The sequence below is a fragment of the Cotesia typhae genome, unplaced genomic scaffold, assembly GCF_013202065.1.
Source record: "Cotesia typhae breed Kobodo isofemale line unplaced genomic scaffold, CoteBio_Ctyphae contig_4, whole genome shotgun sequence".
NCBI lineage: Eukaryota > Metazoa > Arthropoda > Insecta > Hymenoptera > Braconidae > Cotesia > Cotesia typhae.
In genome coordinates this window covers 920,769-992,857 of record NW_027423748.1, presented here as the reverse complement: position 1 = coordinate 992,857, position 72,089 = coordinate 920,769, and the positions used below count along the sequence as shown (strand labels likewise).

General features: G+C 35.4%; 3 protein-coding genes across 6 annotated transcripts; 2 read left to right on the top strand and 1 right to left on the bottom strand.

Moving 5' to 3' along the window:
* Positions 1 to 28,614: 28,614 nt before the first annotated feature.
* LOC141527169 (uncharacterized) lies at positions 28,615 to 30,806 on the top strand. 3 transcript variants are annotated; one of them, XM_074242504.1, is made up of 3 exons: positions 28,615 to 28,696; positions 29,855 to 29,930; positions 30,019 to 30,732. In XM_074242504.1, exon 3 carries the CDS (start codon positions 30,055 to 30,057, stop codon positions 30,730 to 30,732), a length of 678 nt encoding a protein of 225 aa, XP_074098605.1. In that variant the 5' UTR covers positions 28,615 to 28,696; positions 29,855 to 29,930; positions 30,019 to 30,054. The 3 variants fall into 3 exon arrangements, with proteins under 3 accessions (XP_074098605.1, XP_074098603.1, XP_074098604.1); XM_074242502.1 differs by having other exon boundaries at positions 29,855 to 30,732; XM_074242503.1 differs by lacking the exon at positions 28,615 to 28,696 and having other exon boundaries at positions 29,427 to 30,604; positions 30,705 to 30,806.
* A 2,642-nt stretch (positions 30,807 to 33,448) lies between these two features.
* Positions 33,449 to 40,468, bottom strand: LOC141527394 (uncharacterized). Its single transcript, XM_074242819.1, has 3 exons — positions 40,388 to 40,468; positions 37,586 to 39,827; positions 33,449 to 33,558 (listed from the first exon to the last, which is right to left on the bottom strand). The coding sequence occupies exons 1-3, from the start codon at positions 40,466 to 40,468 to the stop codon at positions 33,449 to 33,451; spliced, it is 2,433 nt and encodes an 810-aa protein (XP_074098920.1).
* Positions 40,469 to 59,105: 18,637 nt separating this feature from the next.
* LOC141527476 (uncharacterized) lies at positions 59,106 to 60,819 on the top strand. Of its 2 annotated transcripts, XM_074242990.1 has the most exons (3): positions 59,106 to 59,548; positions 59,796 to 60,203; positions 60,314 to 60,418. In XM_074242990.1, the coding sequence occupies exons 1-3, from the start codon at positions 59,516 to 59,518 to the stop codon at positions 60,314 to 60,316; spliced, it is 444 nt and encodes a 147-aa protein (XP_074099091.1). In that variant the 5' UTR covers positions 59,106 to 59,515; the 3' UTR covers positions 60,317 to 60,418. The 2 variants fall into 2 exon arrangements, with proteins under 2 accessions (XP_074099091.1, XP_074099090.1); XM_074242989.1 differs by having other exon boundaries at positions 59,796 to 60,819.
* Positions 60,820 to 72,089: the final 11,270 nt, after the last annotated feature.

Genomic DNA, 72,089 nt, shown 5'->3' with positions numbered 1-72,089 from the left:
TGTCATTTTACGATTGAAATTAGATACCTCCGGCTTTAGTAAAACTTTTTTAATAATTTCTTGCTGGTAATCACAGCTCGCACGCTCTTCAAGACGTTTATGGAGCTGCTGTAATGGCTTTTCACCTTTTTTCAAATTTTTTTTCAGAAAATATAAGAAACTTTCAAATGAAAAGGCACTAAACGTATCTAAATGGCCAAATTTCAGCACATCATTAGGTAAATGAATTAAATTATGTATGTTATAAATCACGAAATTTTCTCCATACAATTTAATTGATTCATTTACGAAGTAATGCAATAAACTTTTAGCACAGGCATTGTTTTTTATACAATCAGTTTCATTGCATAAGATTCTTATTGCAACATGTAAACAGTTGAAATGAAACAAGTATTCTTGAGGGAGATGACCTTTCAAGACTATTGGACCAACATATAGTAGAAATAATCTAAGCTCTGTTGCTTTCCACCGATCGATTTCACCTAAATCGCGTGTTCTTCTGACAAATTCGGAAGGTATCCAAGTTTTTATTGAGTTCAATGAATCTGAAATGTTCTTCATCATTTTGTGGCTAAGCTTCAATAATATTTTTGGACTTACACGCCATCCTTTGACTCACAAGTTTATGATTTTCTTGATAACTCCTAAGCATACAAGATGCATATATTCTACAGGAAATTGAGAAACCATATCAATTTCCGTTTCTTCAAATTTAGATGTTCCTAAATGATGGTCTTCATTAATTTTCTTCCGAAAATTATCATCGGTTCGTAATGGGGAATCCATTTATAGAAATCGCATTCAGTGTTCATTGTAACTGCTTTCTTGCATGCATTTACTACAACCATAATAACCAGTATGGCCTTGTGTATATTTTACCAATGCCCTAGCTGGTGAATCACAAATAACAGCCCTCATCGTCACATAAAATTTTTTATTATTGTATTGAAAACCATTTGTATGCAAGTCCTTATACTCATTAATAAAATCTTCTAAATATTCATTACAATTATCTGGCTTTTCGAATCCATGATAAATACCAATAACAAACGGTGAAGCAATTTTGGGAAAAATTTCAGCTAGTATTGGATATAATTGCCTTTTAGAGCTTTTTGATATTGGTAATCCATCAATATGGACATTAATTAGAATATTAGTACTGAGATTATTTACATCAATAATTCTAAATTGCTCAACTAATCCTCGTTGTAAACCATAGTGAAAATATTCACCAGGTGACACAGAACGAATATTGGTAGTTTTCGGAGTATTTAATAAACTACGAGGATCTTTGGGGAGATTATTCAATTCTTCTATTGAATCGACGTCAATCAGAATTTTAAGCAAAGCTCCACATGCAGTTTGGCTAATATTGTACTGGCATTGCCACTGTGCTAGTTTACGTTGTAAATTAATTTTCGCATCATCAATATCAGGAGGATTATTTAGTAAAATATCATCGTTACTGTCATCAAGCTCTCGATTTTCCGTTAAAATAACATTATCAATACGATTAGGAGCGCCGACGATAGAATTACTAGAGACATCTTTGGAATTATTGGTATATTCAGGTATATTCTTATCAGTATTACACTACTGGAAAAAATTAAGGGATCAAAAAAAAATTCCAAATTTTTCGGTAGTTTTCAACAGGCCGTAACTTTGAGAGAAATGGTCGTACAGGAAATAAAAAAAAAGGAAATTGTAGCTCCTAATTATCGACCCAGTACGGATATGGTAATTAGTCCGTTCATTGATCAATGTGCAGTAGATCCCGTGGTAATTAGGTTACTGTCGAGCGTTACTAGATGGCTCGCAATGCCCTATTTCTCTGTCGATCTCTCGGTACACGACGTTTTAGAATTAGATATGATTATTAACATTAATTTTAGATTAAATCGAATGCATAATAGTAAATAAGTTTTTTTTTTTATTTAATGAGAGCTGCTTCATATAGGAGTTTCCCTATAATTGTAAAAAAAAAAATTTTTAAAGCAACTTGTTCTATTAGTAATTAAATTTTCGAGTTTATTTTTTTTTTTTGTATTTGTGCGATGTATGTCATTTTTGCCGCGTAAGCGAAATTTTACTCTCTCATTCATTTGAGGTGTGGCATTTGTCAAGAAAAATATTTATCTTATAGTATACAGTGCGAGTGATAGGATTTACGCTGATAAAAAAAAAATTATAAAAATTCAGTTTAATTAGAAAAATTTTGATTTAAGTGCTGCTCTATCTCGTCCCCTCAAGAGCGGAAATGCTCAAAATTTTCGCTCTTGGTATCGACGTAGCTGCGATTCAAAATAAAAAAAAATTTTTTGTTATTTCGCCTTCGAGATATCTGTACATCGCTTTTATTAGCTTGTTTAAGAAGAGGAAAAAAAATTAAAAATCTTACTTTTGTGGTTTAGCGGTTTTGTGGGAAAAGCTGATCTTTTTCGCTGCGATTCTGGGATTATTGTTGGAACGGTGTAAGAAGTGCAACAGCTTCAGAGCGTTTTTTTTTTTTTTTTTTTTTGAAATTATTTCATTCCTGATACACAGTAGTTTTTGGAGAAATCTTTATGTAAAAATAAAGTTCTGAATCCTCTGTGATCTAATTACCTATTAGATTGCCAGGTAAGTATGGTGATAAAAGGTAATTATTTATAGTTGATTTTATTCTTTGAAAGTTATTAGCATCAACTTACTGTTCTCTCTTTCCCATAGGTGACCATTATATATCGAGGGTTTGTTGCTGTTTCTGTATAATGACTGGGTATTCAGCGATTGTCAAGATCTGTTTTCAGTGGTGACGTTTCTGAAGGACGACCTTTTCGATAATTAGAAAAAGAAATCGGGATCTAATTGTATATAAAAAAATTTGAAAAAGGATTATTTCTAGTGTTTGGCGATTTACGTAAGTAGGTAAAATTTGTATTAATTAATGCTTGTACAGAAATCTCAAAATCCGAATTTTCCTCTTTTTTTTTTTTTTTTTTTTTTCTATTTCGCGTCTTAAATGACTTAAATTTTTATATTAGCGGGTGACTGGTCTTTGGGTTTTTTTTTTTTTTTTTATTTATTAATATACCTTTTGCCAAGGACGAATCACCTGCTCTTCCTTATAGTAACTAATATATTATTGACTTATCCACGATATTTATTGTGAGCTGCTGCTGTTCTTCACGGAGACTGGAATTTGCTGAGTTGGAAAGGTTTTACTCCTCACTTCGAAAATTCTTCCGTAGAGATGTCCTTGGATGAAGTTGAAGTGCTCGCTTGAATTGTGGGTGATGGGCTGACTGGTGGCTGTCTTTTCTCTGGTGCTGGCGTCTTGATGGTATATATAATTTCATTTAATTCTGTAGTAGGGCCTTTTACTGGTTCCTTTTCTTTTTTCCAGGTCTTCCTCCATGCCAGTAGGTAGCCAGGGAAAATTCTCCAGCAGCAAACTGCACCGACGGTGAGGATTATTCCTAGAATGCTGATTGCTGAACCAACTGCTAATTTCCTGTGTAAGTTGTCTTCTTGGTGGTCTAGTGCAATTAGGGACATCTTCGCTTCGTTTTCGGACAATCCTTGACCCCAAGGCGCGAATTCATCTGTGATTGCTGTTGCATCTTTGCTGTCCTTTAGTAGCAGATTTGGAGTCTGGACTGCTAGACTTGAATTTAAGGTTTCCAGGGTCAGGTTAATCTGGGGAATTATGTATTCGCTTTCCGTGATGTCTTGGCTAAGACCATGGAATGAAAATTCGTTACATTTTACCCTGCAGCCAGGTTCCAGTTGAATGATGCCGGTACCATTAATGGTTGTGGTTTGCATAGGTTGGTTTTTGCATGACCACACTAGTTTTTCAGTTTTGCATGTGGAGTATGCCCATGTGTTCTTTGCGTTGATCTTGCTCCACGTCAATACACATTTGGGTATAATTCGTACGTTGCAGCTTCGAAGTATGATTTCTTTCGGATCCATCAGCATTTTGATCTCGCAGTCTAGTTGTGGATTTTCGGTCGTTGATTTAATTGGAGTGTCTGGTGGGCAATCTAGATCCTGTTGTATAGGCTTGCAATTTTTTATAAATTCGACGCCATTGAGGAAGTAATTTTTGTGGTCCAGATCAGTAAATAAATATTTACTTGACGGTAAGATCGTGAGCGTTGATAGTTTGTCTCCCAGGAACTCCGGTTTCGGTAAAGGCTTTAGTTCGTAGCTAAGCCAAGGCATTTTACTGAGCAAGGGTACAGTGATGATTATTAAGAAGTGACCGTTTGCTCTGCCTGTTTCTATTCTGCATACCCGTACTAAAGCAGGGATGTCCATACGGTAGAGAGGCTGAGGCGGGTTAAGATGCGGATGTTTTGCCATCATGTCGAGTGTGGCTTGATGAAGCTGTTTAGCGGAGATGCTCATGTATGAAGCTCTGCCTAATTGCGCTTCTTCAATTGCTCTTTCGGCGTCATTTAGGGCTCTTAGCTGATGAGTGAGTACTTGAACTGCTTCGTTTCCTATTAGGCAGAACATGTGAATACGCCTGATGTTCCTGAGCTCCATGGTCATAGAGTGCTGCATCTTATCGGCTTCCTGGCTCAGTGTCTCGATTCTCTTGGATATGTTATTCTCGTGTCGAAGGATTTGATTGATCTCACTGCGAATGATATGTGTGTTGTTTTGCGTCAGTTGTACCAATTCTCGATTGTCCTGGTAGAGCTTATTTAATTCTTTGTTGATATGCTCATTATCGTCGTAGTCCATGGTTCCAAATAACTTGCGGGCCATACTTCCTACGAATCCAAACCAAGGTCCCCTTTGGGTTCGGATGCGAGATTCCTCGGTTTTTTCTTGTGTTTCTTCGAGTAATTGGCTTAATCGGTGGATTGTATCTTGTACTTCGCCGTAGGTTTCTCTGAATACTTGTATCCTGAGGTATAGGTAGCAATCTTGTTTCATAAAATATCTTTCGCAGTGATTTATTGTGGTTTCGTACTGGTGATTGTTGTACTGTTCTATTTCGATTAGCTTCCGGATGTTGATGCAGCTAATTATCTTCCATTCTTCTTCGACCAGGTGGATCCTTTTGAATGGGTCGAGTAGTAGCCCAGGGTTTGAAGGTAGGATTTTTATGGTGACTTTACCCTTGGGTTGTTGATTTCCCTCTCCTGGATTGTCTTCCCCCATGCATCCACTCCCAAGAATGAGAAGGATCAAGAGCGTCTTCATATCGGTAAAGCCTTTAACAGAGTTCTTTAGATTTGATTTTAGATTTTTGTTCGATACTAGAAAGCTTGGCTTTGTTCGGATTTAAGGTTTTCCTCTTTCCGTTGTCTTTTACTATAATAAGGTTTCCGAAGTCATTAATTTCGACGATTTTGTAAGGACCGGTATAGTAATGGTCTAATTTATTTTTACGGGGCTCTTTTAGGGCCCATACCGTGTCTCCTACGTGAAAATTTACCGAATGGATATGTTTATCAAATCTTTCTTTAGAATCATGTTTGGCTTTTATCAAGTTTTTCCGCGGCTATTCGTTGGATTTTCGATAACCGGCTAATTAGGTCGGCTACGTAGTCACTATAGGTTTCGATTTTATCAAAGCTTGGGTACTGCGTCGGTGTTTTCGCTTTTCGCCCTAATAAAAGTTCGTATGGTGTGAATTTAGTCGCGGTATGCACGGTGGTATTATAATTTAGCATCGCGAGAGGTACGAATCTGTCCCAGTCTTGGAATTTATCTACGTAGGCTCTCAGGTAGTCAACTAAAGGTTGATGGGAGCGTTCAAGGGATGCATTTCCCTGGGGATAATAGGAGGAGGTGGTCAATCTTTGGATTTTAAGGTTTTGGCTAGTTGTTGAATAAGCTTACTCGTGAATGAGGTGCCCTTATCTGAAAGTATTATCCGAGGGCACCCATAGATTGCGATGTAATGATTTAAGAGGGCGTCTGCCACTGTTGCTGCCCGAATGTCAGGAATTGGTACTGCGGCTGCTGCCTTGGTAAAATTGTCCTGGATAGTGAGGATATGCACGTTTCCATCAGGGGTCATTGATAATGGCCCTACAGTATCAATGCTTATCTTTTCGAACGGTTCTAGAGGAGTATCTGTGATGTTCATGGGTTGCCTGGTTTTTATTCGTGTTAGTTTGTTCCTCTGGCAGACTTCGCATCGCTGGATAAATTGATAAATCTGTTGTTTCATTCCAGGCCAATAGAATCTTTCTCTGATTCGCCAGTAAGTTTTTACAACACCTTTATGCCCACCCACAAGGCTGCTGTGATTTTCTTTGATGATGTCGGTCCTTTTAGGTTCTTCAGGGACCTCGACGTTTCCTTCGCACAATGTTATGACTGCAGGACAGTCCCTCAGTTCTTGGCTTACATATTTTCTGATATCCAAATCATCGAATTCGTCCCCCTGCTTTGCGCAGCGAAAGGAATGAATTTGATAATCGTACATCGTTGCGCGGAGGTTACGTAGCCCTTCAATTAGGTCGATTGGTGTCGTTTTTTCGAAATGATGATCTGTTACGACGACTGTAAAAATTTTACATCTTCCTATCCGAGTAATTAGAACCTTCCCTTTTTTAGGATGGGCAGCTATTAGGTCGGGGCCGTTAATAAACTCAAGGTCTCGGAGCAGCCGAGATACGGGTTTGACTATTTCACAATCGGCAGCCAAGAAGTGTACCAGATGATCTCGCACATAGGTAAGGCCGTCGCGACTGACTTCGAACTTTACGTTAATTTCTTGACTCGCAGGAGGTTTTTCTGAACTTGATGAGGAGAGATTATCTGTTCGGTAGTACTTTTCTCGCATCATGTCCTCTATTTGCTCATAGGTAGGGGGATCCCGTATTGTAATTGGAGGAAATGTTCGTTGAATTCTTCTCTAGCTTTGTTCGCCGTTATTTATTGGCGGAGAAGGATTTTTGGTTACCTCGGATCTTTTGCTTGAGCCTTCTGATGATTTTGATTCCTTATCGAGTATTATAGATTCCGATGCCCTTTGAGATTCGGAATTTTTATAGCCTTCTTTTAGGCTTGGCGGAGAAATTGATCGTTGTTCAGCCGTATGTGGAGCAGTTTCTCTTCGCGTCGAGCTTCCGACTGGGAAATTTTCATGCCGAGTGTCTGGCTAGTTGAGGGCCGGGGTTTGTCTAGAGTATCGATGATGTCTCGTGCTTCGTGGTCATACCGTATTCCCATGGCTGATAGATTATCTGGAACTAAAATTCGAGCATATAAGGGAGTGAGAGATCCTCTCATGCTCCTGAAGTAGTCAGTAATTTTGGAGCCTTGTTTTTCATTCGGAGAAGTTGAAGTGGCACTAGCTTCAGCGTTCGTAGGAGCCTGGTTTAAGTCCGGGGATCGTGGATCCACTATTGTAGGTACTTCATCTTCTTCAGGGCTGATCTCGCTGCTGGTTACGTGCTCCGAGATATCTTTATTATCTCTCAAAAATTCTTCGATGGTGTCATCGGATTAAGTTTGAAGTGAAGGAAGTTCACTCAGGGATTCGCGGATTTGTTTTGCGACGCTTGAACTTGTTACCTTTAGGCCCGCTCGTTCGCGAGGGGTATACTGACTAATCAGTTCCTCACGCTCAAGATGTTCGAGAGCTTTTGTTCGATAGCTGGATTGGGAAATAGTACGTTTTTTTAACATTTCGTCGAACATTTTAACGAGTTCTTGAGTTTTCCTACGGAGCTTTGGAGCGGCAAGTGTTTCTTGATCTTTTTCTGATTCGTCGTCCCCCTCTTATCCCTTGTCTAGCGCCGATTCTTCGACGTTCGGATGGATTTTAAAGACCTCGTCGTCCCCCTCTTGGGTTTTATCAACATCATCTTCGACGTGGCTGGACTCCAATTCCTTATAGTTCTATTTCGGGGGTAATCGCGTCGTTCCCTGTGCACGCACTCGTAATCTAGAAGCTATGGTATCCCGAATTTCTGGTGCGCTTTTAATTCTTGGGTTGTTTTTAGTTCCAGATGGGCGTCCTGGTCTCCTCACAGCATTGATGGCTTGGTCATCGGTTATTTTAGATGTTAGTCTTTTGTTCTCATTAACCGAGAAGGGAAGCGCGAGAGGATCGGCTTCCGTTTCATGTTCTGGAAATGAACGACCTTTGGGATTATAGGAGAGTCCCTCGGCATATTGTTCCGTGATTTTGTGTCGAACAATAACGTTGAATTTGTATTCGTTAATTTTTGACCTCCATTTTGCCATCCTTTCGGTGACTGTTATGCTGTCCATTAACCAGGCTACGCACGGGCTGCTGGTAATAAGGATGAATCTTTTTCCGTAAAGGTATGCCCTAAATTGCTGTATGGCATAAACGACGGCTAGACTTTGTTTTTCCATTTCAGTATAACGAGTTTCGGTATCGTGGAAGACACGGGAGACGCAGGCGACAATCTTTTCCTCGGATTCTAGGCTTGACTTGGTAGATTCCTGTGAAGAAGGGGTCTTTTGGCTCAGAATTCCCGAAATCCCGGTATCTGAAGCGCTGGTCGCCAGGATGAATTGTTGATTAAAGTCTGGGTATTGTAAAAAGGAGTCCTCACAAAGTGCATTTTTAATATCGTCAAAAGCTTTTTGTGATTTTGTCGTCCAGACGAATGGTTTAGTCTTACGTGTTAGATCCGTAATGGGTTTCGCCCTTTCGGCAAAGTTCTGAATGAAACGGCGATAATAATTAGCTAAACCCATAAATTTGCGAGCTTCAGTATGATTACGAGGAGTTGAGGCATTTTTAAGGGAGTCTATCTTTTTAGGATCCGGTTTTATTCCTTCTTTTGTTATTATATGCCCTAAATATTCTACTTCGGGGCAGAAAAATTTACATTTTTCTGGTTGGAGGGTTAATCCGGCTTCTCTTAAACGATTGAATAGTCTCTGTACCCTTGCTTCGTGTTCGGGGAGCGTTTTCGCGTAGCTGACGAGATCATCAATATAAACGAACAGTTCTACTCCTTTAAGTCCACTGAATGTTGAATCCATCATCCTTTGGAATTGAGCTGGAGCATTTTCGAAACCAAAAGGCATACAGCAGTATTCCCAATGCCCGTCTGGTGTGGAGAATGCTGTTTTATGAGCGTCTCTTGGGTCCATCGGTATTTGGTGAAATCCGCTGGCCAGATCGAATACACTGAAGATTTTGGCTCCTGACAATTGGTCTAAGATGTCTATAATAAGCGGAAGTGGATATGCATCCCCCCTGCTGATTTTATTCAGTTGTCTATAATCAATGACAAGTCTCCATTTCTTTACATGAGGATCAGTGGATTTCTTCGGGACTATCCAAAGCGGTGAATTGTAGGGAGAATTGGATCGTCTTATTATCCCTTGTTTTTCGAGGTTCGCGATTTGCTTAGCTATTTCTTCTCGCTGTTCGGGAGGAAATCGGTATTGTTTATTTCTGATAGGCATATCTGAAGTCGTTTCGATTCTACAAGAAAAATTTTTGGAACATCCTAATTTATCTCCAGGAATATGAAAAATATCGTGATTATTACGAATTAGATTTTTAACTGTTTCTTTTTCCTGTTCTGATAGGTGATTCAGTTTTACTTTATCCGTGATGTAGGCGATTCTGGATTTTGGATCTGTTATTTTTGAGGACTTGCAGGATTCGGGTCCGTTGGATTCGTCCCCCTCTGAGTCTGAATGGTCGAATTCGAATTCCTCGAGCGTCTGAGGTGGGATGTCTAATTCTTGGGCCTCGTTGGTGACGTTGGTTACCATGCACATAGCGAATTTGTCTTCGACTGTCACAAGTGCTTCGCCTAAAAGTACTCCCTGAGGCAGAGGTATTCTTGGCAGGTATCCTTCGGTTATTTCCGGGTTTCCGATCGGGATCGAGATTGTCATCTTCATTCGAGGAGGTATGATGTACCTCGAGGATTGCTGAGTTTCGAGACTGAAATGAATTGTTTTCGACGGATGAGATATGAGACTCAGAGATTGCTGATGGTAAGATATTTCAGCTTTTTCTCGTTTTAGAAAATCGTTTCCTAAAATACCGATTCCAGGGAAAGGTAAATCCTCTTCACACACTTGAAATATGGCTGTTAAATCTAAAACCTTGAGATCGACTGTGCCTTTGGTTTTTAAAGGCCAACCATTGAGTCCTCTCAATTGTATCGAATTTTCTGCGTTTATAGGTGTGGTAGGTTTAAGGGCTGATAAATTGGTCAGTGAAACGTCCCCCCCTGTATCGATTAAAAACCGTTGATAATCGCTAAGGAGTGAGTTGCAGGATAGGTAGACCTTTGGGCCTATTCCTAATGCCAGTACTCGTTTTTCTGGATATTCCCTAGGCATGATAATAGGTATAGGTTTTATAGGCCGTTTACGGGGCACAAGTGTGTTCCAGTAAAATGAGATGTTAGCTTGCTCCTTTTTAAAGAATTCGTTACCTAAGATGGCATTGTAACCTCCTGGGGGATTTGGTACGATGTGGAATGTTATTTCGGTTCCTAATGTTTGTAATGTGATTTTTCCTTTGATTGGCATGCTGCTTTGACCTATACCTCATATGCTTCCATTATTTACTTTATGACAGAGCGCAGTGTCGAGAAGTGCCGGTATACAGATGAGGTTATAATCTGAGCCTGTGTCTAGAAGGGCCATCGTTCTTCCATTTTTAAGTTCTTGATTGACTATTTTGATAATGGGGCCCTTTCCCGTGGCCAGACAAGTAGCATGGGGTGTTGGATTTACAGATCTTTCGCTGGTATCGCCTGAGCTTGAGTTCGAGGCGGAGTTGAATTTTGAGGAAGGGAGGAAAGATTTTGCGGAGGAAGGATCGTATTCAACTGTAGGTTTGGATTCAAGATTTCCTGAGGAGTTGTTTGAGTAGCTGGAATCTGGTGAGAGGGGTAGGACTGATTGGTATTTTGAAGTATCGGCCGTGGGTAGGTTCGGTATCCTTGGGGACGTGGTTGGTATTGGGAGTTGTAGGGTCTCATTGGATAAGGCATTGGACCACGAGGAGGCTGGAAGGGCGCACCCGGCATTGCCTCTGGTTGACGGGCGCCCCGTTCGTTTAAAGGAACCGACTGAAGTCCTCTAAACTCTCCTTTAGGACAAAATGGACAATTACAAACGATATTCGGGTCGGTTTTATGACGTAGCTTTTCCTCTTCAGGGTTTAGATCCTGTTCGAAATGCACCATTTTCGGCGTATGTCCGACTTGAGGAAGGAAGGCTGGATTCGATGTATATCCTGTAGGAATTCCGGACTGATAGGAATAATTTAGTCGAGGGTGACCTTGCGCACCATGCTCTTGGGCATATGCTAGTGTCGATGTAATTAGTGGGCTCTCGTAAGCGTTATCCGGGTAGGTATCGTAGTAATAGTAGTCATCACAGGGAGCTAGATTTGCTTCTTGGTAAGCTAAAACCCTGCCCCGGTTGAGATAATTGCCTTGGTCATCGTATCTGGGTCCTCTTGACGTTTCATTCTCTACAAATACTATATATTTAAACTTGTATTTTTTATTTCCTTCACATGAATTAATGTTTTGGCAAATTTTTTCATAAAAAAAAAAAGTAAAATATGCTTACTTGAATACCTAAATTGGCCTTTAAATTTATTATTGAATTTTTATTAATTAGATAGTTTATTGATCGAGTGGATTTTTTGAACCTTATAAAGTATTTACTTATATCTCCAGCTCTTATAAAATGCGTCTCCTGAAAAATAATGAAATCATTAATAAAATTTTATATTTTCATAAGATATTAAAAGAAAAAATACGAAAATTATTTAATTAATCATTTCGGTAAATTATATTTAACAAACTATTGTTTTACCAAGAAACTTTAGACTTTAATTTAGCAGACTCCTCAAAAGCTTTGTCACTTTATAAAAATCCGTGTCGCTGACAGAAATCCAACTCAAAATCATAAATGATCCTGAAAATGATAAAAATATAACATAAATAAAAAATTTTAATAATCATCTATTTATTTTGATTATCAATTGTGACAGGAAATTTGAATTCCCGCGCGGTGCTAGAGTCACTGTTATCTTGTCGCAGTAAGTAGGGACTACTCCGTATCTTCTGAGCGTGAGTGGCTAGTTGTAAGACTCGTCACCGGGTCGTAGGGATCGCTAAGTCCCCACCGCTGTCCCCAGAAAAACTAAGCGGGAACGAGACAATAAGAAAATTTGAGAACCTGAGTGAGAGGTTATAAAAGAGCCGGCGAGGACAAAAACAGTACCTTTGGCGGACGAGACGTGTGAGTGTACAGTGCGCAACGACGAGTAAAACCTACCATCGTAATAAACGTAAGTAAAAATTTGCTCGAGGCTCCACGAAATAGAGGAACGAAGCGAGCCGTTATTATCTAAATTTTTATTAAAAATTTATCCCATCAGGCCTTTAGACTGACGAATTTGTATCCTTGATCCATTATTTATTTTATCAGCATTTATAGGGAGAAATTTGTACGAGATAAAATTGGAGATTGAGGAGACTAGGAGAGAATTGCCGGACTCGAGAAGCCTGAGGGAAGTTGCTGTTTGCAGAATTTTACTTGCTTTCTTGGACAACTCCATCGTCGGCAGCAAATTTTGGAACTCCAGGTAACTTAGTTATTCAGGCCATTCTAATCTTAATGAGGCCGAATTTACCAATCTAAGTTTTTCTGTCGAGAATAAAATAATTGTCTCTGGTAGTCACTACGTATTAGCAAATTCCAATCGAGTTAAGTTCATCAAGGTCATTTAGTAGTTAAGACGATAAACCCTCCAACTTTTATCAAGTAAGTGGAAATAAGAATATAAATAAATTCAATTCGGTCTTTTATTTATAATTATCAAAATTTAGTTTAAAATTAGTTCAGAAAAATTGGTAAAAATTTAACAAGTGCGTAGTTTAGAATAAAGGTCATTCTCAAGGTTTAATGGATAGAAAATTTATCGATACAAGTAAAATTTATGTATGAAAATTTTGGCAGTTGCGGAAGGATTAATAAAGGCGGTTTGGCTATATTTAATTAAGCGAATTTAATTATTGAGTTTTTGATGAATTTTGGGAATTATAGAAATCGATAAATAAAATTTGTCAGAAGAAATTTAGTAAAATTTCGTTGAGAATGTTGGTTGAAAATTTCGGCAAAAGTAATTCTGTAAATTTTGTGATTAGAACTGTATGAAATGAATTAGTAAGAAAAATCGACAAGTGATTAATTTTGTAAAGTTGATAATTTGGTATTAAAAATTGTTAGGGAAAATTGATGGTTAGTTGGAATTAAAATTCGGAGAATTCAGTAGTAATAAAAGTTAGAGAATTTGCATTAGCGTCGGGTGGACGATGATATAGATAAGTTAAGGAATAAATGATAGAATTAGAAATCCGTCAGGTTGACGTGGAATTAGGTTAATTGAGAATCCGTCAGGTTGACATGAAAATTGAGTAAATTGATATGTCGTCAGGTTGACGAGGTAAATTATGTTAATTGGTATTCCATCAGGTTGACGGGGTAATTAGTTGTTACTTTAAGGTATTCCGTCGGAGTGACGAGGTTAAGAAAATTAGTTATTTACTGATAAGAATAATTGACAAGGGCCAGCGTAGATGAGAGGTTCTCACAATTAAGTTAGTTTATAAGAAAATTGTTAAGTTTGTAATTTGATTGAATAAATCAATTTAATTTGTTATAAAATTTTCTCAATTTTATTTACAGCCTTTCTCGGACTTCTCACGACCCTGTCTTTTCCCCTCTCATGCTTCCCCGGTTTCTGGGACACCGTGTCTAAAATCCCAGTGGTGCCCTTTCTAAAGAGGAAAGGAGTAGCTAACCGGACCTGGGCAAAACGCCCTGGTTACACAATAATTATACCTGTTTGTAGGTTTAACTTTGCTGTAGAGCCTGATGATTATAAGATTTTATTTTGTGTCTAAAATAACTATGTGGTGAATCATTAGTTAGCTCAGTATTATTACGTTAATATATTATTTTATTAATATTTATCTTGCGAGCTAATAAAATTTATTCTCAGGTATTTTACTAACTTGTATAAAAACAATAAGAATATAGATTGTTATTTATTTATATATTATTTATACTAGACATCGATTCTGCGCACTATGAGCATCATTTTAGTGTAACGTCCTAGCCAATTGGGGTTGGGAAGCCTTAGATTAAATCCTACTGGCTCAAAGTTTGGCCGGCACTCTTTAATTTTTTTTTTATTTTTTCCTATTGGTAAATTAAATTCACTGATATCTTATTTAAACTCCTGCTAATCAAATCATGAAGAATTCCGCTGCTCCGTTGGCGGTTATCGCCAACAGAGTAACGGAAATCTCTACAGATAAGCAATAAGATAAGTAATAAAACCGAACCTATTTTGTCTGAACCGACCTCTCTAAATTTATAAAGCCAATCCTTGAGAGCGCTTCCGCCGTTCCACCCCAGGGTGCGAGCGCAGAAAGACGTTCCGACTTTCCTCCTCCGAACCTAGTGCCTACGGGCCGTTTTCGCAGTACTGGCTCATGCCTAGAGGAAGACGCTCACGTCGAGCAGGTCACGTAGTACAAGCTGCTCGAGCTCGACTATTTTTAAACTCGACTCTTAACCGGACGTCCGCGAGTGAAGTAAAAGCCAACGTGGAGTTGAGGATCCAATCATTCGAGGCTCAAGAATCGGTGGTCGTCAGCCCAGGCCAACCAGACCATCGCCCAGCGTATTGGACAAGGATTGACAAAAACTGTATGCTCGAAGAGGGCGAACACAAGAGGCCCTGTTTTGGATATTATTCCGAGGAATATTTTACTAGCCAAAGGGGAGATCGTAAGTGAGACCCACTGAGGCTATAAGGTAAGAAAGTGATAAATAGATAGAGAGCTCGCCTGTGTGGGTGAATCTGGAGTCTATCGACCTCCTAACACCACCCACCTGGATAACTTAATTATGACCGCCCCACCAAAATTCTGGAACGTTACAGTGGTGCTGTGACCAGGATCACAGAGGAGCTCTCTAAAAAAAAAAAAAAAAAAAATGGTATTTGCTATGAATTTGTGAAGAAGTAAAATCGAGTGGATCACCGATTGCGGAAGTGATCATTGTCTAAGTGAACCCGTGAGTATCAGTTACGTGTGATAAGCCACTTAGGAAAGGATAGGGTTAATTAATTTACAAGATTATCACTTTCGGTAAGTCGCATGTATCAGTAAAAGAAAATTAACTCTCGGAGTAAAATCACGACTTTGGATCTCGATAAAACCTTTCACATTCGCGAAGTAAAAATAGTTTTTTTTGTATAGAATTTAACTAAATTGCATGAAAAATCAGCGATATTAGCCATTTAAACGACAAAGCATGTGGGGGTCAGAATTTGCTGCTTTTCATACACAAACAGTGCAGTAACTTCGGCCGGGGAAAATCAAGTAGAGAAAATGTAAAAAAAAGAAAATAAAAATTTGAACACAACGTAGGGATAAAAAAAAAAAGAAAAAAAAAATTTTGTAAATTTGTAAAAATTGTTCTACGTTCTTCGGAAATTCCTCACTTATTCGGACAACAAACACCCGTCGGAACGCGAAGCTTCACCCGCCGTCGGACGGTGCCATTGCAATCCGGGTAACCGAATGCCAGTCCGGAATATTCTCAAAGATGCGATCTAATGAATAAACGGTATTTAAATTAATAAATTTAAATAATTTCAAAATTAATTAAATTATTTCATGTAATATTTTGAATATAGTTAGAGGGAATTTTCTTTTAATTGCTATTGAATGAATATGTTATACAAATCTCTTCTAGGCAATCGAAGTCCCTCTAATAAAATGACTTTTATTATTGTTAAATCATTAATAAACTTACGAAATTTAGTGATTTCTTTGGATTATTAATCGAGTTTCCGTTATTGATTTCAAATTTTACCGATCGAGCAAGATTGAGTATTAATTAATAATAATGATTATTTAATTTTTAAATAAATTACTGTAGAAAATCAAGAAAAAAAAAATATTTTAACAACGGCAATAAATCGTTGAGATTATGAATCTCGGATCCAGATGTTTAATACCGATTCTCATCGAGAACCTCTCGCGTCTGCAGGAATAGGCGGCATAGTTTGTCATCATTGGTCAATTACCCCAAATAACTAAAGAAATAAGCCTAACATCAATCGATAACTTCAATGTCGCTTAAAATTTATTCCAATTTCTATTAGAAAATAAAACTATCCGAATTACAAAAATTCCTTTAATTATTTTTCCTTTTGGAATTGTTTCAAAGATTTTAATTAGCCATATGACTTAAATCCTTCGATCGACTTCCAACTAAAAACAAAAAAAAGGGGGGGGGGAAATCAGTTGAACAAATTTCAAAATCATGCCGCCGCCTAAACCTCGGACACAGGAGGAGCTCTCAAGGTGGAGCGAGGAGCTGGACAACCAATGTCAGCAACATATCGATAAGGCAGCTGCCCTCCAAGCGCAAGAAACATTATTAAGCTCGCGATTGACAAACCTTTCGAGTCGCGAATAGGAACTCGAGGACGCGCTAGCGCATCTAAAAGAACGAGAGCCCCGATGTAATAATATGGAAATTGCGTTAGGGGAGAGGGAATAAGCAATCAAAGAATGCGAAATCAACGCCGGAAGCGCTGCTTTACCTGACAAATTGGTCAGGAAAGAGAAAGAAATACAGGTTAGGGAAGCTGAGTTGGAAAAATTAACTCGAGAATCTCTCGATTTCTTGCGGCAGTCGAACTTGGACGCAAAACGGCGACTTCAAGCCCTGGAGGAACGAGAACAATCGCTATCAGCTCGCGAATCGGGATTAGAGTCACTGAAAGAGTCGTTGGAGAAAAAGGAGTTAGAACTCGAACTGCAGGATAAAGAACTTCAGGAAACCGCGGAATCCCTTAGAAATTGGGCCCGCGAGCTTAAAGAATTGAAGAACGCCGCGCCAAAATCAGACTCCTCCATCAATTTGCTAAAGGCTGAAATAGCACAACTCGGAGTCCTCGCACCCGACTTAAAATCCACCCCACTTGCCGAGACATTTAACACTAACATAACTCTCAAGGACGCTCTCTCCTACGTTCCAGAATTTCACGGCTCCAGTTCAACGGTGTCGGATTTCATACAGTCATGAACACGTGCATGTTCCATGTTACCAGCGTGTGCCGAATTCATGTTTTTGACGTTAGTAAAACAAAAATTTAAAGACGGGGCACGCATGTCGGTAGAAAATATGGATTACAAAAACCTGAAAGAATTCGATAGCTCGTTGCGCTTTGTTTTCGATCGAAAGCGCAACGCCAACCAATACAAAGCAGACATGGAGAATATCCTGATGAAACCGAACGAGAGTATGGTTTCATACGTGAATCGAGCCCGAACGATTTATCGCGATATAGTGCATGCCGAGAAAATGGAACGCGGAGATCTTCCCGAACGGAAAATGCAGAAAATCAACAAAGACACCATCGCAGCTTTCCTCAAAGGAATTCCTCCCCTTCTCCAGGTCCAATGTAAGCTCCTTCCGCATGAAACCCTTGAACAAACATACGCTTCCGCGATTGACGCATACAAAGAGTATAAACTAAACGCAAAACGTTTCCATAACCAAGAATCAACCACACCTGTTATCCACACAGTCGCGACGGTCGCTCACGTACGAAACACCGATAACGGCAGAGGCGATCAGAAGAAAAGAGGCGAAAAATCGTCGGGAAACGGGAGAAGGATTCAAAGGTGCGAGTTTTGCGGAGGTTACCGTCACGTGGAAGCCGATTGTTGGAAAAAACTCATCCCGGGCTTTGTCGTAATTAAAGAGGGCAAAAATAATCAAAACCCGAACGTCAATAACAAAGATAACGATAAACCGATCAACCACAGCATTCAAAATAAAAATAACGCCCCGCAATCGCGTAATCAAAATGACGGTAAAGAGAAAGCAGTATGTCCTTGCTGCGGCAAGACGGGACATGACATAACAACCTGTACTAAATTTGCGGCGCTTATTCAAGAACGCTACGGACAGTCGGGAAACGTGAACCTCCCGGGGAAGAACGTCGACGGGCCCCGCGGGAGTCCAATCAGCTCTCAAAATCCGTCGAAACCCACGACACCCCAGTCAAAATTGCAACAGTAATCGTTAATTTACGTAAAACAAGCGTCCCCGCTATTCTGGCGAGAGGAAACGACATTAAAAATTCTATAACGGTTATGTTAGATACCGGCTCAGAAGTAAATTTAATTAAAATCGGTACACTACGTAAACCGCAATCAATCGATAAAAATTCGAAGTTGGCGCTATTGGGAATTAATAAAAAGCCAGTTCACACTTTAGGAAAGGCCTACGTTGAACTATTCGATAGCGAAATTGAATTCGATGTCGTAGGAGCCAATTTCCCTACGACACACCCTGCTCTTCTGGGTGCGAAGTTCTTTAACGAATATGGTGCGAGACTTCTTTGATCGAAAAAAATTTGCGTTTTACGATGTAGAAATACCTTTCTTCGAAACGGAAATTGAGAGATTACCCCCAAATTCCGTTTCCGTAATAACAATTAAAACTACTTCTGACTCTTACGATCACGGTTATGTGCCACGAATTTATTGTGCAGCCGAAGTAGAGCTCGGAGGCACTTTTGAGGCCAAAAATGAAGGAAATACCCTTCTGAGAGCTTACCATAACTCCGATCATGAGGTTCTTATCCCCAAGCCTGTGTGGTTGGTTTGAGATCTCCCTTATGGCTGGACAAAAGCGATTACTTCTCCGAATTAGAGTCAACAAAATTAACCGACGATTTCTCTCATAAAAACTTTGATTTAGCAAACAATTACTCAAATTTTACCGCGCCGAACGACAAGATTAACCGGCAGTTTAAGAACACGTTGTCTCACATCGTAAACCTGCCAGAAAACGTAGAATCTAGTGTATTCATGATATCTGAAGATCTTAAAACTCCGGAAAGAGCACAAAGAGTTATTAACTCCTAGCATCTCTCCGACGATTTATCAAATTCCCAGCGCGAAGAAATTAAAAGCACGCTTTACAAAAATCAGGACTTATTTTATTTACCAGGAGAAGATTTGGGTTCTACAAACGAGATTTTACACCGAATAATTACCACGAATGATAACCCAGTATTTAAAAAACAATATCGTTTTCCTCCTATCCATAAAGAGGAGATTTAGAAACAAGTCAGGGAATTAGAGGAAAAGGGCATCATAAGACCATCAGTCAGGATATTGTTCGCCTATATGGATAGTTAAAAAGAAGGAGGACTCGTTGGGTAACAAAAGGTGGTGCATGGTGATCGATTTCCGCGATTTGAATGAAAAAACATTTACCGTTGTATATCCAACGCCAAATATCATAAAGATTATCGATCAAATAGGTAATGCAACCTATTTTTCGACCTTTGACTTGGCCAGTGGGTTCCACCAGATTAAGGTCCATCCCGACGACATCCACAAAACTGCCTTTTCTACTCGTGATTAACATTATGAATTCGTAAGAATGCCGTTTGGGCTGAACAATGCCCCCCCCCCCGACTTTCCAAAAACTAATCAATAAAGTATTGATGGGTATGATTGGCAAGGGTGCCTTCGTTTATATGGACGATATTGTGATATATTCTAACACTTTCGAAGATCATGTCGCTAAGATGAATGAATTATTTTTACGTCTTCGAAAGGCCGGGCTACAATTGCAACCCGACAAATGTAATTTATTCCGCAGGGAAATTAACTATTTAGGACATATTATCTCGGCCGAAGGCGTTCGGCCCGATCCTAAAAAGACCGACGCGGTCGAGAGATTCCCGATACCGACCTCCGTAAAGAAAATTCGAGAATTTTTGGATCTCACCGGTTACTATAGACACTTCATTGATAATTACGCAAAAATCAGTAAGCCGCTGACGTCTTTGTTGCAAAAGGACGCCGAGTTCGTATGGGGCGAGAGCCAAACGGAAGCGTTCGAAGCCCTTAAAAGAAAATTGGTAAATTCACCAATTCTCCAATTTCCTGACTTTTCTCGCGAGTTTATTATCACGACGGACGCGTGCGATTACGGTATCGGAGCATGCCTGAGTCAGGATGAAATTAATAAGGACAAACCAGTATCGTATGCCTCACGATTGTTGAACTCCGCGGAACGTAACTACTCGACGATTGAAAAGGAAATGCTGGCCATAGTCTACGCGGTAAATAAATTTCGCCCGTACATTTACGGTAGTCAGTTCACTTTGGCGACAGACCACCGACCTCTTACGTGGGTGAATTCGGTGACTTCACTGAATTCTCGTATCGTGAGATGGCGGCTAAGTATGAAAGATTACACATATAAAGTAGTTTATAAACCGGGTCGAGTCAACTCAAACGTAGATTCTCTTTCACGTAACCCGGTGGACGATCCCGAAGAAATCGTACAGATCGCGCCGATTCGCAAGGATGACCCAGAAAGAATCGTGTCAACACCCAGCGAAACAAGCGAGGAAGGTGAACCGTGCCCAAGCGGAAAACGCGTTCGGAAGCGATATAACCTGCGACACCGAAAAGCACGAGCCCTTAACGATACTCCTGAATCAAGCAATCCGGAAATGGAATCGGAAATGAGGAAAAAGAAATCTCCCCCAGTACGTTTCATTTTCAAACCACGTCAGTGGCCACTCCCACCACCAAGTCCACAGCGGCCCCAACCGCCAGCCATTCAAGACCCGAATCTACCCGGACCGTCATCCGCCTCCCAAGCACCGGTCATATCCGATAATGAGAGCACGGAAATAGCGGACGACGAAAGCACGGAAACAGGCGATGAGGGAACTCGCCCGGGCGATGGACCCGCGATCGCGGCCGATATGATAAGTCAACCCATACTTCCAACTCGGCAACAGTTACAGCAGCCGACGGCACCAAAGCCCGCAGAAAACTTGCATGTGCCGAATGACGAACTATCAACGGCCGACACGGCTCTGATGACTCTTCCACAGAAAACGAGCGCGACACCCGTAGAAATGAACCTCTAATCCGCATGGACGTCGACGAATGCAGTACCGAGAGCGTGAATGAGGAGGCACAACTTCATACCGACGGGGAAGATTCCTCCGAGGACGATCGTCACTCTGAGGGCGGAGACGCTAGTAGTGAGGGCGTAATTAACGGGAATGAAAACGAAGGTCAGCTCGAAGGCGAAGAGGGCGGCGACGATGGGGAAAATAATCTAGCACGGCCTCTGCGGGCCGGTCGGTCGAAAACAACACCGCAAGTACGCGAAATCGCACCAAACGTTCGCGAAACCCGCGATACTAACCCGCGAGACAAACAAACACCAACAATAATTTCAAGAATAACAAAACAAATAACGGTGACACCTACGGAACGTGTCGAACATGCGGAAAACCCGGTCATTTCGCGAAAAACTGCACAAACCTTTCGTGCCAAATTTGTTTTACGCCAGGTCACATAGCAAAGACCTGCCCACGACTTAACCCTAATCCAAATAAATACGCAAACGTAGAATGTCAATTATGCGGAAATAAAGGACATTCCGCAAGATATTGCAATAGGAATCCCAACGCGAGATCATTACCAAAACAAACCGCGGGGATAAACGGGAACGTAACGAAAAAGTCGGGAAAGTATTGTTCTCTCCATAAAAACTCCACTCACAACACTAGCGAATGTACCGTTTTAAATAAACAAAGTCAAGCGATGACTTCTTTTCCACAGGACGGGGGGAGAAACAATCAACCGACACAATATGTGAACCTGACACAGGAAGTAACTTTGGACGATACGGAATAAATAAAATTAATATTAATTTAGACCCGGATAACTTACCCTATACCGTAATAGGTAAGGTATCCGGTCGAGACGTCGTTATGATGCTCGATTCAGGGGCTTCACCCATTTTAATTAAGCTTAAATATATTAAAAATTCTAGTTTAATAAATAATCCGGATAAAATAGAATTACACGGGATCGCGAACATTCCTATTACAACGTTAGGAAGTGTTAAGATTAAACTTTTCGGTGAAAGCACGATAGCTCATGTAGTCCCCGATACCTTAGCTATACCCCACGCAGGTTTAATAGGTTCGGAATATTTTTCTACCCATGAGGCTAAGATTGACTACAAGGACCGTGTACTACAAATCGGTGATTGTAAATACCCCTTTAAGAAACTCAATCGGGTCGAAAATGGGGTTATGTACATTCCAGCTCGGAGTGAATCCACCTTTTTTGTAAATATATCGAATCCAGAAATGAAGGAAGGATTCATTCCTAAGCTAAAAATTTGTAGGGGTGTTTTTGCAGGAAATTGTTTAGTTTCAAGTAATAACGGTCGCGCTTATTTACAAATCTATAACACTACCGAAGAGGAAGTACAAGTAAGAATTCCTACTTTAGCTCTCCGCGAGGTAGAAAGGGTTAAGGAAGACGAAAATCCCATCGTTGATCCAATAACTACCCCCATAGACATGCATGAAAGCCTTGGCATCACCAAGCGAATATATACTATACAGACTGAATTCCAAAACAACGAACGTTTTGAACAAGTCAAATCCTTGCTACGGTTAGATTATCTGGTCCAAGAGGAAAAGGACCATGTCGAACGTTTAATAAAAAATTTTGCGGATCGATTCTATTTACCGGGAGAACCTCTAAGTTCTACTAAAAACTTTCGACATAGAATACCGACGCACAACGACAGACCGATCACCGTAAAACAATATCGAATTCCCCAAGCCTTAAAGACTGAACTAGACAAATACGTACAGGAATCATTAGACTCAGGCATCATTCAACCTTCTGAATCTCCTTATAATAGTCCAGTGTGGATTGTACCAAAAAAACCAAATTCCCAGGGAAACAAGAGGTGGTAGGTAGTAATTGATTTTAGACCGTTAAATGAAGAAACAATTACTGACGCGTACCCGTTACCCAACATTACGGACATATTGGATCAACTGGGCGGGTCTAAATATTTCTCTGTCTTCGATTTAGCTTCTGGTTACAATCAGTTGTCTATGCAAGTAGATAACGTACTGATTTTTGTTAACGTTCGAGGTGAACCCTGCGATGCGGGTAGCCGCGAACTGATAGACTCACTAGATATACCAAAAAATTTAAATAATTCCTATTGCCGATCAACTGTAATCCCGTACAAAGGGAATAGAAACTGCATTTTAGCAGTACCGAAAAATAGAAACATTGACATTGTATCCGCAGACGATATCCGTGAAACACTAAATAACGTTTATAATAACGTCTTGGAATTAGGCCTAGAATCCTTCAGTTTAGCTAAGACAAAAAAAATCGACGACGTTAATTGGTTGACCATCCAACAAAGCTTAATAGACGTATTTTCCGATACTCAGATTAAAATCACTATTTGTCTAAATTTGGTACGAATTCCTAATGACGAGGAGAGATTGCAAATCGTCAAGGAATACCATGGTTCCGCTGTAGGTGGTCATCAGGGCATGACCAAAACTTACAAACGAATCAGGCAGAATTTTTTTTGGCCTAAGCTAAAACGCGATGTCATTAATTTTATTCAAAAGTGTATGGATTGTCAACTAAAGAAATTAGTTAGAGTCAAGACAAAGCGACCGATGGTGATCACGGATACTCCGGATGCAGGTATCGACAAGAACGGTTTGGATATAATGTACTCCACGCATACTTCTGCATCGGGCAACAAATATATCTTAACAATACAAAATCTTTTGACTAAATTCTCAATGGCGATCGCGCTAGAACAAGCAACGGCCGTCGAGGTGACAAAGGCTCTGGTGAACAGGTGGTTTTGCTACTTCGGCCCGCCAAAAGCTATACTCACAGATCAAGGCACTAACTTCTTATCTAGTTTGCTGAAAAATATATCGAAAAAGTACAAAATTAAACAGCTTCACACGTCTGCCTACTGTCCGCAAAGCAACGGCTCCGTTGAAAGGTCACACCATGTGCTACAAGAGTATATAAAGCAATGTATTAATGAGGAGGAAGACTGGGACGAATTTTTAGATCTAGCCTCTTTTTCCTACAACGTGAGTGAACACGAAGGCACGGGATTCACCCCGTACCAGTTGGTTTTTGGGAAATTACCTCGTCTCCCTTCTCAAATACAAGCAGTAGAAGAAACTAATGATACGTATGTCGAATACTTAGAACAATTATTTAGGCGCATTAGGCAGACAGAGGTAGCAGCCAGCAAAAATGTACGTCGATCAAAAGAGAAGAATAAATTTTATTACGACAGAAAAATAAATCCAATAATACTTAAGCCAGGGACAAGAGTGTTCCTGCTGTTAGAACCTAGAAAGAGTAAGGGTGATCCACAGTATACTGGTCCTCACGAGGTAGTGGGTATAGGGCAGAATGAAACCGCGGAAATTATAGTAGATGGTGTATCAAGATTTGTACACATTAATAAATTAAGAATTTCTCGGGTTTAATTTCAGATGGATTTCGATCCTGGAATAGCTATACTGTTGATGATCCTCCCTCTCTCTGGAGGATTATTGGGATTCGATTGCGGTGGAGCATCGATGAATACGTCTACGTTGTCACTGCTCGATGTAGGGGAATGCAAGGTCAAACGAACACCGCCTCAAACAGAGACGGTTCAAATTTACTTGCAGCCCGCCGAAATTATACACGTCCATGTTATGGAGTGCAAAATCTTAGTTAATCGAAAAATCGAACATTGCGGCATGCATTCTCACACATCGGCAGTTCTCTATGGTAGACGCGAGTATTATTTAAGCTTAGATTATACTAAATGTAGGAAAATGTATGAGACCCGATCGGTCTGGTTATTCAATCGAATTGCGTTCGACGAATTAAGCGTAAACGAAACCACTCATCGCTCAGCAATATTGGCGGGTAGCCTAAGCATGAATGGCGACTGCGAAAAAGGTACTTTCAGTGACAACTTCGGGACGTGGTCGGGAGTAGTAATAGACGCGACCTTCGAGATAGTGCTGAACGACTATGAAACCTCGTTGAACACAAAAACAAACAAAATACTTTTACAATCCGGAACCCGGTGCGACGCGGATAAATTAACGTGTGTTACTCGTGAAGGCACATCGGCGTTCTGAACCGAAGTGCCGCGAAATTCGTGCCTGATGAAGTACGCCAAACTTTATCAGGGGCCCGCCGTAAGATTAATCGGCCAAGATGAACAGCCCGACGTTTACTCACTTACCACAGAAGACATTACGTTCGCGCTCGCGCAACGAGGAACAGTGGAAGTGTGCGGTCAATCAGTGATAAAAACCGAACACCCGAAATTATTTATCGTAGTCACAAAGAGTCCGGATTACACTCTCGCGGTCGAGACTATCAAGACGGAAGATATAGATATTTTCTCGTATATTAACAGCAAGTTCATATATGTAGAAAAACACATTCGCCAACAGCTTCAAAATTTATACCACGACGTTCTAGTTCGACGATATGAACTAGAGCGATCCGTGTTATCTAACGCTTTGGCATTATCAGCACTGACTCCTGACGAATTCGGCTATCCTTTGATGAAAACACCCGGATACTACACGAGCGTCGCCGGAGAATTAGTGCACATCACAAAGTGCATACCGGTACCCGTTAAGGTTCGGGAAGTCGATAAATGTTACCAGGAACTGCCCGTAACTTATAGTAACAAAAGTTACTACTTAACACCAAAATCTAGGATACTAGTGCAACGCGGTACTCTAATAGAGTGTAACTCAATTCTGCCAATAGGTTATCGCATCGACGGGGTCTGGTTTCATCTAACACCCCAGGCTATCAGCGCACCTGAGCCACAACAACTGAAACCAATGGCGGCGCCAACTTGGAATTACGACAACCCGGAGCACCTTGCGACGTGCGGAATCTATTCACAAAAGGATTTTGACAAACTAAGGAGTCGGATCATGTTCCCGGCAGAAAAATCAGCACTCCAGAACTCTATTGCTATGGGGGCAGCCGGCCAACAGATACCAGCGGGCAGCGTCAACATGATGGGATTGTTTGATGAAGAATCTCTCGAAAAATTAGCCACTAGCACCGCACATAAAATTTGGCGAAGTTTGGTCGATTTTGGTTCAGTTACAGCCGCTATTTTCTCGATTATGCTTATCCTGAAACTAGTGAAATTCGTATTCGACATGATCTCTTACGGATACGCGTTATACTCTATATATGGATGCAGCGTCTTATTGGTAACCATGATATGGGACACCTTAGCTAATCTTCTACTTCATCGTCATCACCATCACAAAAGAATTTACGACGAGGAAGGCCAACTACAACCTACTGCACCCATTCCGAGGCCAAGGTCAACTCTAAGTATATTGGACGAGAGCAACAATTTCAAGACGTCCACCCCACCGGCCGAAACTACGTATTCCGGCTTGAACAAGCAACTGGAAGATCACCTGGAAGATCCAAGGAAAAGTGTCCACGAGTGTGCGACTAGAGAATTATTAATGCGTTACCGAAACCGCGAAGTGCGTGATAACGAGTGATAAACCAGACCGGTCGCGAAACTTACGCACACAACTATCATTGTCAATTAGCCATAGGGTATTAGCTAAGTCTATAAGAAATGTAGATGTTAAGCAAGTAGTTCTGCTCTTTACTAGTGAAGCGCAGTCAGTTAATCATAACCCTTTTTATATATACCTTTTTTTTCATATATATATGTATACCCTAGAGGTAAACCGGTAGTAATCTACCACGCCTTTGTCCCCCTACGGGACACATCTAATAATATTATATAAGTATTAATTACAGACGAAGGTCGCAAGTTTATTCTTCTCGATGGAATTATAATCATAATAACTGATAAGGATAAAATCCCTATAGCGAGATAATTAGTTTATATCAGGCAGCAAAACAGCGATTAAGGAACCAGGACTTATATAAGATCTTCTTTTTTTTTTTTTGGCTATAAGCAACTAGGTTGGGAGGCGTCCGACTCAGATAGAGAAAAATGAGGATCGTTAATCACCGTTCGGCTGCACCGGACATTCATTTTATTTATTTTTTTTTGTATCGAATAATTAATAAAGCATTTAGGCCGTACTGGCAGAAATCATTGTACTTAACAATAAGTTGAAAATATTGTAAAACATCGCATCTCAGGTTCAATCACCTTAAGTTAAAGATAAATGGAGCCATTAATTATCTAGTTTATATAGAGTCACTATTTAGAAATTGGGAACTCGCAGGGCTCCCTCGAAGCACTGCAAGTTTCTCGGGCCGGGAGGTGTAACGTCCTAGCCAATTGGGGTTGGGAACCCTTAGATTAAATCCTACTGGCTCAAAGTTTGGCCGGCACTCTTTAATTTTTTTTTTATTATTTCATATTAGTAAATTAAATTCACTGATATCTTATTTAAACTTCAGCTAATCAAATCATGGAGAATTCCCCTGCTCCGTTGGCGGTTATCGCCAACAGAGTAACGGAAATCTCTAAAGATAAGACGGCTCCCAGAAGGCGTCGCGGACCGAGTTAACAGAAAACCTTGCATCAACGTGTGACTCGGACCCCGACGACTCTCTCGTGAGTAACCTGAGATGCATAATGGCGTCAAAACGCTGATTGTAATATTAATGAGAGCAGAGTCAAGTCAGTACCCACCGGAACTTATCGAGCAACGGACGTATGGCTTGCCTCCTCTCCCAAATCCTTTATAATAAAACCGAACCTATTTTGTCTGAACCGACCTCTCTAAATTTATAAAGCCAATCCTTGAGAGCGCTTCCGCCGTTCCACCCCAGGGTGCGAGCGCAGAAAGACGTTCCAACTTGCCTCCTCCGAACCTAGTGCATACGGGCCGTTTTCGCGGTACTGGCTCATGCCTAGAGGAAAACGCTCACGTCGAGCAGGTCACGTAGTACAAGCTGCTCGAGCTCGACGATCTTTAAACTCGGCTCTTAACCGGACGCCCGCGAGTAAAATAAAAGCCAACGTGGAGTTGAGGGTCCAATCATTCGAGGCTCAAGAATCGGTGGTCGTCAGCCCAGGCCAACCAGACCATCGCCCAGCGTATTGGACAAGGATTGACAAAAACTGTATGCTCGAAGAGGGCGAACACAAGAGGCCCTGTTTTGGATATTATTCCGAGGAATATTTTACTAGCCAAAGGGGAGATCGTAAGTGAGACCCACTGAGGCTATAAGGTAAGAAAGTGATAAATAGATAGAGAGCTCGCCTGTGTGGGTGAATCTGGAGTCTATCGACCTCCTAACACCACCCACCTGGATAACTTAATTATGACCGCCCCACCAAAATTCTGGGACGTTACATTAGTAATGGCGGGACTTAGTAATTGAATCTAACACATACTGAAAAAATGTATGTGAACGCAATAATATTTCAGTGATGAAAAATATATGTAGCTAAATAAAAAAATTATTGTTTTAATACAAACAATAGATTTACAAATTAAAACAATAAACTTAAAAATTGTCAGTGTAGTTTTTGAATTTTTTGGCAGGCAACGCTGACTGATCAACCAACCTAATGATCGCGCGACTATCATATACATATATGTATTGTGTAAGCATTGGTGAAACAGGTAGTAGTATACGAAGAAAGTGAAGATCAAATTTCTACAAATAAAAGTTAGAGCGTTGCACATTGTTTGAGGAAGCGGGACTGTGTAAAAAGGAACATCAACGTTAAATCACGCAAAATTAAAATATCTGTTGTAAACGTGTATGCAACACAATGAAACGTAAGTAATTAATTTTTTATGTTTTTTTTGTACTGTTTGATAGATAAATATTTTTCTAAAACATATATTTTTAGCAGGCATAAATGTAACACATAATAAATTATTTTAATCTCATCAAATTAACAATGTGTTCCAATGAGTCAGTGTTTTAAATTATACATAATTGTAAAATAATCTTTAATCTAATATTCTAATTTCATTTTTTTATTTATTTTTCACTTAATATCAAAGCATATCTTGAAGATTAGTATGACAGCATGATATACAATAAGATTAAGGAAGTACACTGAGAGACAATTTTATTTAGTAGTAATAAAATTTTATTACTATTTAATAAAACATTTATTTGGCTAATAAAGAGGAAGGGGAAATAAACAAGTAGGTTAGGATGTCTCGTTAAAACATCTTTATACTATTTATTTATTAAAAGATTTTACTTTAAAAATATATTTGAATATATTATAATTAATTGATGAATTTTAATTTTTTTTTTTAATTATTTGTTTTAATGACACAATATTCGTATGAAAAACACATATTAGTAGTTAAGAAAATTTTATTAAATACTAATAAAATTTTATTCGTATGGAATAAAATTTTATTCATATGGAATATAATTTTATTACTGTTAACTAAGTTTTTTTTTCAAGTCCAAATAAAATTTTTTATTACAATTAAATAAAATTGTCTCTCAGTGTACGAGCACCAAGGCAACTGTTGATAAAACGCTTGATTTTTTTTTTAATATAAAGTTTAAATATGTCTAAATAAATTCCGAAAATTTGAAGGAGATTGCCCGATTATTTAAATAAATAATTAACATTAAAGTTGAGCAATTTAACATTGGTCTTATGTGGTAACCTCCAAACATCGATACATTACTGTATTTTTTCTCGTAAAACTGTCGGTGAATATATTTAAAAAACTGATGGATGAAAGTAAATATATTAGTGATAAATTTAATTCAAAGAAATTTACACCTGCCCGACTAATTAAACCCCGCCTAGCGCTCGTACTTTCTTAATTGTTTAAAAATTCTTTAAAACTATTTTGTGGTTAAAAATAATGTTAAAAAATAATTTAATTTCAATACAATTCAATACTAGTTAATATTAATGAACGGTTTAGTACCTACAAAAACACGAACTTTTGTTTTAGTACGAAGTCAGAAGGAATATCGAAGCCTGACTCCGCTACGCCAGCGATCTCAGTCTACTACTAAAAATCGTGACAAGTTAGTGTCATTAACTAAAAAGACAACAAATAAAACGTCGAAACAAGATTTACAAACAGGAAACCCTGTAAAAGAGCTTAATACTCAGTTACAGCGGCAATCATACCCACCCACTACAAAATTCATGACTACTAACTTAAAGATGTCTACTACTGCATCAAAGATTAATCAAACGCGTGGTTTACCGAGATCACCAGTTCATCAATCATCTCATCAGCAGTCTCAAGTTCCGATGATATCAGGGACTCACGGTCCACATGGAAATGTTATTCTAGAACCAAACGGCTCTTTGGTTAATTCAAGTGTTGACAACTCGTGTAGGGCACCAACAGGACCTCTTCAACAACGTACACAGCAGCAGTATGAAGTTCCAATGACATTAGGGACTCAAGGTCTACATGGAAATGGAGTTCGAGAGCCCACGATGTCTTCTGTTGATTCACGTGTTGACAACTCGCGTAGGACACTGACAGGACCTGTTCAACAACATATACAGCAGCAGTATGACGCAATTACTCCGGCAGGACGACTAACAGGTGATGTCAAATCAACGTTTGGCCCACAAAATAACGGAATGACTCGCTTCCACAAGAATAAAAACTATAGAAAACGTCCAGTGGGATTCTTATCTGGTAAAGAGATGAGAGAGAAAATACTTGCGTTAGAAAAGGAACGTAAGACATTAATCTATCGTAGTAGGAGTTTTTTTTCAATCAATTATGTTTTGTTTTATCTTTTTTCAAATTTTCATCGGTTTTATTTTTTATATTTCAGAGAATTGCATGTGACTCGAAAAAATTGAATCCGAACAAAAGTGTACAGCTTGTTTCCGAAGCCACGTCGCATCAAATGGAAATATCTAACAACACTCGCGAAAATATGACCCAAGCTCAGAGCAGTCCTATTATGCAATCGATGTCTTCAAGTATGTAATCACCAGCACCGATGATCGCTTCAATGGCACCCTTCATTACTTCATTGCCACCAATGATGCAATCAATGTCTTCTTCAATACCAACAATGGCCTCTATAGTACCTCCGATAGGTCCTTTGATGCAGCCTTTGCCTGCCATGATGCCTCCAATGCAATCTATGATGCTAACTATATCATCCTCGACGACATCTTTGCCATTTGCGACGCACCCCATGCAGCCAATGCTTCCAGCATCCTCTAATATACATCTAGTACGAAGGTATCAGAATAGTCAGGGAGGTAATTGCATGGATTTCCCGTATTTACAATATTTTTGAAAATTAAAATCTTAATGCAAAAAAGTTTATTACACTTAATTTATCAGACATAATGAGGAACAATTTTTCTATCTTTTTCAATCTTTATTTAGTTAATTGATAACAAGTGCAAATATTGAAGTTATAATTTACGATATTGAATATGATTAATAAAAAATATTTTTTCAAGGATTGTTAATTAAGGAAAAATAATGAAGAAGAATTATTCGATATTATTTTAAATTTTAATTTGTGATAGAACTTTTTGAGCCATATAAGGCTATAATCTACATTAAAAACAAAAGTTATTATTTACTAAGTTTGAATAATAATTTTACTATGATCAGAAATAACAAGTTTATGTTTACAAAAACTAATATTTAATTACATACAATATATTAAAAAAAAAAAAATCGACACAAATGTTTCCTATAACTTTTCAAATGTTTATCTACCCATATAGCAATCTTTTTCAAGGCTTGAGCAAATCTGGTCTCAATTTCGATAGTTGTTAGTGTCTTTTTCTACCTATGGGTCTTGCTCCAGATACTTGTCGCAAATTCAATTGACAAGTCTTGAACAAGCCTTGTACAAAACTATTGGGAAACTAACTATATCAATTTTTGAGAAAGACTGACACCAGAAGCATGCTTAATATACTTGTGCAAGAGTTGCTCAAGATTTGCTCAAGATCAAATGATTTCGAATGACCGTTCGCATCATCCTACCCCTTCTATGTTTACTATAGTAATAGTGGATCTCATTCAGCTTAACTAGTCCAGTCGGTTCGGAAAAAATTGGTTTGTTGGCCACTTTTCAACAAAATGGTCCGATTTTTGATTTTTTTTTTTTAATACTCAGAAAAATATTCTAAACATTTGTGTGTATGTGGGAGCTGTTGTTTTTTTTTTTTTTAAATTCAGTTTTAGCGTTGAGCACTAAAGTAAAATATTTCATAAGCAACGCGAAAGTAGTCGAGACATGTAGCGAATGAAATTTAGAAAATTAAACAACGAACAACATGAGCTAAACCCGATGTCTTTACGACCAATAGTTTACAAAATATTAATTTTTTAATGAAAAAAATGCGGTTCCGCTCAAGCGCTTATAAACGAATAGTTGTAAAACTCAATTAACTTTTAAAAAATCGATTCCACAATATAGGTATCAATCGATTCAGAATTACATGAATCGTAAAGATATCCTCTCGTGTGGAGAACTTTTTTAAAAAAAATTTTCTCTGTTTAAAAAAATAGTTAGTTAACAATTATTATCCTGTTACGTTCCCAAAATTAGGTATAAATTCATTTAGAGTTTTAAATAATTAAATATCAGGTTTTGACACTGAGGGTAGTCGATCGACCCCCGGTGTGTCGTCACAGATGAACTTACTATCTTATTATGATTTATTACTGACTTACCATTATGGGCCCCATAAGTCTGCCCATATAAACCCCTGGGTTTCTAACCATTTCGTTTCGAAAGGAGGAAAAATGTCGTGCCCCGTCTTCCTGAAGAACTCCTCTGAATAATACCCGTACTTGAGGTCGTTGATGGGAATAACGCCCCCCGGAGGGTGAACCTCTGGAACCTCGATTGGGACCAGCTTCCAAGCCCTGGTGATATCTGTCCAATAGGCAGGACGGTTGTTGCTGCCGAAGATGGACTGACCCGGTGGACCTCGGCTCGTGGGTGATTTAGGCGAGTCTTCCTCAGCGGTTCGAACTACCCTTATTCGAGGTTCAATTAGTATCTCGTCGTCCGTTACTCGCACTACTGGTCTCACGTTTTGTACTACCTCCGTTCGCGGTTCGACTGGAGTTTTGGCGCCGATTGTCGGCAACGACAGGTAGAATGGCTGGGCCAAGCGACGACGACCCTCTTGCACCGAGCGATTCGATCTTCGTGACCGTTTTCCGTGAGGCATTTACGTATAGGAATTTGGTGCTGGCTGAACGCTGGCTAGCGCTCTTGCCGAAGATTTGGGGCCTGGGGATACGCTGATTAAGCGCTCACCCAGAAAGAGGATTAGGTTGGTGAAACGCTGGCTAGCGCTTTAGCCGAAAGGTATTCTTATATGGGTTGGAACTGCTATAAAGCGCTCCGCCCCATAATAAGTATATTTGGAAGATATATTCTGTGTAATTGGTTTATTAGAGAATTGGATCTGGATAGGTCCAAGTCTCAGGATGGAGCTCTCTGCACTCGAGAGCAGCTCGTTGGCAGCTCAGGTTACTCCTGAGAGAGTCGACGAGGCTCGGGTCCCATGCTGACGCAAGATGTTTTGGTTATCCGCGGCCACGGCAACTCTCTGCTGACGGCTTATCACAAGCGATTTCCGTTACTCCGCTGTTAGTATAACCACCAGCGAAGCAACTGATATCGCTTGGTATGCGTTCTGAGAATCATCTTAAATTAAAGTAAACGCTTTTAAATGAAACAAAATAAATCTTGAGAACAAAATAAAAATCGAAATTAGGCGAAAATTCGTGGAACGTAACAATCCCTTCCATTTTTCTCCGACAACGGTTTGAAGAGAATAGCGCACGCGCACTGTTCTGGATCGGACATCGAATTCCCGTAGAGCTCATATTTTTTTAAACTTGTTAACTAAATTTTTGCACTAAAAAAATTTTTTTTATATCGATTTCTTGTTGCCGGAAAAATTTTTTTATGCAAAAAAATAATTTTTTTTTAATTTTAACTATTTTTTAATGCAGAAATTCAAAGAACTTGAAATTATTCCAAAAAATTCAAAAAGTTTTTTTGAGTTTTGCTGTTTTTTTTGCTTATGGAAAACAACAATATCTATAATAAAAAAAAAAAAAAAAAAAATCAAGTCATTTCTCGCGGAGTTACTGCTATTTGTTTATAAGCGCTTGATATATATATATATATATATATATATATATATATATATATATATATATATATATATATATATATATTGTAACAGTTTTACCTGCTTAGGTTGGCCCCTAATCAATTTTATAAATAAACAAACAAAAACAACAAACAATATAATTATTAGGGCGCCACCAGGATTTTTAATCACGGTTCCTGGAACCGGTCCAGATCTGAGAAATCTTATCTTAGGGTAGAGAGAGCGGAGGAAGGTGCTGCTGAATGATAAATAATTAATTAACAAGATCGATCAAAATTTATTAACAATAAAAAGAAAACAACAGTGTCTGACTTAAAACAAGTTAACAAAATTCATTCACTCACACACTAACCACACTTATCAATATCCTTATTCTCGACGAGCCCCTTTCGGTGTCTACTCGTCGATTTCTAAACTTATTCTCGACGAGCCCCTTTCGGCGTCTACCCGTCGATTTCTAACACGTGCCCCTTTCGTCGTCTACACGTGACGGGCCCCTTTCGGCGTCTACCCGTTTACTAAACCTATAATCACCCGCACAGAGACGAATCATATACCGGGATCGTTGACTCGGCTCACAGGAGTAACAGCCCAGTGACCAAACGTAGACCTAGATACTTCTGCAGCTTATACACAATATAACTTTTACAATCACGTTCAAAATTATTAATACAAGTTTAATTAATTAATTCTAACTAAATTTTCCTGTGACCTTTTCTATTCAAAATAATCAAATTTCTTGGACTTAATGCCAAAAATTACTAAATTCACACGTGACAAAAATAATTTTTCAATATAAAATATTTTCAGTAAATAATTCTTAATAATTTTCTAATCGTTTTATCAATTTAAAAAAATTCGACACAAGTCGAAGCACTCAAAATTATTTGCTAGAACATTCGCTAGCTAAGTCTTACTTGACCTTGGGTATTGGAATTTACTGCGACACAAAAATGTACTGACGCTCGACCAAAATTCCACGAACAAAAGTTTGTCGATTACTTTCAAGTAACAGAAATTAATCAATTTTTCTCAAGTTAATTATTATAAAAATTATAACAATAAATTTTACGAATTCTTCGGATGTTAATTAATTAATTGATAATTGTCTAGTTGTTAAAATTTTTCCGCAAGGTCGATTGAGTGACTCTCGGGTATAAGCCCCCAGGAAAATCACTAAATCGAAAACTAGCAAATGTTCAACTATTATTTCTTGAAACAATCGTCGATTAAATGATCTAATTGTAATTAATTAGGAGAAGTAACTGAGTATTAGGTAAACCGCGGTCCACTTCTTTCCCACAGCGTAATAATTGATAACTTGACGAATAAAACGATGATCTAACTCACTCGTTGAGGATGAAGTCCTAGTCGTAGTTGGATTCCGTCGTCTCGTCATTACTCCGGGGATCGGTCCTTCTTGATTTCCGTGGCACTTAGTCTGGCGGTCACACTACTTCTCCCTTTTCCACTGCACGGTTCACTTATTTTAACCCAAAACTATCCCCTCCTATTCTCCCCTTAGGCCCGAAGATCGAGACGCGCCAGTGCTATATCGAATAATTATCGATATCCGGTGACTTATCGATTTAGGGTAATTTGACTCTGTTACAATATGCAGGGTGATTCAGAATTAGTGTCCGACCAAAAAAATTTGGATAGAAGAGGCGATTTTAAGCACAATTGCAAGAATAAAATTTTTCGAAATTCTCAATATTTTGGGAGTTATTGAGGATTGAAATAGACCAATCAGAGAGCTCGTTACAGATTTAAAGAATGAAAAAAAGTACAATAAAATTTACCAAGCGAACTTTATAACGAATGATATTATTGACTTATTTATTTTAAAAATAATATAAGATGTTATTTCTTTTGTTTCAAATAAATAAAAACTTTAATATTTTTATTAGAGAAAATAAAATTATTTCGCGCATTTCCTCGGGCTTACTCGAGTAATACAATTATGGTCTTAAAATTAGTATTGCTGGTTCTCCTGCCTATTGTCATGCAAGTTGTCTTGATGATTGTCCTACGGAGTGTTATGTAGAAAATCTTACTAAGTGTTCTGACGTTCAACAAGTATCTTAATTTCATCTAGTAAATCGGTGGGATTTATGGGAAAAATTATTCTCTACAAAAAAGTGATAACATCATTTTACCGTATCGTTAGCCCAAAAAAAAGTTGGAGCTGCGTCTCGGTTGAAAATTGCTATTCACTCCAAAAATTAAGTTTCCATTTCTGAAGTTCCACAAGTATCTCACTTTTATTAAATAAATAGGTAGGAATTATAGGAAAAATTATTCTCTACAAAAAAGTATTAAAATCATTTCACTGTATCTTTAGCCCAAAAAGAGATGCAGCTCCAACTTTTTTTGGGCTAAAGATACAGTGAAATGATCTTAATACTTTTTTGTAGAGAATAATTTTTCCTATAATTCCTACCTATTTATTTAATAAAAGTGAGATACTTGTGGAACTTCAGAAATGGAAACTTAATTTTTGGAGTGAATAGCAATTTTCAACCGAGACGCAGCTCCAACTTTTTTTTGGGCTAATGATACGGTAAAATGATGTTACCACTTTTTTGTAGAGAATAATTTTTCCCATAAATCCCACCGATTTACTAGATGAAATTAAGATACTTGTTGAACGTCAGAACACTTAGTAAGATTTTCTACATAACACTCCGTCCCGGGGAAAACGGTTTAGATCTGACCAGATCTATTTATATCTGGTTAGATATGGGATTTGAGATATAATCAGATCTAGTTATATCTGATCAGATCTAAACAGATGTAACTATATCTGAGTTGAAAAATACATCAGACATGATCAGATCTAGTCATATCAGGCCAGATCTAAATAGATATAACTATATCTGGATTGACAAATACATTAGTCATGAAAAGGTCTTATCATATCTGGCCAGATATAATTATTTCGAAGTTGTCAACAGCATCAGATTCGATCAGATCTGATTAAGTAGTTATGCATATATTATGGTAAATCATATAAAGGATGAATAACAATGGGTCTTTAATTCTTTTACCATTTTATTTATTGACAAATATATTCCATTACATATTTGTTAAAGATTATAATTGATACATGTAGATATTTTCAACTAGCTTTTATTTAATTTTTTTTTTTTTTTTTTAGTAATTGATCAAGACAGATACGCAAAAAGTAAAAAAAAAATAGTATTGACTGAATATTGTTCCATAAAAATGTAATTTTTATTGATGTGATTATTTATCTATGATTTTTTATTCCTTTATAAATTTTGTGTAAGTTATTTGGAGCTTGACATAAATAATTTTCAACTTTTATAAGAGTATTCATCGATTTAATATCTTTGAATTTAATCAAACAGAATTCGTTTTGTAGCTCAACTGGTATTATATGATTTATTTTTTCTCTACAATTGTGATTAAAAAATATTTTTACATGCATAACGCGATAATACTGTAAAGATAAATATAAGTTGTTGTCAATAACAAAAAAAAAATCGTATAGAACCATATTTCACTTTATTATTACTGGTAGTAATAATAACATTAGAACTGTCATTTTTAGTTTTTTGAAAAATTTGAGAGGTAAAAACTGTTTTATTTATGTTCGCTTTTGTGTAAATTGATACGGTTTTATGATCAAGACCCATAGTCAGGAAAGTTTGTATCTCAAACTCATTCAAAAATTCATTTTTTTTAACACCACTTACTTTAAATGCGATCATTTTATCGTCTATACGATCTAATTCAGTACTCGAATCAACCTGATTCTTTAAAATTATAGCTCCTTGATAAATCGTTATATTGTTTATTACTTCAGAACCGATATTTTTAGTTCCATGAATTTGTGAAACTATAAAACCATTGGCGTTTTCAAAAGAAAATGCAGACGTTGCCCAAAGTGGGCCCCACAGACGAACACATAGTACTAGACGCAGAAGTTGATGTACATTATATGTATACTCTCTGTCACCATATAACTCTTCGATATTTTTTACAAAAGTTTGTAAGCATTTCTCTGCCACCTTAAGATCATCTTCAACAATCTGACGTTGGAGCAAAATGTGTATGGCCTTTACGAGTAATAACCAATGGTCCAAATATTTTTTTGGTAAAAAAAGCGACAGAATCGGAATGGAATAGTACAGAATCCAATTATAAATTTCAGAAGCTTTGTAATGAGCGTGTAGAGAAAGTTTTCGTGGTAGTCTATGAAAAGAATGTGGAGGGCAAATATTCAATAACATTTGGTCAATTGCTTCTAAGTGTTCAGAAATATTCCAGTCGCCTTTTTTACAAAAATAAATATTCATAAATTGCTTGCCCACACCCAGTAAGACCGAGTGCATGTACTCTGGCATAACACACGTAGCTAAATCTAAAAAAGGCAGTGCATCGACTACTGATAAACCTTTGACACCTTTAATAAGTTTTCCTGGATTCTCAATAAGTTGTTCAGCTTGATCGTACATCCTTAACTCATCACGCAATTTTATTCTTTTATCAGTAAATTTATAAATACGAATAGTCTTTCTCCCAACAACAGGTTGACATCGTTTCTGTTTGATCTCACAAATATTGCAACCATATTTTCCACTAAAATATTGAATATTTTGTATTTCAGCTCTTGCTGGTGCATCAGCAATGAATAAGGGTGCAACTACTTTAGAAATAAATTCCTTATGCGTAATAAGATCAATCCATTTTATTCTTTTCGTAAAACAAGTTACTAATTTTTCCCAGAAAGGACGAAAAAAAGTATTCATCGATGGTTTTTTGTCTGAGTCACACCAAAAACCAATCATTACTAAATGAGATTCTCGTAGATGCTCTGGGAGTTCAGCTATTGTGAACATCAAGGGCCAACAATTTAATTTAGAACTATTGGATAGTGAAATACGATCTGTATTGAGTATTAATGTTAAATCATAGATATTTCTATTTCTTCTAGAGTTCACTCTGATGTACTCTGTTCCATCAACAATATCTTCAATAATACGATTTTTACGATTACGATTAAATTGTTTCAACTTTTTCGCTAAGTTTCTATGTTCAAACAGGAATTTAATAGCATCTTCAACATCATATTCGTAAAAATATGACATTACTTTACCATCCAAACAAATCTTACAATTTTTAGATTCACCCAAATCTATATCCTTGCCAATATCCAACGGACCATAGTATTTTAAGCATCGGTTGCAATAAAAATGTTTTATTGTTTTAGTTAGAGGAGCTCGATCTTTTACAAATTTAAATAAATTATGAACTGTAGCAGGCATATAATTTGGTTTCGGCAAAAGATGTTGCAGTGTTTCTAAAATCTGTTGCAATGACTGTTTTGTCAATTTTTTTTCAATATATAAATCCATTAAGTACGAAACAACTTTAGGAACATTGATATCACTACCATCGTATAACATTTCAAAAGTTTGTCTGTTTACTTCTTTATTAGAATCATTATCATTATCATTAGTGTCATTTTCAATATTTTCTTCATGATCTGAGTCTGCATTAGAATCCACATTTAAATCTGTATCTAAGTCTGCATTTGAATCCACGTTTAAGTCAACATCTGAGTCCGCTGAGACTACATCTGAGTCCGCATCAGAATCCGAACTTGAATCATCATCAGAGTCTATATTTGAATCAGGGTTTGAATTCACATTCAAATCTGAATCCGTTATTTGTTCGTTTAAGCCTTCACGAATCTCTAAAGCATGGTAATTTTCCATACTTTTTCTCCATCTTTGTTGTGTTTTTAGAGGAACCTAAAAGATGAATTATAATTAATATTGGATATTATGTAAAGGCGTAATTACATTTTAATAGTGTATAAAAAAATAAGATATTTTGAAAATTTCATTACAAGTAAATTGAAACAAAAAATGTTGATATAAATTATTATGATTTAAAAATAAGAAAATATTGCAAACAATAAATATTTTTCGTTACAAAAATTAATTCGTTAATTAATTAATTAAAAAAAATACTGATGTACTACTTTATGCTATGACTTTAAATTAAGCAGACAAATTTAAATACTCCGAATTTGAAATACACAAACAAATAGTTAATTGCAAAAAATGCATTGACAAGTCTTCCAATTTCTTATATGTACATTTTTTTTCCAAATAAATGCTTAACATTAGACTTGTTATTACTTAATAATTATTTAATTTGTGTAATTAAAACAAAAGGAGTTAAATATATTTCATATTTTTTGTTTTTTTCCAAATAAATGAAGAGTTCATAAAGGTAATAAACTGGGATATTAATCACATAACACTGGAAAATCTAATGAAAAATCACATGAAAGTTAAATTATTACCTCATGATCACTGTCCTTCCATAATTTATATTTTTTTCTAACTGCACCAGCATTTAAGTGTTCATTTGCTTCTAAAGACATTTTTAAGAAAGATAAAAGCTGTAATAGATGTAATATATTCCACAAATATATTTATTTATTTATGGTTATTTACTCTATTTATTAATTTATTAAATAGTTATTTATGCAATCACTTTTTAATGGCTGTTTATTGACTAATTTTATTTAGCTGTTTATTGACCGTATTAATTTGCACCTAATAAAATTACACTATTTTTTAAATTCGATTAATTAAAACACGAATGTAATAAGGTTTGACCAAAATTTAATATTTAAATTCAAATTAAAATTTAATATTTAATAAATTAAATTTAATATTTAAAGTAAGAAAATACTGAACTATTATTCGCATTTATTTTTGTGTATTATTTACTCTTTAGTTTTTTATACTACATTCAGGTATACTTACCTACACGACTTGAGCCGAATCTCTCCGAACAATACTATTTGACTGGTTCAACTATACATTTCATCATTTCCTTAACCCTTTCATCCCGCCAAAGTTATACAGAGGTTGTAAGAGGGTACACGATACAGAGCGTCATTTCAGTTAATTTATATTATATTAATAACAAATAATTATTCCGATATGTTTTTAATTGAATGTAAGGCAGATAACTCTTTAACATTAGTTGAAGATCAAGATGTGGTATACGATGAGAACACAAAAGTAAGAGATGGTGATCTTGTCGTATTTTATGTTGGGAATAAAACTTTTCAAGGTTATGTTAGAGAACACGGAGGTAAGGAAATAATTTATTAAAATTAAAAAAAAAAATAATTATATTAATTTGAAAATAAATTTTGAAATAATTATTTAAGATGATGAAAAATCATTAAAAGCTAAACAAAAGCAACTCCTTAAAGAGTATAAAAAAATCAGAGCCAATCGAGCAAAGTAATTACACCTGTGACACCTGTTAAGACTCGACGAAAGTTAAAAAAAGATACTCCTATAAAAGAGACTAAAGAAATAGAAAAGGCTAAAAAGAATAAAAAAAAAGAAGAGAAGGTAATTATTTTTAGGATTTTATGATTTAAATAAGTGGGATTATTACTAGAATTTTTTACTTGAAATCAATTATTGAATAACGTTTATTTTGCTTTGCTAGGTTACATTAAAATTAAGCCATGTCCAAAGTCAAAAAGAGGTCGCTAATTTAATAAAGCAAAGCAGAGCCGATGTTTTGTCTAGCTGTGAGTCGTCAGATGAAGAAGAGTGTAGTCCAACCAAAGCCCTTGCGACTTTCAAATCATTCTGAAATCAGTCTGAAAAAATTCTGGAAACGTTATGGAATCATGATGGTTCCAAAGTGGTTTTGTGCCTATTTTCCAACATGAAACCAGAGTGAACCCAGACTAAAGCCAGAGTGGAATCAAAGTGAACTCAGAATTAAATTAAAGTGGAACCAGAGTGAACCCAGACTAAAGTCAGAGTGGAATCGAATAAAAAACAACCGTTACGCTCGGGAATCGAATCTGGGACCTGACGCTTGAAAGACTAATTCTTTACCAGTTTACCGATGAGAATTACTTGAATATCAGGGTTTTTAACAACTACAAGTAATGCAAATCGAATACATGATCAATGCGTAATGAACAAAATTGTTTATTTCGTTTGTAAATTATTAATTATCAATATACACTGATAGAAAGATTTCTTAACTATTAATAAATTAATTTATTCGAAGACAATTATTTAATTGGTTAAATTTTAATAATTTAAAATTAAAATAATTTAAAATTTAGCTCGATCAAATATTAAAAACAAATACATGTAATGACATATAGTTATATATAAATTATATGTAATTATATGTAGTTATATAAAAATTATATATAATCTTAAAAACGAATGTATGTAGTGATGTACAGTTATATATAAATTATTTGCAATTATATATAGCTTTATATATTTACATATAATCTTAAAAACAAACATATGTAAAGACATATAGTTATATATAAATTATATGAAATTATATATAGATTATATATGGTTCTATAGAATTATATATAATTTTTTTTTTCCCGGGATCAAACGGATCCCTATGTGAATTTCTAGTATTTTCAAAATAAAATCTTTTTAAGTCATACAAAAATTCATAACATTTAAAAATTTTTAAATAGGGAACCAATTAATAATGTATAATACTAAATTCACCTGTTGACTTCATAATTTAATATAATAAAGATAAAAATAGACCTTTAACTAATTGAAAGTATTTTCAAATTACAAAATTTGTTATCTCTTATTTTGTAGAATGAAATGATTGTTAATTATGTAGTTGAAAAATGCTATATGATTATCAATTCATTAACCATTTGTCGTCTAACTGTTAATATAATTAGGTAAATTATGAAAACTCAATGCACTACACTCGTGTTAAAGTTATCATAAATATACTAAGGACAAAATTGAGAATTATTCGAATTTACACTGAAAAGCGCTAAACCCACGTTGAAAACATTTTCAAGACATTCTGAAAACACTCTAGTTTCATTTTGAATTCACTCTGAGATTACTCTGAATTCACTCTGGGATCACTGAATTCACTCTGGGATCACTCTGGATTCACTGTGATTTGACTCTGGAAAAAAGGCACAAAACCACTCTGGATCCACACTGGTTTCAATATGATTTCACTCTGACTCTGAATACAGAGTGATTCCAGAGTGAGGTGAAGGTTGCAAGGGAGATGAGCTTAAAGCGAAATTAAAAAGCCTTCGTGCTGCTCATACAGGCTCTAATTCATTACAATTAGCTAGTAATGTACAATCAACCCAGCAAAATGAAGATGTAAAATTAATTTCATCAGACGATGAGAAAAAAACTGAAGAACTGAATGAATTACCCGCTAAAAAAATGAAATTAAATGAGAACAATGATGAGAACAATGATGGTGAAAAGTCGGTCCCAAGTCAATTATTCGGAAAAGATCATTTGACACCAGTAAGTTTTATTGTAAAATTACATTATTGAAAAGTTTATTTATATAAATATTAAATATTGATTACTTAATTATTTAGATGACACAGCTTGGAAACTCCGGAATTTATTGTATTACTAATATTCACGACTATGCATTGAGTGGCAAGCAAGTGACACATATCGCTCGTCGTTTAATTGATGGTGTATTTACCAAGAAAGCTATCGCTAGTTGTACTTTTACAGGCCAGGCTCTCAGAGCGCAAGGGAAAGAACGGCAAATAATTCCTGTTTCAGCTCTGGACGATGCTGCTAAAAACGCTATTATAGGTTTTTTGATAGTTTTTCTCTTCCATCAATTTATTACTTAATAAAAAAAATAGATTTGGGTTTCAAACAAAAATTAAATTCAGTTTTGTAGTAATTGGTTTACTGGAAAATATCGATATCACTTCAGTAATATTTATAGTACAGTGATAAATTAAAACTTCATTGTTTTAGTTCATATATGTTCATGAAGTGTATATCAGAAACAATTCTGTGTCTAGTTTTACCGAATAATCGATTGTAGATTCTAATAATACGTAAATTAAGACGTATTTGAAGTTAATAAATATTTTTTGCCTAAATTAAAATACTAATGTTTTGATTGGTAATTTTTAGATCTTAAAGTACTTCAATATTTCGCGAAAAAATATTTGTTCGATTACTGAACAAAAATTGAGTATTTGTATTTATTTTAATAACAGTAATTATATGTTTTCCTCAAACGGATTTCGCTATTCAGAAAGGAGAATCAAGGCAGATCAAAATTCCAGAGAGGAACGTTATTGTAGCTCAAATGTCTCAGAGATTGGGTGAAATAAAGCGTGAAATCTTATCGAAGGCTGCACCTGCACCACCTTTGCCTGATCCGAGGAGCCATGAATAATTTTCATAATTATTTGTGTTTACGCGAGAACAAGTTCATCTTTTATTATTTTTATTGATATGTTTTATGTTTAAGAAATTTTTCGATTGGATACTGACTCAAAGATTTTGTACTGGACAAATTTGTTTATGCGTAAACAATTTTTTTATTTTATTTTCTTTAGTTATACGTTTTACGTTTAAAAAGTTTGTAGATTGAGCAGTGGCTCAAAAATCTCGCAGGAGTTAAATTTGTTGACGTGTAAACAAATTTAGCTTTTATTATTTTCATTAATACGTTTTAAGTTTAGGAAATTTTGTGATTGAGCACTGACTCAACGATTTAGTGCTGGGCAAGTTTATTTACGCATAAAGAATTTTTTTTTATTATTTTTATTTAAACATTCTGAGATTAAAAAGTTTCTAAATTGAGTAGTGACTCAAAGTCTTGAACTGGTCAAATTTGTTGACGCGTAAACGATTTTTTTTACTATATTGATATGTTTAAAACATTAATTTTGAACGTAATTATTAAATTTACTTAAATTATTAAATTGAAGCCTAAAAAAATTGTTGACTAATTATCGTCTATTACTACAATTCAAATTATATTTAATATATATGTTAATTTTTATATTGACCATTGATAAATGTGTAAAATTTTTAATGATTAAATTTAATAATTTAAGTAAATTTAATAACAAAGTTCTTTATTTGAGTTTAAAAAATTTTTAGATTGAGCTGGGACTCAAAGATCTCACATTGGTTAAATTTGTTGACGTGTAAACAACTTTAGCTTTTATTATATTTATTGACTCGTTTTAAACTGAAAATATGTAGATTGAGTACTGACTCGAACATTTTGTACCAGTCAAATTTGATGACGTGTAAACAAATTTAGCTTTTATTATTTTCATTAATACGTTTTAAGTTTAGGAAATTTTGTGATTGAGCACTGACTCAACGATTTAGTGCTGGGCAAGTTTATTTACGCATAAAGAATTTTTTTTTATTATTTTTATTTAAACATTCTGAGATTAAAAAGTTTCTAAATTGAGTAGTGACTCAAAGTCTTGAACTGGTCAAATTTGTTGACGCGTAAACGATTTTTTTTACTATATTGATATGTTTAAAACATTAATTTTGAACGTAATTATTAAATTTACTTAAATTATTAAATTGAAGCCTAAAAAAATTGTTGACTAATTATCGTCTATTACTACAATTCAAATTATATTTAATATATATGTTAATTTTTATATTGACCATTGATAAATGTGTAAAATTTTTAATGATTAAATTTAATAATTTAAGTAAATTTAATAACAAAGTTCTTTATTTGAGTTTAAAAAATTTTTAGATTGAGCTGGGACTCAAAGATCTCACATTGGTTAAATTTGTTGACGTGTAAACAACTTTAGCTTTTATTATATTTATTAGGGTGGGTCAAAAAAATCGAATAATTTATTTTTGATTTTATACTCTGAAAAATAGGTTCGTAGACACCTAAAAAGAATTCTCTCCAAGTATAAGCTCTTAATTATAACGGGAAGGTCCTCCGCTTTGCGGGTTTCTATTTTTTTCGAATAATCAGATAAAAAAATTTATATCTCGCTTCCAACTGCTTGGAAAAATATTCCGTGGCATAGATTTTGTGAGAAATTGAATGCTTTACAAAAAAGGTCTCTTATGACTTTTTCAAAAACTCAACCGATTAAAAGATATTCATAGTTGAAGTTTGGCTATTTTAAGGAAAATATTCGTTTTTATTATGAATTTTATAAGTCGATGAAAAAAATTATTTCGGATTGCGGAACTCATGATTTTGTAGGAAATTTACTGCTCTACAAAAATGGTCTCTTATGATTTTTTGATTAAGTGAAGCCGTTACGAGATATTCATCGTCAAACATTAACGAATATCAATATTTCCAGTTTTTGATCAATAATTCGATAAATTTTAATTTAAACTATGAGTTTCAGGAAAATTTACATAAATTTGAGTTTCGATCGATAAAGAAATGTTATAATAAGTTAGATAAAGAATTATTGGAATTATCATTGATTTTCCTTGGAGAAATGCCTCAAGAAAAGATTTCTTTCAAACGTCCTGGTGCTGTTCATCATGCTAGATGGATGGCTAAGGCCATTTATAGTTTGAAAATGTATCTATTCAGAGATGAATTCAAACTCTCTCAGAAAGAATTGCATGGTCTTCGTCATTTCTGTATTTTTATAGTCACATTGTATTTAAAAGCTTGGTTTTCATCAACTTCTGCAACAACTGCTGCTTATCATGACTTGCAGTTTATGAAAAATTTATTGGAGTACAAACATATCAATCCTTTGATTTCTTCAGCTACGTGTGAAAAAATGATTTCGCACTTATGGTATTTGAGCGATGAACTTGCCATTTTATCACTGTTTGACGATGGCGTTCCATTAGAAGTAAAAAAACGTATTGTTGAAGCTGTTAATACTCGTGAAGGTACAGATTCTAAAGCTAAAAGATTTGTAATTGCTAAAAAGATTTGAATTCATTGGCGCAGAGAACTCTGAGTGACTTTGTGTCTAAAAGTCATTAAATCTTTTCAAAATCTTCGATCTACCGTATGACTTTCTTGATGTCGATGTTGAATTATGGCCTACTAATGAGAGTTATCTCGAAAATAAAGAATACTTTCAACAACTAAAAGTTGTCAATGATTCAGCAGAGCGAGCTGTTGCATTAGTCAGTGAATATAATCAATGCTTGACAAAAATGAAGAACAATTCCAGTACTTATTGCAAGTTGTCAAAGAACATCAAAAAACATTCCCAAATTGTAATAAAAGAAATTATTTATAGTAATAGCGTACTGTTATGTTAAAAATATAGACAATTATATTGCAATTGATAATTCAATAAAAAATTTTATCTATAAAAAAGTTAAATACTGGTTGTTTCTCACTTGATTCAATACTTTTCATATTAAATTTGACAAAGAAATATGTCATTCACTTCAAATTAAACTAATCATTGGCTATATGTCGAAAAAAATGCTCTAATTTCTTGTTTTAATGCAATCAAACAAGCTCAAGACTGAAAACAATATTAAAAAAATTGTTTATAACATTTCTTTATCGATCGAAACTCAAATTTATGTAAATTTTCCTGAAACTCATAGTTTAAATTAAAATTTATCGAATTATTGATCAAAAACTGGAAATATTGATATTCGTTAATGTTTGACGATGAATATCTCGTAACGGCTTCACTTAATCAAAAAATCATAAGAGACCATTTTTGTAGAGCAGTAAATTTCCTACAAAATCATGAGTTCCGCAATCCGAAATAATTTTTTTCATCGACTTATAAAATTCATAATAAAAACGAATATTTTCCTTAAAATAGCCAAACTTCAACTATGAATATCTTTTAATCGGTTGAGTTTTTGAAAAAGTCATAAGAGACCTTTTTGTAAAGCATTCAATTTCTCACAAAATCTATGCCACGGAATATTTTTCCAAGCAGTTGGAAGCGAGATATAAATTTTTTTATCTGATTATTCGAAAAAAATAGAAACCCGCAAAGCGGAGGACCTTCCCGTTATAATTAAGAGCTTATACTTGGAGAGAATTCTTTTTAGGTGTCTACGAACCTATTTTTCAGAGTATAAAGTCAAAAATAAATTATTCGATTTTTTTGACCCACCCTAATATTTATTGACTCGTTTTAAACTGAAAATATGTAGATTGAGTACTGACTCGAACATTTTGTACCAGTCAAATTTGATGACGTGCAAACAAATTTAGCTTTTATTATTTTCATTAATACGTACTAAGTTTAGGAAATTTTGTGAGTGAGTACTGACTCAACGATCTAGTACTGGGCAAGTTTGTTTACGCATAAAGAATTTTTTTTTATTATTTTTATTTAAACATTCTGAGATTAAAGAGTTTCTGAATTGAGTAGTGACTCAAAGTCTCGCACTGGTCAAATTCGTTGACGCGTTAACAATTTTTTTTACTATCTTTATTTATATGTTTAAAACATTTCTTTTGAACGTAATTATTAAATTTACTTAAATTATTGAATTGAAGCCTAAAAAAATTGTTGACTAATTATCGTCTATTACTACAATGCAAATTAAATTTAATATATTTGTTAATTTTTATATTGTCCATTGATAAATGTGTAAAATTGTTAATGATTAAATTTAATAATCTAAGTAAATTTAATAACAAAGTTCTTTATTTAAGTTTAAAATATTTTGAGATTGAGCTATGACTCTAAGATCTCACATTGGTTAAATTTGTTGACGTGTAAACAACTTTAGCTTTTATTATATTTATTGACTCGTTTTAAACTGAAAATATGTAGATTGAGTACTGACTCGAACATTTTGTACCAGTCAAATTTATTGACGTGTAAACAAGTTTAGCTCGTATTACTTTCATTAATACAATTTAAGTTCAGGAATTTTCAATATAAGTGTATGTTTAAAAATGTTATCTCAAGCGTAGAATGAGAATAAAAGACATATCTAATTAACAATAATTATCTTTCCTATTCTATAATAGCATCTGGATTTTATACATAAACATTTAAAATTTATCTAGGACAATAATAAAAAAAATAGCAACTGAAAGATCTAGGTAGAGATCTGTTTGAATACATCTGTTCAGATCTAGTTATATCTGGCCAGATCTCGTCAGATAGAGACAATTTAAAGATCTGGCCAGATCTAATCCGTTTTTCCCGGGGTAGGACAATCATCAAGACAACTTGCATGACAATAGGCAGGAGAACCAGCAATACTAATTTTAAGACCATAATTGTATTACTCGAGTAAGCCCAAGGAAATGCGCGAAATAATTTTATTTTCTCTAATAAAAATATTAAAGTTTTTATTTATTCGAAACAAAAGAAATAACATCTTATATTATTTTTGAAATAAATAAGTCAATAATATCATTCGTTATGAAGTTCGCTTGGTAAATTTTATTGTACTTTTTTTCTTTCTTTAAATCTGTAACGAGCTCTCTGATTGGTCTATTTCAATCCTCAATAACTCCCAAAATATTGAGAATTTCGAAAAATTTTATTCTTGCAATTGTGCTTAAAATCGCCTCTTCTATCCAAGTTTTCTTGGTCGGACACTAATTCTGAATCATCCTGTATATATATATATATATATATATATATATATATATATATATATATATATATATATGTTATGTCCGAAATAATAATAAGTAAATTTTATATAGCGTAGTTCCGAGAGATAAAGAGGCTCGAACACAACACGATGATTTTTCCTTACAGAAATCTGCAAGGTTTTTATATTTTTGTGAGTTCGCGAACACAACCCGGATGGGCTCTTGAATTGCCGACAGGAAGATGATGTAAATTCGAAGGGAATTTGACACTTACACTAATAAAAATTAAAACATTCAATAATTCGGGTTTTCACTGTTATATTGTACTTAATACATAAATTCACTTAGTTCTAGTTAACAAAATAAAGAGTTCGGAACCGGAGTGGCGACTCCGGCAAACAATCACTATGTTCGCCGTTAAAATATAAACTATAAATTTTGATAAGTACCGTATCACTCAATACAACGGGGCTCTTGATGCAGGCTCAAGGGCGCTCTAACGCGTAAGGAGAAAATACAAATTTAGGAAATTAAAAAGGAGGTAATTAGGAAGAAAACTATATTTAAAACCGATACGTGTCGAGGTATTGGACCCACTCGGGTTCGACAAGAATAACTGCTTTTTGCTTCAATAATAATTTGAACTGAACGCCGGTCCGCAGTTACACAGGGTTTTTAAAGACTTGGTAAATCGCGACTCCAGAAGGGAGTCTGATTTTCTGATTGGGCGGGAAGGTAAATTTTTAGAAAGACGTGGTTGCGTCTAAACCGCGTAGCGTCTGTAATGAGTGAAGCGGTTCCAAATTTGCAAGCACTGCACTTTGCAGCGCGAAAAAAGAGACCCTAGCTTATATCATGCAACGCCGGATATAACATACATATATATATAGATATATATATATATATATATATATATATATATATATATATATATATATATATATATATATATATATATATATATATACACTTCTCACAAAAATTAAGGGAGCAGAAAAAAAATCCAAATTTTTGGGAGATTTTCAACAGGCTGTAACTTATACAAAAATGGTCGTACAGCAAAAAAAAAGCAAATTGTAGCTCTAAGTGTTTTGTTTTTGGATCTGAGTTTGAAAATTTTTTTTTGAAAATATTTTTCGAGTAATCATAAGAAAACCACCGAAAAAAAAATTTTCGAAATTTTTTTGGTTTTTTTTTTTTTAATCTACCGACGTGGAAAAAATTTTTTCGACTCAACCTCCATATGGACCGGATAGCTTGTTTATTCAGATTTAATTTCGTTTTTTTAAAATCTTGATACGAGCATTTCTCGCTGAGATATCGATGTATGAATGGAAAAAGATCATTTTGTCTTTGATTACCAATATCTCAGCAACCAATGATTGCACAGAAATTTTGAGGTTGGTTTTAAAAACTTGAATAAATTCTCTACAAGGATTGGCAATTGAATTTTGAAAAAAAAATTTTTTTTCAATCATTACATGAATTTGAATAAGCATCCAAAAAAGGGCTTTTTGTCGTTTTTTGGAAAATCAAGCGCCCAATCAAAAATATTGCGGAAACCACTAACGTTAAGTGTGCCTCTTACTGTTCAATATACCCACAAAAATCCTACAAAGTTTCAATTCAATCCAGCTAACCGTTTTTTTTTCCTACTTGATCGAATTTTTGAAAAAATTAAAGGAGCAAGAATTTCGCTCTGAAAATGTCATAATTTTTATCAAAAATGAAAAAAATTTTTTTTTCATTTTTCTCTCAATTCTGTATTAGTGACTTGAAAAATTTAAGGAAAAAAAAAAAAAATCGAAAATTTTTGAGAAAAAAAAATTTTTTTTAATTTTTTTCAATTGGCCCAAATCAAAAAAAATGTAGCGACTCACTTTCTCACCGATTTTACTCTTCCGCACTTTAAGTTTCCTAGTCACAAATTAATTGAATAAATTAAAAGTTGATACCCCCAAGGCAAGTCGAATATTCGTTCTACGAATATTGGGACAATAATTTTTTCGTGCGAATTCCAAGAGTGTCTAAAAAAAAACAGTTTTTCTTAAAACTAACCTGCTTTCTTGGTAATCGAGCCAATCAACAGTTTTTCTCAAAACTACCGTATTTTTTAATTTTTAGAAAAGCAAATTAACTGAGTTTTTGCAAACTTTAGTTTTCTTTTTATTTTTTTTCATAATGCCTAGGCGGCATTTATCCGCGCCACAAGTCGCTCAGATAGTGACTCTAGTGGAAGAAGGGTACAATTACCGACAAGTCGGGGATCGTATGGACGTTAGTTCATCTGTCGTATCTCGCGCATACAATCGGTATTTGGAAACCGGTAGTTATCAACGACGAGTTGTTGTTGTTGTCGACGGTTCGGAAAATTTCGGGCGACAACGTTCGCAGGAACGAAAGGTTCTTGACGAACGCGCCGAACGATCGCTCGGTCATCACGAGGATTTATTGCGCGACGACGACCTTGGCCAAAAATTTGGATTTTTTTTCTGCTCCCTTAATTTTTGTGAGAAGTGTATATATATATATATATATTAGGGTGTGCCAAAATGTAACTTCCTTGATGGACCTTATAAAACTGGAATTTTCAGTTCCGCTATTGAAATCAGCTGTGTTTAGGCCTTTCCTAAGATATTTTGGGGTAAGACGATAAATTTGATTTTCATAGAATTTTTTAACTGGAGCTTAGTTAGGGCACTTCCGCTGAAAATTCAAATTTTCGCCGGAAGTGCCCAATTAAACCTCCTGTTAAAAAATTCTATGAAAATAAAATCTATCATCTTACCCCAAAATAACTTAGGAAAGGCCTAAACACAGCTGATTTCAAAAGCGGAACTGATAAAGGTGAAGGATCAGGTATGTTATCATTTTGATGTATATTGACAGTTCTATGCGTAGGTGTACCATTAGCTGTATTATTACTACCACTATTTTGTGTAGATATAGAAGCCCTTGTTGGAGATGTTGATGATTGACGATTAAAATTTGGTATAGCAACAACAGGTGCTGCAGGATGGGTAGTAAAAGTATGAAGGCTTGGTGATATCATAGTCGGAACAGAATTGGAAACATTTACATTACTACCACCTGAGCAATGAGATTGTTTACCGTTGTGAATTTGAAAACTGTGTAGGACAGACTCTCGATGAGAATCGCTGTATTCTTCTTGGGAAAAACCTTCATTCTCAACAGTTATAGACTGACTGATAAGTCCAGCAATATTAGGACATTGTTCAGGTGATTTTGATTGAATTCTGTTACCGCTACTCCCATGTGATCTTTTTGCAGCTGAATTTGTAATAGTACCATCACTTTCGTTAGTTTTCAAATTCGGAGTTGAACTTCTTGCTGGTGAATGATCAGAGTCACGTAATTTGATGGGTGGGTTCACTGCACGTTCACTTCGAGTTGTTAATGAAGGAGGTGAAGGGAACATATTGATGCTCTAAAAAAATTAAATAAATCAATTAACGAAAGATTATAATGACTGAACAATGTTATTAAACGTTAAAAAATAATAAAAAGTAATTCTTCTCTTGACTAAATTTCTCGACTAACTAAATATTTTATCCAATTTATTGTTATTTTAAACGTAGTCAATAAACGAAAGGTGTCTACACAGATACAGTTGCTCAAAAAAATAGAATTAAACACAAATGTCATATTTACTAAGTTTTTAATTGCTATTAAGTAATAACAAAAAAAAATTTTTCTTAGTCAAAATGAATAATTTAATAGAGAAAAAAAATTTTTATACATTGCTTACAATTTTTGGTTAATCAGGCCTATTACATCTCGTTTTTAACATGTATATGCATATGATATAGATCTATAAAATAAAATAATTGAAAAAAGTTGAAATATGCAACTCTAGAGCAACGTGAATATAAAAGTAAAAATTTTGTACCGAGTAAATAATTTATAGTCACGACCATCCCAACATTCGTGAACAATACTTTAATTTTTACTTTAGTTAAAAGTTAAAATAGTATAAATAATGGTTATAATTTTGAGATAGTTATATATTAAGATAATAAATAATGACGTACTGTAAAGTATAGAAGTAAAATTTCATTATTAAAAAAAAAAAAATAAACAAATACTAGAATACATAATTTAGTTATTACCACACAAATTTTATATGGTCTTCACATTGAAAGTAAAGGTTGTGATAAAAAAGTCACTATCATATCAGTTTAACAACGACAGATGTAGTACGATAAAAGTTCGAAAGTCATTGATATAACGAAAGTGATTATTATGTGTAAACAATGAAAAGAGAGGTATTGTCTTAGGTTACTGTCTTGTAGAGGGCTGCCGGGCAGGCTTCTGATTACGAAGCTTAGATAGAAGGAGAACGATCGACATAGGCGTTTTAGACTATAAATTGTCCGGTGAAAAGTTGGCAAAATGTCAGTGTCTATTTATACCACCAGGGCGGCGTTAATATTACTGTGATCCCCGTGACGTCACAAAATATTTATGTATAGCTATATCAAAATATACAAATAACCTTTCTTTGTAACAGTTTTACCTGCTTAGGTTGGCCCCTAATCAATTTTATAAATAAATAAACAAAACTAACAACCAATATAATTATTAGGGCGCCACCAGGATTTTTAATCACGGTTCCTGGAACCGGTCCAGAGCTGATAAAACTTAATCTTAGGGTAGACAGAGTGGAGGAAGGTGCTGTTGAATAATAAACAATCAATTAACAAGATCGATCAATATTTATTAACAATAAAAAATTAACAAATTTAACAATTTAAGCGCTCACTCACACACTATAATTAACTTATTATCTAACGAAGCGGAGAATAACTGCGAAATAAACGATATTTACAAACGAACCTTCCAACGACGGTACGATGACTAGATGGGCTTTTTCTAACAAACGGTCTCCCACACCTGTCCTTAAACTATTGGGCTTTTTCTAACAAACGGTCTCCCACACCTGACCTAAAACTAATGGGCTTTTTCTAACGAACGGTCTCCCACACCTGTCCTACAACTAAGCTTAAAATTACAAGTCCACCGGACTACCAAAACGAACTAACTTTACACACTTTTATAACTTAACATTAAGTCCACCGGACTACCAAACTTAACACTATTAACACTCTCTATCACGCATAACCCGTACAATTGTCCACACACATAACCCACACTTTGCTTAATTGAATTTTATAATTTTAAATTGAAAAATGATTTTAATTTAATTACAATATTATTAATTTAAATTATTCAATCATTAGTAATTAATAAAACGACAATTTTCAATTAACAATCAATTTCCAAATAGCTATTACAATTCTCAAATTCCAATGGTTAATCTTCCTTGGTTTAAAATATTAAAACAGCTTAAAATTCCTAAGTCATTATTTCGATCGAGAGGCTTAATACCTTGAATTAACTTTTGTTAAATAAATTAATCACAATATAAATCTTTACAATCAAGTTCAAAATTATTAACACAAGTTTAATTATCTAATTCTGACTAAGTTTTTACTGTGACAATTTTTTGACTCAATAACTGATTCCTTGGAATTAATGTCTACGCCGATAATTATCAAATTCAGTAATTTTAATTTAACTACTTCACGGACTTAATCCCAAAATTACTAAATTTCCTCACGACATAATTAATTTTACAATATAAATTAATTTCGATAAATTTTCCACTATATATTATTTTCAATAATTAATTCTTAATAAAATATTCTTAATAATTAATTCTTAATACAAAATATCAATAATTTTCTACTCGTTTTATCACTTATAAAAAATTCGACACGAGTCGAAATATTCAAATTTTAATTGCTAGAACATTCGCTAGCTAAGTTTTGCTTGACCTTGGGTATTGGAATTTACTGCGACACAAAAACTGACGCTTGACCAAAATTCCACGAATAATAATTTGTCGACTTTTTCCAATGACAAAAATCAATCAATTTTACTAAGTTAATTGTTATAAAAATTACAACAATAAAATTAACGAAATTTTCGGATGTTAATTAATTAATTGATAATTTTTAGTTATTAAATTTTCCTGCAAGGTCGATTGAGTGATCCTCGGGTATAAACCCCCATGAAAATCACTAAATCCAAAACTAGCAAATGTTCCACTATTAATTTATTAATAATCGTCGATTAAACGATCTATAATAATTAAATAGGAGAAGTAACTAGGTATTCGGTAAACCGCGGTCCACTTCTTTCCCACAGAGTAATAATTGATACCTTGACGAACAAAACGATGATCTAACTCACTCGTTGAGGATGAGGTCCTAGTTGTAGTTGGCTTCCTTCGTCTCGTCACTACTCCGGGGATCGGTCCTTCTTGATTACCGTGGCACTCAGTCTGGTGGTCACACTACTTCTCCCCTTTCCACTGCACGGCTCACCTATTTTAATCCAAACTCACCCCCTCCTATTCTCCCTTTAGGCCCGAAGATCGAGACGCGCCAATGCTATGTCGAATAATTATGGATATCCGGTGACTTATCGATTAAGGGTAATTTTACCCTGTTACACTTTATATATTTATTTATTGAGAGATTTAGTGTTATTAAAATTATTAACTAAAAAAATAATAAAAAATGGCGAAAGTTTGTGCTACTAGAGGGTTATCAAAAAATGATCGTTCGCTTAGCTAAAGAGGTATTAAAGATATTTTATATAAAAATTTCAATTATTTCATAGAGTTGGACAGTATCAAAGGTAAGTTACGTTATTGATAATATTTAATTTTTTTTTAGCTTTTCTCAAAATCAGTAAGGATTGCAATGCTAACGTTCAAAAATAATTGCTACGACTTAAATGATTGTGAAGCTACGGTAAATTTTATGGAAAGAGTAGATAATCTCATTAAAGCAATGAGTTCTCAAACTCCTGCCAACGCTTTACGCCCTCAAAAAGAATGTCCTATAAAGAAGGTATCGAAATTACAATAGATAAAAATCGATTTTTAATTGTCAGTATAAACACGGTGAAATTTCAAGCTGAAGTTGGCCCAACAAACCGAAATTTGCAGCGAATCATCAATTTTTATTTCAGGTTAATCAATTAATTAATTAATCAATCAATTAATCAATCGATAAATCAATCAATCGATCAATCAATTAATCAATCAACCAATATGGCTTTGTGCATAATTAGATTTAAAGTAAGTAATTAAAACACGAGAAACTTGAAGAAGGCGATGTGCATGTAAATCTAAAACAATATTTTCAACTTTTCTGGTTAAACACTATAATGTATTTATTGTATAAGACTACATAGATACACACTACGCACGTAATAAATTAAAGTGTCGGCTGAAAACTTTCTTACGATAGATTAAAAAATTTTCATTATTGTAACTGAATGCAATTAGTATTTTAAAAATTACTTCTATTATGTTTGATCGTTTATTGGCTGCTAAAATCAATTAATCTTGCTACCATACCACGGTCTGCTGTTTTCTGTAATTTCTTCTTATTATCAATATATATTTTTCATTGATTTGTATATACTGTCACACGTTGGATGAAAAAAATATGCCTGAACATCCTATAATTTTTTAACGGTAACTAAAGAAACAATTTTCATACTGCAGGTTATCGTTGACTTCGATTTATATTTGAGGAATTGGGAAGCAAAAGCCTCTGAAGAAAAACAGAAGTCCAGAAAAAATAAGAAGCGATTAACTGATAGAGCTGAAAATCTTGAAGATTTCAATTTTGCTATTACCACAAGTACTAGGGTGGGTCAAAAAAATCGAATAATATATTTTTGATTTTATACTCTGAAAAATAGGTTCGTAGACACCTAAAAAGAATTCTCTCCAAGTATAAGCTCTTAATTATAACGGGAAGGTCCTCCGCTTTGCGGGTTTCTATTTTTTTCGAATAATCAGATAAAAAAATTTATATCTCGCTTCCAACTGCTTGGAAAAATATTCCGTGGCATAGATTTTGTGAGAAATTGAATGCTTTACAAAAAAGGTCTCTTATGACTTTTTCAAAAACTCAACCGATTAAAAGATATTCATAGTTGAAGTTTGGCTATTTTAAGGAAAATATTCGTTTTTATTATGAATTTTATAAGTCGATGAAAAAAATTATTTCGGATTGCGGAACTCATGATTTTGTAGGAAATTTACTGCTCTACAAAAATGGTCTCTTATGATTTTTGATTAAGTGAAGCCGTTACGAGATATTCATCGTCAAACATTAACGAATATCAATATTTCCAGTTTTTGATCAATAATTCGATAAATTTTAATTTAAACTATGAGTTTCAGGAAAATTTACATAAATTTGAGTTTCGATCGATAAAGAAATGTTATAATAAGTTAGATAAAGAATTATTGGAATTATCATTGATTTTCCTTGGAGAAATGCCTCAAGAAAAGATTTCTTTCAAACGTCCTGGTGCTGTTCATCATGCTAGATGGATGGCTAAGGCCATTTATAGTTTGAAAATGTATCTATTCAGAGATGAATTCAAACTCTCTCAGAAAGAATTGCATGGTCTTCGTCATTTCTGTATTTTTATAGTCACATTGTATTTAAAAGCTTGGTTTTCATCAACTTCTGCAACAACTGCTGCTTATCATGACTTGCAGTTTATGAAAAATTTATTGGAGTACAAACATATCAATCCTTTGATTTCTTCAGCTACGTGTGAAAAAATGATTTCGCACTTATGGTATTTGAGTGATGAACTTGCCATTTTATCACTGTTTGACGATGGCGTTCCATTAGAAGTAAAAAAGTATTGTTGAAGCTGTTAATACTCGTGAAGGTACAGATTCTAAAGCTAAAAGATTTGTAATTGCTAAAAAGATTTGAATTCATTGGCGCAGAGAACTCTGAGTGACTTTGTGTCTAAAAAGTCATTAAATCTTTTCAAAATCTTCGATCTACCGTATGACTTTCTTGATGTCGATGTTGAATTATGGCCTACTAATGAGAGTTATCTCGAAAATAAAGAATACTTTCAACAACTAAAAGTTGTCAATGATTCAGCAGAGCGAGCTGTTGCATTAGTCAGTGAATATAATCAATGCTTGACAAAAATGAAGAACAATTCCAGTACTTATTGCAAGTTGTCAAAGAACATCAAAAACATTCCCAAATTGTAATAAAAGAAATTATTTATAGTAATAGCGTACTGTTATGTTAAAAATATAGACAATTATATTGCAATTGATAATTCAATAAAAAATTTATCTATAAAAAAGTTAAATACTGGTTGTTTCTTACTTGATTCAATACTTTTCATATTAAATTTGACAAAGAAATATGTCATTCACTTCAAATTAAACTAATCATTGGCTATACGTCGAAAAAATGCTCTAATTTCTTGTTTTAATGCAATCAAACAAGCTCAAGACTGAAAACAATATTAAAAAAATTGTTTATAACATTTCTTTATCGATCGAAACTCAAATTTATGTAAATTTTCCTGAAACTCATAGTTTAAATTAAAATTTATCGAATTATTGATCAAAAACTGGAAATATTGATATTCGTTAATGTTTGACGATGAATATCTCGTAACGGCTTCACTTAATCAAAAATCATAAGAGACCATTTTTGTAGAGCAGTAAATTTCCTACAAAATCATGAGTTCCGCAATCCGAAATAATTTTTTTCATCGACTTATAAAATTCATAATAAAAACGAATATTTTCCTTAAAATAGCCAAACTTCAACTATGAATATCTTTTAATCGGTTGAGTTTTTGAAAAAGTCATAAGAGACCTTTTTTGTAAAGCATTCAATTTCTCACAAAATCTATGCCACGGAATATTTTTCCAAGCAGTTGGAAGCGAGATATAAATTTTTTTATCTGATTATTCGAAAAAAATAGAAACCCGCAAAGCGGAGGACCTTCCCGTTATAATTAAGAGCTTATACTTGGAGAGAATTCTTTTTAGGTGTCTACGAACCTATTTTTCAGAGTATAAAGTCAAAAATAAATTATTCGATTTTTTTAACCCACCCTAACAAGTACTCTGATAGTACTGAAGATAACATTGGGAGGAACACTTGAATTGATAAATTTCTTACACGAAGAATGTCATTTCGATTATTTAATGATAGCTCGTTTAAATCAAGACAAGTTAGAAGTAAGTGAAGTAAATAATATTCGCTAAATTTATAAATTTATAAATATTTTTATGAAGAATTGTATTTTTTTTTCTTCTCAAAAATATCAATTATAAAATTTCATGTTTTTTTTTTAAATCTTTTTCATTAGAAAGCTCAATTAAATATTATAACCAGTGCCGAATAAATCATAATTTCTTAATATTCATGAAACAAAATATATGAATTTATTATTTCCATCTTTTTTTATTACATTATTATTTACAGCAATTCATTGGCATTGTTAGGAGCGTCTGTGGATGTAACGAACATCCTGATCCTTTTCTGTTTGGTAAAGTCTTTAGACTACTGTGCTCATACTCATGTGTTACTCCACTAAAAGGATCAAATGTTACTGCTGTGGAATTATTGCAATCTGTAATGGAAACCAAAGAGTCATTATTAATAACCAAAGATAAAAAATTAAAGTGGTTAGAAAAAATTGATTCAATTATTGAAGACGGATATTGTGAAGAAGATCATAATATAAATCTAGAAGTAAGTGTTGCTAAACAACCATTCGAGAATTTGTTAGATGAAAGTAGTGAAGATGAACTTAATCATCCGGACTTGAATGGTGATATTACTAATTCTAGTGATCCTCATTTACGAGAAGATTGTAATATGAATACAAAGGTAAGCGTAGCTAAACAACCGTTTGAAAATTTGTTGGACGAAGGTAGTGAAGAAGAACTTGATCGTCAAGAACTTGATTCGAACAATGATGTTATAAATTCGTATTCTAGTGATCCTCATTTACATCATGATTATGATGTCGCTCACACAAGTACATACGTTATATCCTATATTGCTGGCTGTCACCAGGAAAATGCAGCGATTCTCCCGATGCTTGGACTGTTCAAGTAGTCTGGAGTCTGAGGAATGTTCAGACCGCAATAGTCATTGATGCAATGGGTGATTCTTGCAAACATCCTAGTGAAAATTTGTATAGATTAATTGAACGCCTAGAAAATATCGTATTACAAGTTGTTGGGACGAAAACTGTTAAAATGAATACGATGAGTCAAATCTTAGATAAAATAGCCCAAGAAAAATCATTTCCGTATGTAAGTTGCCATGAACACCAATTTAATTTAATGAAAAAATTATTAAATTATTTTATTACAATAAGAGGTCATTTTTTAGCAAATTCAATTAATAAAAATTATACTAATAGAAAAAGCAAAAATAAAAAGTTGAGAAAAATTAATATAAAATACAATTTGTATTTTCCTTATTCTAACTATTTAAGTTTGTGCAAAATTTTATTATGTATTACATGAAAGCTATAACGTTGAATATCATTATCAGTAAGAAATAAATATTTATGTATTTATTTATTTTATAATAAATAATTCTTTTTTTAATGTAAAAAATTCGACAAAAAATATTTATAACAATTTCTTCCTTTATTCCTGTTCTATACATTTAGCAACTAATTAATTCAAATGTTGACTGTGAAAACTTTTATTCTAATTTCTTGTTTTTTATTGCTAATGCAATTGAAATTAATTATTGCTACGTTCCTAAAAATTATAATATTATTTTTTAATATATAACCTAATTTTTTAAGTTACAATTTTTATCACTACATAAATGATTATTTTCTCAATTATTAATTTTGTTTTATTAATTTATTCATTTTTCTTTAGATCATAAATTTTTCTTTTTTATACAATGAATTAAACTCAAGTTTGTTGGTTAAATAATCACCCACTAAATTTAAATCAGGGATCTCTGCGACTGCAGCGCACCCTTCAATAAAACTTTATTTTCTCTATCTTTCGTAGACATTCTTATACATTACGATCGTTCCCCTTCTATCTAAGCTCCGTCACAGGTTGTTTATTGCTGGACATAAATTTTATCTGCAAGTTTTAGGGCTTGTTGGTTAATAATCATACATTGATTAAATATTTTTAATTGATGCACAATTCGACGGTATGTAAAATTCCTTATTACTGCTCGTAGAGAAAGCATTAGAAGCATAATCTTAGTGCAAAAAATTTTGAATTTTTTAACTTCCCGCTAAGAGAAATTGAAAATTTTTTTTAATTCGGGAAATTATTGGTTTTACTCCGTTTTTCAAGTTTTCAACGGATGTTGACGTTTTGAGGTCCTAGGAAGCTTCCCTGATGGTTTTTACGGTGGTGTACGTGCGGCTGTGCGCGCGCGTGTGTGTGTGTGTGTGTGTGTGTAAACCTCTTATGACTTTGAAACGGCTTGACCGATCGGGACCAACTTAGTGGCAATCCAAAGAGTATCGAAGCCCTTAAATTCACTAAAAATTTGAACCAATTTCGTTTGCTAAATTTTGAGAAATCTCAAAAACAAAATTTTTGAAAAATTGTTTTTTTGGAATAACTTTTAAACGGTTTTACAGATCGATTCCAAAAACTAATCAGCTCTTCACCTTGAAAAACCACGTCGATCACCGTTGGACCGATCAAAATTGGTTGATTTGTTCGTATGATATCGAAAACAAAAATTTCAAAAAAGATGTTTTTTCAAAAAATCTCTTTAACGGCTCCACCGATCACTTCCAAAAATTAGTCAGCTCTTAACCTTGAAAAACCGCGTCAATCGTCATCAACCCGGTCGAAATCGGTTGATTCGTTCGTGAGATATCGTTGTCGAAAAAAATTGTAAAAAATGTTTTTTCCAGAATTTCTATGAAATTTTTAATCTGACCAGTTTGTACTCGAAGATTCTTCAAAGAACTAAAAAAACTGCGTTGAATGTCGGAAACCGCGAGAAAATCGGTTAATTCATTCAAAAGTTATTGCGGTTTGAAAATTCATAAAATAGTTTTTTATAAAACTACCATCAGCCTTTTGAGCTCAAAGAGCTCAAAAGCACAGAACAGCTATTTATTTGAGCTTGGAGAGCTCAAAATAATACAAAAAACTATATTTTTGAGCTCGAAGACATACATTTTCAGAGGACAAAAAAAAGTTTTTGGGGTGAACTTTTCGATTAACGTATTAAACTGCATATGACAAATGATTGATTGATGATGTTTAGTTGTAATTTTTAACGAAAACACAATATATGTCTACATCGAAACACAATCTTGTGTCATGACTACGTAGTTTTTTCAAGGATTGTTAAAATATTGAATATAAAGGTGTTTCATAAATAGCGTAGATACTTATGTACAATAATAAGGGTTAAATTACTTCAAATAAAATCATTTGTCTAGCATATTTTTCCATTTATGAAAAGTTATTAAATATTTTTGGTTTAATTAGAAAAATTATGAAATTATAATTTTACGTAAAACTCCTTCATATTGCTTTCGTTGGGAATGTAAAAAACAAACTTTTGAAACTTCAAAACGAACTTTTGAAGTATAAAAAAACCAAGACGAATAAAGCGTAGGACTAGAAATTAGAAAATAAAATTTCAAATTTTACACAGAATAATTTTATACTGATAACATACAAATCTGTTTTATTATTTGAGTATTATAAAAGAAGTATCATATTTTAGTTAATTTTTTAAATCATAGATGGCAATTTTTCAGTGCCATCTAGCGGTTGGGAGACCGCAACATTCAATTTTTTTTCTTTCATGTCACCTTAAGTGGTTAGTCATCCGGTGGATGTTCTCCTCTCCTATCATCGAGAATAGTTGGGTCCTTTGTAGGAAGGTTACCTCTTTATTTATTGATTGTTGTAGTGATGCTGAAATTCGGGCTAATTTTTTGATTCGCTTGGTTATGTTTGTTTCATGTTTCAGGATTTCGTTGATTTTGCTCTTAATAATGTGAGTGTTATTTTGGGACAGGTGTACTGAGTCTCTGGTATCTTCATATAACTTGTCTAGCTATTTAATGATATGTTCTTTGTCACTGTATTCCATCGTCCCAAATAATTTTCGTGCAATTGAGCCTACGGACCCGAACCATGGTGCTCTTTTTGTGCAGTTCTGTGGGTGTAATTCTTCAAGTTGTGGATCTTCGAGAAACTGTTTTAGCCGGTGTTTTGCTTGTTCGATTTCGGCATGTATTTCTCGATGGGTGTTGGTCCTTAGGTACGACATGCAAAATGTATGATTGAATTTCAAGGAACATATCCCATAAGCCTCCCATAGATTTTGCTTCACGTTTGGATACAGAGTTATTAGTTTTTTGAATTTAATTGAGCTAATTAGTTGCCATTCTTCTCTGATAAGGTAAATTCTCTTAAATGGGTCATATAATAGGCCTGGATTTGCTTGCATTGGTTTTATTTTCACTTCCTCTGAGCCCCATGCCAGATATCCAAGCCCCAGGAGGAGAAATGGTACAGTGTTCACGTCGTACTTGTATTGGCTGTGTGTGTGTGTGTGTGTGTGTGTGTGTGTGTGTGTGTGTGTGTGTGTGTGTGTGTGTGTGTGTGTGTGTGTGTGTGTGTGTGTGTGTGTGTGTGTGTGTGTGTGTGTGTGTGTGTGTGTGTGTGTGTGTGTGTGTGTGTGTGTGTGTGTGTGTGTGTGTGTGTGTGTGTGTGTGTGTGTGTGTGTGTGTGTGTGTGTGTGTGTGTGTGTGTGCTGAAACAAGCAACTTAGGTTCTTTCTTAGTCAAATTTTTCGCGGCTGGCTGGTTTAGCCTTATTTAGGTAGAGTAATTTCCGTTTCCCGTTTTCTTTTTCTATTATTAAGTTTCCCACTTCGTTTATTTCAATTATCTCGTATGGGCCGGTATAATAAAGGTCTAATTTATTTTTTCTAGGTTCTTTTTTTAAAGTATATATGAGGTCTCCTACACTAAATTTTGCCGGGTGTATATATTTGTCGGATCGGACTTTCGACTCGTGTTTAGCTCTCGTTAAATTTTCCGCGAATATTCCTTGGATTTCGGATATTCGGCTAATTAGGTCAGCTAAATAGTCGTCATAAGATTCGATTTTACTGAAATCCGGGAATTGAGTCGGGCTCCTGGCTTTTCTTCCGTACAAAATTTCGTATGGTATAAATTTGGTGGCCGTGTGTACGGTGGTATTATGATTTAGCATTGCTATTGGGATGTACCGGTCCCAGTTACTGAATTTATCTACATACGCTCGGAAGTAATCGACTAGAGGTTGATGAGATTTCTCTAAGGCTCCGTTTGATTGTGGATAATGGGAAGAGGTAGTTATTCGTTGGATTTTTAAGTCTTTAGCTAGCTGTTGAATTAGTTTGCTTGTGAATGAGGTGCCCTTATCTGACAGAATTACGCGAGGGCACCCATAAAGAGCGATGTAATGGATTAATAAAGCGTCTGCAACGGTTACTGCACTGATATCAGGGAGAGGAACTGCGACTGCGGCTTTGGAAAAATTATCTTGGATGGTTAAGATGTGTACGTTTTCGTCAGTAGTCATGGGTAGGGGTCCTACTGTGTCTATACTAATTTTTTCGAAGGGTTCGAAGGGTGTATCGGTGATGGACATAGCTTGTCTTGTTTTTATTCGCGTGACTTTATTTTTCTGATATATCTCACAAGTTCGGATATAATTATAGATATTATCTTTCATTCCTGGCCAGTAATATTTTTCGCGAATACGCCAATACGTTTTTACTACCCCTTTGTGGCCCCCGATTAAGCTGTTATGATTTTCTTCAATTATTTTTGTTTGAAGGGGTTCATCCGGTACTTCGATATTCCTTTCACACAGAGTAATTGCTATCGGACAGTCTTTTAATTCGTGTGATAAGTAGGCTTGAATATTTAAATCGTCAAATTTATCCCCTTGTTTTGCACAGCGAAATGAATGGATGTCGTGTTTGTGCATCAACTGTCGAAGATTTCTCAACTCTTCGATGATCGATTGGGTCTAATTTTTCGAAATGTTTCGTTTTGATAAATAGTGACGATTTTACAACGCCTTAATTTGGTGACGAATACGTCTTCTTTTGTCGGATTTGAGGCTTGCAGATCGTTCGCGTTTATAAATTTTAGGTCGCGGAGTAGTTTAGCTACGGGTTTTACTACTTCGCAATCAGCTGCTAAAAAGTGCACTAAGTGGTCTCAAGCGTAAGTAAGTCTATCTCGGCTAGTTGTAAATTTAATTTTTATTTCGGACCTTTTTGGCGGTATACTTTCGTCTGAACTCGAGGGTGATGATATTCTTGGTCAATGACGTCTTTCGGCAAAAATATTTTGAGCCTCTTCGAAAGTTGGAGGGTCATAGGCGACAAAGCGTGGTCCCAATCGGCGGTTCCCTACATCATTCCCCACTGTTATATTCCCGCTTGTTGTTGACTTATTTTTGTTTTTATCCGGATCGTGGGATTTTTCGGGATTATTATTCGATTTGTGGTTATTATTATTTTGTGTATTGGTCGATTTAGTTATATTGGATAATGTTTCGTTTGATCCTACTTGTTCCGGTTCGATAAGAGTTTTATTTGCGTCGGCCGACTCGGTTTCGACCATTTCATTTATTCCCTTGCCGTTTGCGCCTACGCCTTGGCGGCTTGCGTGATCATAACGGATACCCATAGCCTTTAGTTCGTCAGGAATGAGGACTCTTCCGAAGATTGGTGTTCGGGGTTCGGGACCGTCATCTAGATATCCTATAAATCGGAATTCAATTGTATTCTGTGGCGTTAGAGAATTTTTATTTAGTCGATTTTCTTTTTCATCGTGTGTGTTGACGACGTTTCTTGTATTAACAATTTCTACTGAGGTCGAAGGCATTGGTTCTATGATGATGGGGTATTCAGTTTCGCTGGGATCTTCGCTTCTTCCCGTTTCTTCTGGACTGATGTCGCTGCTTGATCCTTCCTCAAGGTTATCGCTGTTGTCTCTAAGAAATTCGTCGACATTAGTTGCAGGTGTTGTGTCGCCGTCTAAGGAATCTTCTTCACTTCACCAGAGTGGAGGCATTTTACTTAATGATTAGCGGATAGTTTTTGGAGTTTCGGAACTAGTTCTTTTCATTTTGGTTAATTCTTGAGGGATGTAATTGAATATTGCTTCTTCTAGACGCATTTTTGCTAGAGCTCTTTCCCTGTAAGAATTTTCCGGTGGGGGTCGTCTTTTAATGATTTCGTCGAACATTTTGATTAGTTCCTGGGTTTTTCGTCGTTGTTTTCGTGGGAAAATTGTTTCTTTATTTTCTTCGATCTTATCGTCTTTTTCAGCTTCGTCGTCCCATTCTTGGCCCATGTCTGGTTGACTAATCGTGGAGGGTCCGGGAGTTGAGGCTGGCAAGAAAACTTCGTCATCCCCCTGTTCTTAATTTCCGATTTCTTGCAGTTTCGGGTCTTCAGAGGTTATATCGAGGTTGCTAGTTTCGAGATAGTTTATTTTAGGTGGGAATCACGTTTTTCCCATTTCCCTTCTTCCAAGGCGAGAGGCAATTGTCTCTCTGACTTCGGGAGCGCTATTGATTCTTGATTTATTTTTAGATCCGAGAGGGCGACCAGGGCGCTTGACCGATTAAATCTCTTCTTCGTCTGAGAGTATTTTATTAGATTTTTGTGTTTTAGTGACAGCCGTGATGAGCAGCGCTAGGGAGTTATTTTCAGTATTATTATTTAAGGTGTTGTCTAAGGGCTCGGGACGACCTTCAGGGTTGTAAGAGAGTCCTTCAGCGTATTGTTCGGTGATTTTATGACGGACTACGACATTAAATTTATATCTGCTCAATTTAGACCGCCATTTTGCTTGTTTTTCGGTGACAGTCGCGCTGTCCCTTAGCCAGGTGATACGAGAGCTACTGGTTATTAAAGTAAAATGTTTTTGGAGATACGGTCGGAATTGTTGAATTGCGTAGACTACTGCAAGGCATTGTTTTTCATTGTCTGTATATCGGGTTTCGGTGTCGTGAAAGACGCGTGAGACACATGACACTATTTTCTCTCCGTCGCTTTCTAAGTCATCGTCCCCCACTGTCGTCGCTTGACTGAGAATTCCGGATATTCCTGAGTCTGACGCGCTGATAGCTAGGATGAAGGGTTTGTTAAAATCTGGGTATTTGAGAAATGAGTCCTCGCAGAGGGCATTTTTGATATCGTCAAATGCTGTTTGCGCTTCTTCGGTCCATATAAAAGACTTCGTTTTTCGCGTAAGGTCTGTTATGGTCTTAGCCCTTTCAGCGAAATTTTGGATGAATTTTCGATAATAATTGGCGAGTCCCATGAATTTTCTGGCTTCCGTATGATTTCTCGGTATTGAGGCATTTTTAACTGATGAAATCTTTTTAGGGTCTGGTTTTATGCCTTCTTTCGTTATTACATGGCCTAAATAATCTACTTCCGGACAGAGAAATTTACGTTTTTCTGGTTGGAGGGTGAGACCCGCTTTTCTCTATCTATTGAATAATCTTTGAACTCTCACCCCATGTTCTTGTAGGGTTTTACCATAGCTGACTAAATCGTCGATATAAATAAATAATTCCGTCCCTTTTAACCCGCTTAAGGTGAAATCCATCATTCACTGGAGGATAAACGGAGCGCATTCTAGGCCATAAAGCATGCAACAAAATTCCCAGTGCCCGGCTGGGGTAGAAAATGCCGTTTTTGGTGCGTCTGCGAGGCGCATTGGGATTTGATGAAAACCCATGGTGAGATCGAAGACGCTGAAGAAATTAGCATCGCCTAACTGGTCTAAAATATCGATAATTAGGGGTAAGGGATAGGCATCCCCTATAGTGATTTTATTTAGTTGCCTAAAGTCAATAACTATCCTATATTTTCTTATAGAAAGTCCATTAGATTTTTTTGGTACAATCCACAAAGGCGAATTGTACGGAGAGTTAGATTTTCTAATTATTCCTTGTTTCTCGAGATTTTCGACCTGCCTGGCGATTTCTTCCCGATGTTCTGGGGGAAATCGATATTGTTTTATTTTCACCGGTTCGTTGGTGGTAGTTTCGATCCAGCAGGTGAAATTTTTCGAGCGACCTAACCTATCTCCAGAGAGGTGAAAGACGTCGTGGTTGTTTTTTATAAGATTCTGAACTTGCTCTTTTTCATCCTGATTGAGATGATTTAGCGGTATTTTCTGGAGTAGAATTTTAATACGTTCTTGTTTGTCGGTTATTCGGTTGGAATTTTCTATAGAAGGGGCGTCGGATTCGTCCCCCTCTGAACTAGAATCATCAAATTCAAAATCTTCGAGTGTTTGAGGTCCTATGTCTATGTTTACCGGATTTAAATTGAGGTTAATAATCATGCACACGGCGTACCCGTCATCTACTATGACAACAGCTTCTCCTTCAAGTACCCCTTTCGAAAGATTCATTCGGGGGAGGTATCCCTCGCTTTTATCGAAATTTTGGACAGGTACAGCTATTACTACTTTCATACGAGAAGGTAATGTGTAGCTTGAAGAAGGCTTTGTTTCGAGGCTAAAAGGTGTCGGTTTTTAAGGGCAAGACAATAAAACTAGGGTTTGGTGATCATAAGAGATTTCCGCCTTTTCGGCTTCGAAAAAGTTGTTTCCTAAGATTCCCACTCCGGGGAATGGTAAATCTTCTCGACAAACTTGGAATTCGACTTCGATGGTAAGGATTTTTAATGTAGTTGCTCCTAAGGTCTCGAAAGTACTATCACTGAGCCCTCGAAATCTCCTAGCTATTCCAATGTCGATAATTACTTCGGATTTTAAAGCGGATGCATTGATGAGGCATACATCCTCTCCGGTATCGATAAGGAAGCGCTGATAATTGCCTAGGAGTAAGTTACACGGTACGAAAATTTTTGGCCCAGTTCCTAGAGCGAGGACCTTTTGGTCTGGGTACTTTCGTGGGTTAATTATTGGGATAGGTTGAATAGGTTTATTTTTTGCTACTAAGGTTTTCCAGTAAAATGAAATGGTTACGTGTTCTTGAATAAAAAATTCATTTCCGAGGATGGCCTTATAACCGCCCGGTCGTTCTGGTACAAGATAGAACCAGTGCGGCCAGATCGTGGGTAAAACTTACCACCTCTCTGACGCCGCGCGCGCCACGCACACAGCGAAGCAATGTATCGGTGTATCGGGTTCGGGGAAGCAGCCGACTACGTGTAGCAGGACCGTAACATATTACGGCCGATACCTCCTGCATATAAAAAAAAAAAATATGGATGAAATTTTTTTCAGGCAATAATTTTGGCATAAAAATAAATTTTAAAAATAAATAAATATTAATATTAATAATAATTATAGTTATTAATAACAATTATTATTATTAATGGTAACCTTAAAATCCTAAACACAACTTTTATATAAGATTTCATTTATAATCTTAAAATGCTCTGGTAGCCGGTAGGTATAATTTTTGGTTCCGTACTCCCTAAGTTGCATGTTCGAATTCGAAATTGAGTCACATTTTTTTTTTTTTATATTATCATTAGTTATTATTATTATTATTACTATTATTACAAAAATCACATATTATATCTTTTAAATAAATAATTAACCAAAAAATCATACGACTAAAGTTAAAAATTGTATCATGTTATGCTGTAGTATAGTATTCGTTATAATAATAATAGTAATAGTAATAATAATAATAGTAATAGTAATAGTAATAATAATAATAATAATTGTTAATTGTTGTCCGGAAATTCCCAAACACAACTATTATATAAGTTTTTGATTTTGTATCTTGGACGCTGCGATGGCTGTGCGTCTAAGTTTTGGGTTTCAAACGCACAAGGTTACTTGTTCGATACCGCAATGAAAGCGAATTTTTTTTTTGTCAATTTTTTTTTTTGTTTAAATTTATTTATTATTATAACAAAAATAATAATTGAATTTCTCTAAATCATTCATAAACTTAATAAATATGTGACGACATAATATTTTTGCAGTACATATCAACGTATTTGTATCAATTATTTTTATTTTAAGAATAACAATAATATTTATAGCAATAGCAATAATAATAATAATAATAATAATAATAATAATAATAATAATAATAATAATAATAATAATAATAATAATAATAATAATAATAATAATAATAATAATAATAATAATAATAATAATAATAATAATAATAATAATAATAATAATAATAATAATAATAATAATAATAATAATAATAATAATAATAATAATAATAATAATAATAATAATAATAATAATAATAATAATAATAATAATAATAATTGTCCAGATGGCATAAACATCTTCTGGTGGAAGAAATTTTCTTCTACACATGCTCATCTGGCCCGGATTTTTACATCATACATTCAGGGCGACGAACCAATTCCAGACTGGCTGGTAGAAGGGCGAACCGTACTCATCCCTAAAAAGGGTGACTTGTCCGACCCAAAGAACTACAGGCCTATCACTTGCTTGAATGCGGTTTACAAGATTTTTACAAAAATCTTAAATAACCGTATCTTGCAGGAGATAGAGCCTGTGTGACAACAGATATACGAACAACGTGGCAGTAAACAGGGCGTGTCAGGTTGCAAGATCAACTTGTTGGTAGATAGATGCGTCATTCAAGACGCAATCTACTACCAACGCAACCTGTCTATGGCCTGGATTGACTACCGTAAGGCATTTGACTCAACTTCACATGAGTTGATTCTCTATCTGCTCAAATGCCTCGGAATCAATCGCCAAACAGTGGGATGCATACAACGTACGATGCAGCTCTGGCGAACGCGTTTTCACATAGGAAGTGGAAATGCATTGCACGTAACCGGAACTGTTCAGTACAAGAGAGGCGTCTTTCAGGGAGATTCTCTGAGCCCTCTGTTGTTTTGCATCTCACTGCTGCCAATATCTGTTGCCCTCCGACAAACTCGTGGGTACTCTGCGGGGCTACCGAGTGATCGAGTATACTCGATCACTCACCAACTGTTTATGGATGATCTAAAGATATACAGTGCCAACAAAGATCATCTACAAACGGCCATCAACATCGTAGCAGAGTACACACGAGATGTCGGAATGTCTTTTGGGTTGGACAAGTGTGCGGTCGTACACCTGGCGAAGGGTAAGTGCTCTGATACGGGTGGAGATGTCGAATTAGTGGATGGGAGCGTCTTAAGAGAATTAGACGCCGGAGAGTTGTACAGATATCTAGGGATTGAAGAGCGGCAAATGCATGCCGTCTCTGAAGTCCGAACAACTCTTCGCAGTGAGTATGTTAGGAGACTCCGGAAGATCTGGTCATCAGAACTTTCCGGCAAGAACAAAGTCTCAGCTACTAACATGCTCGCTGTCCCGGTCCTACTTTACTCTTTTGGGATCCTGAAATGGCCTCGAAATGAGTTGAAAGATCTCGACAACAAAACCCGTAAAGTCATCAATATGAATCAGAGCATGCACCCTAACTCATCAGTCGCCAGGATGTACCTCTCCCGGAACATCGGAGGAGAGGATTGCAGAGCTTGGAGCGGCTTCACGATCGTTTGGTTCTGGGTTTAACATACGAGGTTGCCAATTTCACAGCAGACGAGGACGACTTCCTGATGCAATTTGTTCATAGTCATGAAAATGCGCGGAAGGGGTCGTTCTTGTATAAGGCAGCAATCTACGCGGCAAATACCTTAGGTCTCGGAGAAATAAACGCTCTCATTGAACTCCCGAAAAAGGAGTTCAAG

Excerpts from the sequence above, each read along its gene's own strand:
- LOC141527394 (XM_074242819.1), bottom strand. The coding sequence starts at position 40,468 with ATGTCTTTAGAAGCAAATGAACACTTAAATGCTGGTGCAGTTAGAAAA. Across the intron at positions 39,828-40,387 it reads GGAAGGACAGTGATCATGAG|GTTCCTCTAAAAACACAACA; the intron begins GTAATAATTTAA and ends TTCATCTTTTAG. Across the intron at positions 33,559-37,585 it reads TAATGTTATTATTACTACCA|AACGCATACCAAGCGATATC; the intron begins GTAATAATAAAG and ends GATGATTCTCAG.
- LOC141527476 (XM_074242989.1), top strand. The coding sequence starts at position 59,516 with ATGATAGCTCGTTTAAATCAAGACAAGTTAGAA. Across the intron at positions 59,549-59,795 it reads TAAATCAAGACAAGTTAGAA|CAATTCATTGGCATTGTTAG; the intron begins GTAAGTGAAGTA and ends TATTATTTACAG.